A 71,254-nucleotide genomic window follows, 5' to 3' on the forward strand; every position below is an offset into this window, starting at 1 on the left:
GCATGCCTCCCATGGAAAGGAACCCTTAACGGAACTATTCTCCCTGGAAGATGTTTCTTACTAACCATGTAATATAACATAGCTAGTTGGGCACTTGTCTGATAAAGCAATTATGACCCCTACGCCTTGTCTCCATGCATGCCCCGGTTCTTTTATAACCGTCAGGGTATTCGGACACACTCCGGACTGTTGGGTCCCGAGGTTGAAGCGAAAAGGTCCGCAAAGGCAAACGATCTACAATCCGGCTAGAAGGCATTTTACATGTCATTTTAAAATTACATCGTCAAACTGACTGATTGTACTCCTCTTCAATCCCATCTAACAGGCTGTCTAATTTACAGTCCTGTTGGGAATATTTGCGGCCAGCTCTACTTGGCCGTACATCAAGCTCACAGGGATCTCCTTCCCATCAGGCCCCACAGGTCCGACCTCGGCCATGTGGTTTGGGTCAGCCTTCGGGTACCGCGTCTTCACCATGGCCCAGGCCTCCCTGGCGCCTTGACGGCAGGCCGATATCTTCCACAGACGAGACGTCGCCGTACTCCCTGAAGCTTCTCAGCAAGCCCTCCAAGGCCCTCAGGTAGGGAGACGGAAGGCCATAAGGCCTGAACGACGCCACTCATCGCCTGCTGAACACGTTCAAGCAGTTGCACCAGCTCGGGAAGTTGGTCACCCATTGAACCAGGCATTTCCTCCATAGGGCGACCTGTGAGCACACCTACAGACATATTTCTGTGAACCGACTTCCTTGCCGAACTCTTCTTTTCAAAAGAGTTTGCTCAAGCACTTACTATAGATGTCGCGACGAAGCCGCTGATTCTCCTTCAAGGAGCCAGACAGCTGGGCCCGAACACCTTTTAGCTCTTCTCCAAGCTGGGTGTGGGCATCTTGGAGTTTGTTCCACTCCTGTTGCACCTTCATAAGCACCCTCTCACCGGCCTTCAACTGACGCAGTAGCTGTTGCTTCTCCGGATCAAGTCCGGCAACATCTGCAATATTATTGTCAGATTTATACGCACGCCGCACGCCATAAAACATTTTTGAAATATGTGTTACCGGAGGGGGTCTCTGTGTCTCCTCCTGCGGCGGTTAGTGCGGCCTCAAGTTGGGCCTTGCACTCTTGAAGCTCCTGGGACAGGTGGGTATTCTTCTTCGTAAGATCCTGCATAATAGATGATCCTTAAATCAGTTATTTTAACTATTTTAATGTCTCGGGGGCTACTGGCATATATAACTATTAAAATTACTTACCCGTATGTCCTTCACATACTGCTCCGTGGCTCTGGTTAAACCATCTTGAGCGGCACGGAGGTGCGCGTCTCCCGCATCAAAGGCATTCAACGCCTCCGGGGAGAAACACGCGTCACGAAGAACTGTCCGGCGACGCCTGTGATTCATGGCGCTCTCCACCTCAGAACGGGTGGCGGACAGCCTGTCGGCATCCTCCGTTGGAGGAGCATCCGGCTCATGCCTTGTGTTCGCCTCCCCTTCCGGACCACGCGTTGGAGCATGGCTGGCGGAGGCTTGATTGGCAACCTCTCCGGACATTGCTCGGCGAGCGCTCTTTCTCCTGGAAAAGTTATGAGCATTAATATACCTCCTAGGGATCCTTCCCTTAAAAATAGTGGTGCGCCGTACCGTTGCGGCGATGTTTTGATTCGCGTCGCACTCCTTTTCCGCCTGCTGGGCCGAACTGACCCTTGCTGGTCAGCCGCCGCGGGTTCGGCTTCTCGCCTTGAAGGCACCTCCTGCAAGACACCGTTGGTATACGGTGATCTGAAATACGCAAGGACGAAGTAATGGTGTCAGAACTCCGGTCATAATTACCTGAGAAGCCAGACATAAACCGGGGTAGTCGGCCGTAATGGCGACTAAAGCATTGTCCATGCTGAGTTGGTGGAACACCCCGTCAATTAGCTCCACCTTTATGTCCGGATCCTCTTCGGAGGCCGGATCAAGGGATCTTCCCGGATCCTCAGGTTGTGGAGCCGGACTGTGTATGCCCTCCACATCTCGACGCAGTTCCTGCGTCAAAATCATAAAGTAAGGCATTTAACTTTGAAAGCACGGGTCGGATGAATAAACGTTCGTTTACCCAGCTCCGAGGGTTATTCATGGAGAACCCATTCAATGGGCTCGTCTGGAGGAAGTCCTCCTTCTCCCCCTTGTACAAGCCGGACAGGATCTTCACCAGATCCGCGGCCGATCCCGGCCCCTTGCGGCCATGAAGGGTGGCGTCGTTCTCCCCGTTGAAATCCCACATGGGGTGGCCCCTATATTGGAGCGGCTGCACCCCTCGCATAATGCACGTGGCCATGATTCCAATCATGGTCAATCCGGAGTGGGCCAGTAACCTAATCCGGCCCATCAGATAATGGACGCTCCCCTCATCCTCCTGTTGAGGGCTCTGCGGGCGCCAACTCAGGCGTTTCTTCAAGGGAGCATTGCTGAACTCCAGGAGGCCGATCCGAACTAGATCCGGCAGAGGGGCGTCCTCCATGTAGAACCATTCCGAAGGCCAGTCTTCGAACGCCTTCTTCGGGGTGCCGGATAGATATCCGGTCCCGGCGATGCGCCATATTTCGGCTCCGCCCACTTGATATATCGACCCCTCGTGAGAACGGGGTACGAGGCAAAACAATCTCTTCCACAACGCAAAATGGGGCTCGATGCCCAAGAACATCTCGCAAAGAGCTACAAAGCCCGCGATGTGCAAAATAGAGGCAGGTGTAAGGTGGTGAAGCTGGAGTCCGTAGAACTCCAGGAGCCCCCAGAGAAACGGATGTATGGGAAATCCGAGTCCCCTTATTAGATAAGGGACAAAGCATACCCGCTCTCCTTTGGAAGGGTTGGGAACGCTCTCCGCCTGCTTTCCACCCCTGAAGGTGGCCAGTCCGGCTCAAACCGGAACCATGAAGGCTGGGGGAAGATATCCCTCGGTTTGGAGTGCCACTAGCTCGTTGTGTGGAACTGAGCATCTCCCCCAATCTCCTGGCTTAGGGCTGGGAGCGCAAGAGGAGGAGCCGCATCGACTATCCATGATAGAATGGATTTTTGTCAGAGGCGCTTCGATGAGTACTTGCGGAAGGAGGATGGTGTGAGTTGGATCTAGATCCTCGCCTCTCTTATAGGCAGCTTATTCGCGCGGCTAGGGGGTAAAACGTAAGAATACCCTGGCTCTTCGCATTCGTACGACATGTGGAAGAAGGCCATTATTGGACGTAGAAGCCAAGGAGCACAGCATTTATGAAGCAACCGGACACTATCCGGCAAACACATGGAGCATGAAGAAGAACCCGCCTTGCAAACGCCGAAGACAACATACGCGTCGGACTCGTCGTCATTGAAGCCTGGTTCGGGGGCTACTGAGGGAGTCCTGGACTAGGGGGTGTCCGGATAGCCGAACTATCATCATCGGCCGGACTCCAAGACTATGAAGATACAAGATTGAAGACTTCGTACCGTGTTCGGATGGGACTTTCCTTGGCGTGGAAGGCAAGCTTGGCGATATGGATATGTAGATCTCCTACCATTGTAACTGACTCTATGTAACCCTAGCCCTCTCCGGTGTCTATATAAACCGGATGGCTTTAGTCCGTAGGACGAACAACAATCATACCATAGGCTAGCTTCTAGGGTTTAGCCTCCTTGATCTCATGGTAGATCTACTCTTGTAACACACATCATCAATATTAATCAAGCAGGACATAGGGTTTTACCTCCATTAAGAGGGCCCGAACCTGGGTAAAACATCGTGTCCCTTATCTCCTGTTACCATCCGCCTAGACGCACAGTTCGGGACCCCCTACCCGAGATTCGCCGGTTTTGACACCGACAGGGGGACTTTACCTTTTCACTTGGGAACCACCGATGATGTGATTAGCATGAAAGATATTGAGAATTCTCGGTCATGACGTTGACAAAAAAGGCACACCACTCAAAATGTGTTCGTCTGTGTTTCTAGTAATGAGCTCTGGCACCTCTGTAAATCCATGCATCTCTCTGCGAGGGGCTTATCTTTTACTTTTTCTGTTAACTTTATTTTTGTCGAGTCAATTTCTTATTCCAACCTATTCTCCAGTTGGCAAGCATCATGTGGTCGGGAAAGATCCAATCACTTATAGCCATTCAAGTATATTTGATCATGAACTATTATTGTTGACAATTATCTTTATGATAAATAAGTTGGGAGGCGAAACATTAAGCCCATATCTTTCTCTATGTTCGATGGATGCCATTTATTCTAAAAATATGCTTTGAGTACTAGCAATGATAGAAGACTATATGATAATTGAGTACGCGAAGCTCTTATTTAGACTTTGTTGAAAATAAGTTGAATTGCAATTACATGGTGACTAAGAACATATGTTGTTAAGCTTCAAGAGAATGCATTGTTTGAACCATAACATGTGAATTGGTTGCTAATTTATCATGATGAGTTTTTGAGAAAACTTGTTGTCATGATGCTAGAAAAAGTGATTGAAATTGTCACTGATCAAACTTATGCACTATGCTAGCATTCACACTTCATAAATTATTTCTTTTATCATTTACCTACTCCAGGACGAACATGAATTAAGCTTGGGGATGCTGATACGTCTCCAAAATATAGTATAATTTATGAAGTATTCAAGCCATGTTTACAATAATTTTATATGGTTTTGGTATGATTTGAATGGAACTAACTCGGACAGATGGTGTTTTCACCAGAACTACCTTGGTGTTGTTTTTTGAGTAGAAATAAAATTTCTTGGAATGGGTTGAAAATTTATGGTGATTTTTTATGGACCAAAAGAGACCCCCGAAGCTTCATGGAAGGACCAAAAGATCCACGAGGATGCGACATGCCTGGTAGGCACGCCTTGGGGGTAGGGAGGGCCTACCGAGCTTGTCGCTTCCTCGTGGGTCCCCTTGATGTGAAACCGGCGCAAAAAATTCCTATAAATTCAGAAAGCCCCAGGAGTTGACCTAGAACTTCCGCTCCGCTGCCGCAAGCCTCTGTAACGAAGCAATCTCATCTGGAGCCCTATTCTGGCACAATGCTGGAGGGGGAAGTCATCACCGGAGGCCATTGTCGGTTTCAAAACCGGCGGATCTCGGATAGGGGGTCCCGAACTGTGCGTCTAAGGCTAATGGTAATAGGAGGCGGGGGACATGATGTTTACCCAGGTTCGGGCCCTCTCGATGGAGGTAATACCCTACTTCCTGCTTGATGGATCTTGATGATATGAGTATTACAAGAGTTGATCTACCACGAGATCATAGAGGCTAAACCCTAGAAGCTAGCCTATGATTATGATTGTTGTCGTCCTACGGACTAAACCCTTCGGCTTATATAGACACCAGAGGGGGCTAGGGTTACACAGAGTCAGTTACAGAGAAGGAGATCTACAATCCGAATTGCCAAGCTTGCCTTCCACGCAAAGGAGAGTTCCATCAGGACACGAGACGAAGTCTTCAATCTTGTATCTTCATAGTCCAACAGTCCGGCCAAAGTATATAGTCCGGCTGTCCGAGGACCCCTTAATCCAGGACTCCCTCAGTAGCGTAGATTATCCGGCGCGTAGATTGTCTTCATTATTGCAAGGCGGGTTCCTTCTCCGAATACTCCATAGAAGATTTTGAACACAAGGATCGTGTCCGGCTCTGCAAAACAAATTCCACATACCACCGTAGAGAACACAATAATCCACAAATCTAATCTGCTGACAACCCTTCATAGCGTGACATCACGCCGCGGCCAGGTCATTACGAACCATTTTTCCCAGCCTGCCACTGCACGTGTTGTGAGGCGGTTTTATTAGCACGTCTTGTCAAAGCAGAGTTCGTGTTCCCCTTATCACGGGATTCTCATCAATACAGGTGTGGGTAACCCAACTGCACTTGTTAATATGACTCCTCGATTTTAGGCAAGTTCCAAACGGCCACGTGGGGGACACTTGATATTCGTCCTCTTTATAAAGGGGCCAAGGCCTATCCTTTTCTTCCCATGCTCGATCCTTCCCTTCCCCCACCTCGAGTTCTAACACCCAAATCTCAAGCTAAGCGCTTCGGACCTTCAACCATGTCCAGATCCAACCTTCAAGGCCGATGGATGGCCTCCTCTGTCACAGAGGAGGACATCAAGAAGCTTAGGGAGGCCGGGTATCTCACCGCCGAAATCCCGCACAGGCTGCCTGCTCAAGGGCAGGTCATCCCCACTCCCGAACCCAACGAAAGTGTCGTTTTTATTTCAAACTTCCTCCGAGGGCTAGGTTTTAGTCTTGATCCCTTTGTGAGAGGGCTCATGTTCCATTACGGGCTAGATTTCCATGATCTAGCTCCGGATTCCATCCTTCACATCTCGTTGTTTATCGTCGTGTGTGAAGCCCTCCTCCGCATCACCCCCCACTTCGGCCTATGGATCAAGACCTTCAATGTGAAGCCGAAGATGATTGACGGGCATCACGCGAAGTGCGGAGGCGCTATAATAAGCAAAGGCGTCGACGCCCCATGGCCAAAGGGTTCCTTCATGGAGGTTTCCGACTTATGGCAACGGGAGTGGTTTTACATCACATCTCCCCGAGGTACAAAGCAGGCGGCCGCACCAGCGTTCCGCTCAGGCCCTCCGCCTCAACTGGCATCATGGGTCAACAAGGGGCTGGACTGGGGGCCAGTTAACGACGTGCTGACACTGCAAAGCCGCATCCGAGACCTCCTTAAGAGGGATGTCAGTCTTGTCAAGGTAATGCAAGTAATGCTAGTTCGCCGGGTCCTGCCATGCCAACGTCGATCTCTCCGTATGTGGGAGTTCATCCTGGAAGGACCGCAAACTATTCAACATTCTTCGGCGTGACACTCAAAGAGATGTATGGATTGTTCTTCGGATCACGAATAAAGTGTCCGGACACCACCGAGGATGCGGGTCTCAATTGCAACCGTCCGGATACCCAAGTAAGTAATTCCGCTACCGAACATGCTGTCCTTTATGTTTGTTACAACATCATTCTGAAAAATTGCTCTCTGCCAGGACTGGATAAGAAAGGCGGAGAGGATCAAGTGTTCAACCCCCCTTCCCGAAGGCTCGCCGGATCCTTTATTAACCAGGATGCTTGAGCGCGCACTGTATCAGGTGCCATCAGGAGAAGATGAGGGGAGGAATAGAGAAGCCACAGGCAGGCTTCATACTTTACACATCCAAATCGGGGGAGTAAGTGCCTTCGCGAAGGAGGATAATCGGGGAGGTGAATCTAAAATCCCCTCTCCTCACGGGAAGAAAAGGGCCACCTCTGAAGACTTGGAAACGGAGGTTTCCAAATGAGGGAAGAAACCCTCGCTAGGGGGCCCTGCCCCAGAGGGCGTCCTTACCGCACAGCGCCCGCAAGGGGGCCAACCCTCAACCGAGCTATAAGTAAAAAAAGTACTTTGGTAAATATATCATGTTTTATCTCTGAGAATAATAACCGAGACATATATCTTGCAGCCCGGCTCATAGCCCTTCTCCATAGAGTTCGTCTTCGGGGGATCTTCTTCCGGAGATGATGGATAGCGAAACGCCTCCTCCTGCCTCCCCGCCACATGGGGCGGACGACCCCGAGGTGTCGTCACAGAGGATTTCTCCTGATCCGCCAAGGCCAGAAGTTAACACTCTGGCTGCCCGAAGTCTGGAGTATTCAGCTCCCAAGGAGGGCAAAAGAAAGAGTCCGGGATTTCCGGCACACGATCGGACACACTGATGGGTCTTCTGGAGCGAGCGGCTATCTCAGAGGCGCATCGTACCTTAATGGGTATGGTGGTTGAGAGGATTTCATCCGCCAAAAGCGGTTTGAATGAAGCTTTTACGAGCCTGTTAAGAGGCTTTGAGGTACGCAAAATAATATATGTAGTTTTTACGGTACCACACACGCTAGGTGTGCTTTGTATAGATAGTAGCCCCTGAGACTCTGGTTGCCATCCAGAGGTGGCAAACAGAGGATCATAGTCCCAGGTAATGATCGCTCTGCTTCCATGTGCAGGCGGTTGAGGGTCCGGCGGCTGACCGGACTGCTGATTTTGCCGAACTAAAGCGGCAGCTTGACGTGGCAGATGCCGACATCGCGCTTGTGAACAAGCGGCTTGACGAGGCACATGGTATGTATTTTCGGCTTATCAACAAATATTAAGAGGAGCATGATGCTAGTATCTATAATATGTTGTGACTGCAGATAGATCTGCCGCCATGGAGACCCTTCGGGAGGAACTTGCCCGAGCCAAGGAATAAGCCAGAATAAGTGATGCGGCCGCCCTGAAGGCGGTCGAAGAGTTAAGAGCCGAACAGGCTGCTCATCGCCAGAGCGAAGAAAAAATAGCCAAGACGGCTGTTGAGCTGAAAGATGCCACCGGCCGCTATGAGCTCCTTGAAAAGGAAAGCCAAGCAAAAGTGGCTGACCTGAAGAAGGCCTTGGAGGCAACCAAGGAAACTCGCTCTGAAATTAGAGGGATAAGGGAGGAGCTTTGTGAAGCCGGAGATATCATGGCTGGGAGGCCCTTTTTGTTGCGGATGAAATTCGGAGATCTGAACTATGCCCCTCTGGATCAGTTATGGAGTGCTGCAGACACGTATGCAGACTTGGCAAAGAGTGATGCTGATGCGACTGAGTTTTACAAAGATCGGAAAGATCATGAGGTAGAAAGGTTGTTCTGGTCACAGTTCAGTGCCCCGACACGTCCGCTGTCGTTGAATGAAAAGATGGCCGCATGGGCCGAGCTCCATAGGTTGTCCGGGCTTGCTATGAGGTCTGTCGTGGATCATCTTTGGCCGAAGGGACCAAGGCCGGACTGTTATTTTGATTTGGTGCAACAATTCCTTGGTGTTGTGTCGCATATCGACGTTGTGAAGAGGTCGACGTGCATAGAGAGCGCGCGGATGGCTCTTGCCCATGTTAAAACATATTGGGCAGGGATGGAGGCCACCGCTGTTGTGACCCGAGGTCCGACGGGAGGCCAGGACCCGGTCGAGCACTATTTTGAAGAAGTCCTGGAGGGCCTTTATTTAATAGAGGCTTAGTGCTCGAAGAGTGCCATGTTCGAGTGACATGTATTGTAAAAACAATGCTATTTTGATTATAAAGGCTGTGTTTATACTTTTGCCTGAAAGTATTGTAGTGCCTCCTGTGCGGCCATTTATGTATGTGTATAACCTGAAAGTTTGCAGTCGTCGGCTTCAGCCCCCACGCATATAATGCGGGGGTGTTCGAAAAAGCGCGTAATCACACTTGATCCAACGTCTTGGTCCATTAAGGAGGTGATAGCGCGGCGAACCAGGCAATCAGACTATATCGCTTTAACACTTTCACTTAGCCATAGGAGTTTGACGGTGGGGCTGCTATATAGCCCCTGGTGCTTCTGCGTTCATCCGAATATGGTGCGCGTTCGTACATGACCGGGAAACCGGTCCTTCATTAATGCGGAGGAATCGCGAAGATTCCGCTGAGTCATCGAGTGGTTGACCAGTCTCGCGCTATATCATGACAGTCAGTTTTCGGCTTTCTCTACTGAGGTTCTCATCCAGATGAACCAGGGCACAATCGCAGTAGTTCTCCCAGTGCCACCTTAGTCGATAGAGCGGAACGTAAGGTAGAAAAACACGGGAGCCGGGCAAACCCAACATTTGACCAAAGACATGATTCGGAGCTGATGCATATAAGGCCAAACTCGCGACGCCGAACACTCCCTAAGGTATTCGGACTTTACAACATATACTGGGCTGAGTAACACCCTCGATAATGAGCCATGAGTTTCCAGGTACATGCATTAGTCTGGCGTGATGAAATGCCAATAATGCCAGTATCCCTCCCGGTTGTGTTAAGTGTCCAGAGGGGAAGAAGCAACAAGAGACATTAAAAAAGGTTTACGCAGAGTCTTAATCTAAAAAGAAACCTTTGAGCGGGGCCCTGCTGCACGTCTGCGCCTTTATCTCTGTTGTGCCATATCCTGGAAGGCTGTAGCACGATGATCATCTGAAAAAAGGAAAAACCTAGGTGAAAGACTTCATGCGAGAAATTGGTTATTCTGAACCGATCATGAAGATACAATCTGTTATTGTATTAATAGGGTCAAGCCGAACTATGGGCTTTTTTACATGCGTGCAGCCCCTAGCGCCACCTATGGAGGTATATCCATCATCCCAAGCTCAGGTTTATCTGGGCTGTTACAACAGGTGGTGCGCCGGACTCATCTAACCGTGTCCGTGGTATTGACGACCGATCATTTATTCTGGTTGGAGAGGCCGTTCAGTGTTCGGCTGCTAGAGCCGCCACATATTCTTCCGCACGTAAAGAACGCTTTGTATTTCCGCTAACTGTGATGACGCCACATGGACCAGGCATCTTAAGTTTGAGATAAGCGTAGTGCGGTACTGCATTAAAACGAGAGAAGGTCGTTCTTCTAAGTAGTGTGTGATAGCCGCTTCGGAATGGAGCGATGTCGAAGATTAATTCTTCGCTTCTGAAGTTGTCGGGAGAACCGAATACAGCCTCTAGTACTAGAGAGCCCGTGCATCAGGCCTCGACGCCTGGTATTACTCCTTTAAAGGTATTATTGCTTTGGCTGATTCTTGACGGGTCTATCCCCATTTTGCAGACAGTGTCCTGGTATATCAGATTAAGACTACTGCAGCCGTCCATAAGGACTCGTGTGAGATGGTATCCATCAATTATTGGGTCGAGCACCAAGGCAACTGACCCTCCATGCCGGATACTAGTCGGATGATCCCTGCGATCGAAAGTGATCGGGCAGGCCGACCAAGGATTGAACTTGGGGGCGACGGGCTCTATAGTGTATATGTCTCGGAGTGCGCGTTTGCGCCTTCTCTTTGGTATGTGAGTTGCGTAAATCATATTCACTGTTTTGACTTCTGGTGGGAATTTTTTCTGTCCCCCGGTGTTCGGCTGGCGAGGCTCATCCTTGTCTTCACTTGGCGTCTCCCTCCCTTTGTGTTCGGCATTTAGCTTGCCGGCCTGCTTGAAAACCCAACATTCTTTGTGGGTGTGATTTGCAGGTTTTTCAGGGCTGCCATGAATCTGACATAATCTGTCTAGAATCTTATTTAAGCTGGACGGTCCATCTTTGCTGCCTTTAAATGGCTTTTTCTGTTGACCGGGTCGAGAGCCCCTGAATCCGGCGTTGACTGCCGTGTTATCTGGGTTGTCTTCATTGTTTCAACGCTTGTTTTTATTGCGTCGCGGCTTCCTGTTGCCATCCCTGACTTCGGATGTGCCTGGGTCACTGGTGCCGCTACGGACTAACCAACTGTCCTCGCCGGCGCAAAAGCGGGTCATAAGGCTTGTTAGAGCTGCCATTGTCCTCGGCTTTTCCTGGCCGAGGTGTCTGGCAAGCCATTCGTCCCGGACACTGTGCTTGAAAGCCGCTAAGGCTTCGGCATCCGGGCAGTCGACGATTTGAATCTTCTTAGTGAGAAATCTGTTCCAAAGCTTTCGGGTTGACTCTCCGGGTTGTTGGATTATGTGACTTAAATCGTCTACATCCGGAGGTCGGGCATAGGTCCCTTGAAAATTGGCCCTGAAAGCATCCTCAAGCTCTTCCCAACTTCCAATAGAGTTTTCGAGGAGGCTTTTCAACCAGTGTTGGGCTCGTCCTTTCAACTTGAGGGGCAGGTATTTTATGGCATGGAGATCATCTCCGCGAGCCATGTGGATGTGAAGGATAAAGTCCTCAATCCAGACCCTAGGGTCTGTTGTTCCGTCATATGCCTCTATATTCACGGGTTTAAATCCTTCTGGTAATTCATGATCCAGCACCTCATCGGTGAAGCACAGGGGGTGCGCTGCACCCCTGTATTTGGATGTGTCATGGCATGCTGTCGACGGTTGTTGTGTTCGGTGTTGATTCCGAGCTGATATTCGATCAGTATGATCGTTTTGGTGGCTATGATCCTGTGCCGGAGCACGCTTCCTAGATCCATAGATGGACCTGGCCATACCGGATTTTTTGTCCAAGAGCTCACGTAAATCGTGTGTTGACTTGTGTGCGGCATCATTAGCCATAATGTCGTGTCCACGGGGTGGTCGGTCTGGCTGATCAGCCATTTTATTTTTTGGCTGGATGGGCTCTATAGCCTCGTCGTCAAATTCAGGCAGCAGCTTGCGCTTTCGATAGCTCTTTGTGTGGCGATCACCACCGTATTTTTCTTCAGTGTCGAGCACTTTGTTCCATCTACGGTTGAGCGTATCCTGCGCGGCCTTAAGCCTTTGCTTCTGCTTCTTCAAGCTCCTCGCGGTGGCAAGAAGCCTTCTTTGGAGGTTCTCTTGTTCCAAATGTTTTTCCGGGATGATGAGTGCATCGTTGTCCGGACTGTTCTCCTCTCCGGAGACAGGTTGATGAATCTTACCCTCGGGATCGCCGTCATTGGACATTTGCTCTGGACTATGTTCACTGTCCCCTGGCTCATCCTGCTCCATTGTTGGGTCCATGGGGTCGTCGTTTCCTTTGGAGTCGACCGGGGTGTTATTCTTTCTTACGCTATTATTGATGTTTTTACTGTGGTGGGATTTAGAGCGGCGCCTACGTCATCGCTTTAGTGGCTTATCGAGGGGATTATCCTTCATTGCATCCTCGACGTTATTTTCCTTTGGTGTATCCACCATGTATATAGCATATGATGAGGTGGCTGTCCAGCGCCCCGTGGGCGGTGGTTCTTGTTCGTCTCCAGCATCGTTGTCCATACCGTCAATGTCTTCGGAGTCGAAGTCAAGCGTGTCGGTTAAGTCATCGACAGTGGCTATGAAGTGGATGGTGGGTGGGGAATGAATTTCTTTGTCGTCCGCTTCCCACTCGAGCCGGACATAGTTCGGCCAAGAGTCTCCTGACAAGGAGAGAGACCTCCGTGAGTTTAGCACGTCGCCCAAGGGCGAGCGCTGAAAAATATCAGCGGAGGTAAACTCCATGATCGGTGCCCAATCAGATTCGATAGGCACGGATGCAAGCGGTTCGTAGCCTGTAGCCGGAGACGAGTCCGTGGGTCCGATGACACCGGCCTCATAGGAGGCGAGGTCAGTGTTCGGCTCTATCACCGCTGAGGGTGCGGCCTCCTTGGCGGGGTCCATCCACCCGTCCTCGGATGGCACGATCTGCTCCGGACTGAAGGCCGGGGCAGCCGCAGGTGTGATCTTCCGAACACCGTCCGATGGCAGATATAGGTCATGCTCATCGTGACAGTCCGGCGCACCTGACATGGGCTCGAATCCGTCGAAGATCAAATCTCCGCGGATGTCGGTAGTGTGGTTTAAGCTTCCAAACCTGACCTGATGGCCAGGGCATAGCTATCGATCTGCTCCAGATGGCCAAGTGAGTTGGCCCGCAGTATGAAGCCGCTGAATACGAAGATCTGTCCGGGGAGGAAAACCTCACCCTGGACCGCATCGTTGAAGATGATTGAAGAAGCCATCAAGCCTTACCGTGACGACACAGTGGAACTCTCAATGAAAGCACCAATGTCGGTGTCAAAACCGGCGGATCTCGGGTAGGGGGTCCCGTACTGTGCGTCTAAGGCTAATGGTAACAGGAGGCAGGGGACACGATGTTTACCCAGGTTCGGGCCCTCTCGATGGAGGTAATACCCTACTTCCTGCTTGATTGATCTTGATGATATGAGTACTACAAGAGTTGATCTACCATGAGATCGTAGAGGCTAAACCCTAGAAGCTAGCCTATGATTATGATTGTTGTTGTTCTACGGACTAAACCCTCCGGCTTATATAGACACCGGAGGGGGCTAGGGTTACACAGAGTTGGTTATAGAGAAGGAGATCTACATATCCGAATTGCCAAGCTCGCCTTCAACACAAAGGAGAGTTCCATCCAGACATGGGACAAAGTCTTCAATTTTGTATCTTCATAGTCCAACAGTCCGGCCAAAGTATATAGTCCGGCTGTCCGAGGACCCCTTAATCCAGGACTCCCTCAGCCATCTTCATCATTCCGGAGGTCTCCATGACGAGCAGGGAGTAGTTCACCCTCGGGGCTGAGGGTATGTACCATTAGCTATGTGTTTGATCTCTCTCTCTCTCTCCTCTCTCTCTCTCTCTTGTATTCTTGATTTTGGCTCGGTCTTAATGTACCGCGAGCTTTGTTAATATAGTCGGATCATAGGGTGTTTCTCCCTCTCTATCTTTTGTGATGAATTGAGTTTTCAATTTTGAGGTTTCACTATTATCGGATTGAATATTTTTTGGATTTGAGAACACTTGATGTATGTCTTGCATATGGATACCCATGGTGACAATGGGTGTTCTATTGATTCACTTGATATATGTTTTGGTATTCAACTTACGGATTATCGTGACATTGGGGTAATCTATGCATAGGGGTTGATACATGTTTTCATCTTTCTTTGTCCGGTAGAAACCTTGGGGCACTCTTTGAAGTTATTTGTGTTGCATTGAATATTACGAATCTGAAGTTGTTTGATGCATATCGAATAATCAACTCATGGATACTTGTGGTGACATTGGAGTATCTAGGTGACATTAGAGTTGGTTAATGCATATCATATGGTGTTATCTTAGTACGAACTCTTGGGATGTCTGTGACACTTATAGGGATGGCTCAATAGATTGATTGGGAAAGGTAACTTTGAGGTGGTTTCGTACCCTACAACAATTTTATGTTCTCCGCTAGATAAGAACTTTGGAGTGATTCTTTGTCTCACGTTGAGGGATTGTTATATGATTCAATTATGCTAGCACTATTGAGAGATTGCACTAGTGAAAGTATGAACCCTAGGCCTTGTTGCTAAGCATTGCAATACCGTTTGTGCTCACTTTTGCTACTTACTACCTTGTCATTTTTATATTTTCATGTTACAAAAACATATATCTACTATCCATACTGCACTCGTATCGCCATCTCTTTGCCGAACTAGTGCACCTATACAATTTTCCATTGTATTGGGTGTGTTGGGGATGCAAGAGATATCTTGTATTTGGTTGTAGGGTTGTTTGAGAGAGACTATCTTCATCCTACGCCTTCCACATATTGATAAACCTTAGGTCATCCGCTTAAGGGGAAATTGCTACTGTCCTACAAAACTCTGCGCTTGGAGCCCCAACACGAGTCTACAAGAATAAGATGTGTAGTAGACATCACGAAGTCATGTGTGTATGGCCAGACTATGATTGATGTCGTCACACCGAGAGGGCCCTAAGAATATCTCTCCATCGTCGGAGGAGCAAATCCCACTCTCGAAGGAGCAAATCCCACTCTCAGACTTCCCGATAAACCTGTAAGTTGTCGTTATGATCACCGTGTTACAGGTGATGTTTGAGCAACCCCAAATCCCATCATACGGTAAGAAGTGCCTGTGATACTCTCATGGTATAAGGAGCAAAATCACACGTTAACACTGTGTTATTACAATTGAATACATATGATATTAGTTCAATTCACAACAAACAAGTTTGGGTCGATTCAATAAGATTGTTCTTCCAACGTCATAATCTCAAAGTTGTTTTAGGACTATCATTTAATGCTTTAAATGATATCCTAAGATCCAGAAGACGTGATCACCAACAGCACTTGAGCTAGTCCTAGAGGCAAGACTAGGAACCTTTTATTTAACCGTTTATTATTCCACACGTGCATATGAGGTTTCCACTGAAGCACATATTCCAGGATCATAGCCGTTATAACATGAAATATAAACTCTATAATTATGAATATGGAAATATAATAATACAAATATTATTGCCTCTAGGGCATATTTCCAACACTTGACACTTGTCATTTGAGAGCAACCCATCCTCTAACGACTTTGGGAGAATCACAAGTGAGGAAAAACCCAACCAGAGCCAAAGTGATTGAGCATCACTGAAGAGATTGATCCGTGTGATTCGACACATGTTACTTTTGAAGACTGTCATTCTTTCAGACGGTTAGGCGTCATGTTCTGAGCATCCAAGAGTCATTGTGGTGTGCCGGTGAACAAGTCTATGAAGGTTTTGGAAGTCTATCTTGAAGACTTGCTGCGAGTGATTGGGCGAGGTCTAAGTGACCTTGACTCAAGAGAAATACGATGAGGACTAAGTGTCGTCTGAGTTCATCTGAGACACCTCAGCCAGACATACAGTTGATACAACAACCAGAAACTGGTCTACCAAATCGATGTGTCTTCACCGAGCCTACCTAGTTTCAAATTCCCCACCTTACCTTACATTATTCCGCCGTTGAAGAATTTGTGATCTACCTTCTGAAGAAATTTGAACTGAAGACTTTTATCATGTTGTTTTTCATTTCTTCAGTTCATCTTCCTCACACTTGTACTCTTGTATGATCGCATGTTCTTCACCCATATGTATCTTGTATGCATGCTTTCCATTACTGTGATGAATTAGTTACCTTGCGTTTCTATTTCTTCACTCTTATCTTCGTCAAATTCATCAGAGTTTGGCGAATTTCTAAAAATCTCCCATTAACCCCCCCCCCCCCTTGGGAGTAAACATGTGCTTTCACATGGGCAACACTTTCCCGCAAGCCCATGAGTTCCTGGACGACTACGGCCTAGAAGAAGAAGATGAAGTGGACATTGAGGGGGATCCTTTGTTTGCCAATGAGCTCACCTCCAAAGCCAATGCAAAAAGAAGGACCAAAGCATTCATACTAGGGCATACAGAAAGGATGAGGACAAACTCCTTTGTGAATGTTGCAGGGATATCGGACAATACCCCAAGATTGGCGCCGAGCAAAAGGTATCAACCTTTTGGCTAAGAGTTCATCACCAATTTCATGAATGCAAGAAGTTCGCAATGTACAAGATGGAGAGCAAGCGTGGGTGGGTGTCCCTCTCGAAGTGTTGGAGGGTCATACAATAAGAGTGCAACAAGTTTGTGCCACCTTGAGAGCATCGAGGGTCGTCCATTGAGTGGCCCCGACATCAAAGACATGGTATACATTTCTCCATCTTCGTTTCTGTTGTTTCATGCTTGTATGTCCAATGCGCATATTCGTATCTTCAATTGTAGACATTTCAAGCTTTTGAAGCTTTCAAGTCCCAACATGGGAACAAGCCGTTCACTCTCTCCCATTGTTGGATGGTCATAAAAGGCAACAAGAAATTCAAGGAGCAATGTACGGCCCTTAGGAAGAATGGAGGGGAGAAAGCCGCCGAGGAGCATGGTGAGGAATAGAAGTCGTGGCCGCGGGGAAAGACCAACTCCAAGAGGCGGGACAAGCGTGATGCAGCATCATTTGCCTTGCAATCAACTTTGGAATGCATGATGACCCAAAAGGATACAAGGGAAGAGTGTGTTGGCAAGACAAAGAAGAGCAAATGAAGGCTTAGATGGAGATACAAAGGAAGAAGCTCGAGATGGAGGCGAAGATGCAATCGAAGAAGCTTGAGATGGAGGCCGGGACGCAAGCGAAGATGCTCAAGATCGAGGCTACCAAAGCCAAGACCAAAGCAAAAGAAGAGGAGCTCGCTTGCATGGTGAAGGGGTGGAGATCATGAAGGTGGACTTGAGCACGGTGTCCCCGAGGAAGGGGCCTTGGTTGGAGAAGATGCAGACCGACATGCTCAAGCTTGATGATTGACCTATGACGGAGAGCGTCATCTTTTTTTTATGCCAACAAGTGTGCCGGTATGACCATGACCGAGAAAGGCGTGGTTGAACTCCAACCCATTTTTGTGTGTTGGTATGTGTGCTAGCCGCTGGTAAGTGCGCCAACATGAACTATGATTTTTTTAGGCTAGCATGTATGTCGGCCGTTGGCGTGGCTGCCGGCGAGAACTCTGAACGATGGCCACATGATCTCTGGCCGCGGTCACTTTCTAAGTTTAAATTGTTTCATGTGAGGACAAGGATTGAGTGCACCGCTCCAACATAGATGGACGATGAGCGGGTAGCCGATCTAAACGGACAAAAAACAAACGAAATGGGCATCTGTTTGGGTTGGCGCGTTGGAGTTGCTCTTAGCACTCGGCGTTGGGTAGCAATCTAGTACTTCGACTAGAAAGGATTGCCATTTAGAAAGAAAGAAAAACTAGAAAGGATTGCCATTTAGAAAGAAAGAAAAACTAGAAAGGATTGCCCCTAATTATCACAGCTAAAGAGGGAGGATTCGCAAAATATCCAATATCTTCCCACTTCTGAAGCAACACCGAGTTGTCAATGAAAAGAAAAAGAAAAACCAAAACCCACACCGACGTCAGCGAAGTCGACGGCGGTGAGTCGACACCGAGCCTTGTAGAATTTCCCAAGCGCGATGGATCTCTGGGAGAGGGCGCGGTCCTTCGCCGGCGAGGCGGCGAAGCGGTCGCAGGAGCTGTCGCTGGAGGCGGCCAAGCGGTCGTCGGTGCTGGTGTCGGAGACGGCGAAGAAGTCCAAGGAGATCTTCTCGGAGACCGCCATCAAGTCCCGCGAGATGGCCGCGGAGGCGACCAAGCAGGCCGACCTCCTCGCCGGCCAGATCATGCACCTCGCCTCGGACATCCCCGTCCCCTCCATCCCGCCCATCCCCGCGATCTCGCCCCTCCCCTCCGCGGCCGAGTCGGAGCCCGACGCCGCCGAGCTCGAGCGCTACGGCATCACCGACGACCTCCGCGAGTTCGTCAACGGCATGACCATAAGCACCTTCCGCGACTTCCCCTTGCAAGGTGCGGTTCACTCATGGTTGGGTTTAGGGGATTCGAGGCGCTGGATTGACTGATAATACGATTTTGGTTGCGCAGATGAGCCGGAGATGTCTGATGTGCCGACGGTGTCGAATGTGCGTCAGGATCTGAACGAATGGCAGGCTAGGCACGCCACTCTCGTCCTCTCGGCCGTCAAGGTTTTGTCTCGATTAACCATTTCAGTGGGGTTTAATGCATGTATGTCCATGGGAGATTGGGTTTATGTGGCTCGATGTATGGCCTGTCGGTGAATGCACGTATGAACAGACACACATACTTCTGTTTTGCTTCCAAATCTGATTAGATGTGTATATTGAGATCAGAAAAAGGGTGAAAACTATGTTTTTAATTTCAAATAATTTAGAGTATTAGAGTGATTGTTATTCTGGACAATAGATGGATTTTCGATTGGTTTGACGGTTAGAGGCTTAGAGCTAACTGAATAATTAGTACATACTGACTTATCAACACTCGGGGAATGTCAATTATGGTATTTGTGTTTCCTACTTTGCATGAATCAGAATGTACTACTAGATAAAATGGTTTGCCATGACCTTGTCTTCTTTAGGATTATAGTTCAATAAGATCTCTGTTCTGTTATTTGTTGCTACAAGTTAACTGCTGGTCCAGTTCGCTGAGGCTCTGTTGGGCTATTAATTTATTATCCTGTTAGCCTGCATACTAATTTTTTGTGTTGAGTCTCTAATGTTGTATTTTGGCAAAATTTTATTGAGTAGTGCTATCTTATGTTCAGGAAATTTCAAAGTTCAGATATGAGCTGTGCCCAAGATACATGAAAGAGCGTAAATTCTGGCGAATTTATTTCTTGCTAGTAAACAACTATGTAACCCCGTAAGTCTTCTACTCTTCTTGCTTCATGTTAGCTCATGCTATGTAATCCTAATACATATTGTGGTCATTGGTCAACATGGGTCAAACTTCTGCATCATACGTTTGTCTTAACAGAATGGATGCTACATTGCCACATTTGCCACCTCTTAGATAGTTTGGACTGATTATTTCTTCAGAATACACAAAATAGATATTCTGCCAGAATTATTTGTCAAAGTTTGTTGTTTCCAATTCAACCTGTAGGATCTTGCATATTGGGATTGGAACAATCTTTTTATTTCTAGAATCTGGAGGGTTTGTCATTTATCCTTGGTCTCGCACTTGTTGAAGGAACTAAATAATAATATTTTGATTGCCCAGTGATGATTATTTAGTCTGTGAAATTCCATGATTCAGTAACCCAATAGAACACTTGTATATGATAAATGAATTATGTTACAAGCAGTGATTATTTGGTTTGTTCCACTATTTTGGGCTTATAACAAACTTGACTTGCCTCATGTAACCAGGGTCGATGTTTTTCTAGTTAAGCTCAAAATGGTTTGCTTTCCAAGTGCTATAATGCTACATGTGTTAGTTTGAGCATAATTTTCTTGCACACTAGGCACTAGTGTTGATCCTCTATAACTTATTGACTTGAAATGTAACTCAAATAGTTACGAGACCAAATATTTTGAGGAGCTGAAAGTGAAAGCCGAGGAGGACAAAATGGTTGCCCAGAAGGAAATATCACAGACCTCACAAGCTACAACTTCAGAACAGAAAGACACGAAGGTGCCAAGCAAGACATCTACCTCATCAAATCGAGAGCAGGATCTGGATGTATTTCTTCTTGGAGATCTAGGCAGTGATGATGAGGGTCCTGGTACGCTATTCATTTACTTGCACCTGACCCTATCCAATTAATTGCTACATGTTGCTGCATTTCTTGTATGTGATTTATTTTTTGTGTCATCACTTGCAGATGCTGGCGACGATGATGGGCTAGACGATGACTTTGATAAGATAGATGGTGCCTCAGTAAGTACACCTGCTTCCCTTCAAATAGATACCGTCACTAGCCACAGCTTATAAGATGGTATTGGTTCTAGTGTTTCATACCCATGGAATGTAGTTTTAATGTGCGGTAACCGTATTGGACAAGACATTGTACATTTGGAATTCCTTGTTCTCGTGCTACTACCGATGTGAGGTGTGGTGATCATTCTATTGTCTGTACACGTTTCTTGTTATGCTGTGGTGTACAATAAAAGCATTTGCAGGTGGCACCACGTATCTTTGACTTCCAGATTAGTGCTCGACCCTTAGTGGGGGCTTGAATTGAATCTATTGCTTTGGAAGCTTAGTGCTCTACCACCAGGCTATTTAGGTGTCCCTTGAATTGAATCTTTGACTTCCAGATTACTGCTCGACCCTTAGTGGGGGCTTGAATTGAATCTATTGCTTTAACAGCTGGAAGCTTAGTGCTCTACCACTAGGCTTCTTAGGTGTCCCTTGAAATGCTGTGTATCACTTCCATGTGTGTTCGACATGCTTAAGGCATATAAGATATTGTCGTTACATCTGTATGGTTGATGCTAACATCAGCTCCGTGCTTCTGCAGGGCTTAGAGAGTGATGGTGACGAGGATAAGAAGGCAGAAAATGCGAAGGAGTTGCTCTGATCATATGTGATGCCTTCCCGAGTCTACAGAGATGGCTTTGATGTTGATGAAGGCGCTGGCGCGCAGCTACCGAGTCCCAGCTGCCGCTGTACATTGGAATGTTTGCATCTTTGCCGTGTCCCGTTGAAGCAAATGCTGTTCTTGTTGTGATTGAAGTCTAGAAAACTGGTACCCCTGCTATGGCATTCCTTTTTGTTTCTACTAGGGTGTTCTCTATTCTTCCTACACTGTTATATTCCTCAAGAGTGCGGTGAACTAAAATTAAGCCCGGATTGACTTCTCATGTGAAATAAGATTCCATTTTTATTCTGCACTGAGGCTGATCCTTGTTGTCGAAGCGACCATAGTGTTTTTGTTCGAATTGAAAGAGTTTGTAAAACTTCCATCGAAAACTCTCAAATATGAAGATCCCCTGTTTCCCAAATAAAATCTTCACCAAAATGCGTTGGCAAAAACTGACGGACCGGCGTTTTGGCTCCCAGGCCCCAGACATAAACAGTAATATCACTGAAAATAGCAACAACAACAAAAAAACGAATTATTTTGTGGTGAAAGATGAGTGTGTGCTTGATGTCCGTGCCAAATGTGATGAAGTTTCGACATTTGAAGAGCTCTCAACAAAAACGATAAAATTCAGGCCTGCGAGAAAGTTTGAAATTCTTAAAGTAGATTTCAGAGACGAAATATCGAATACTGTAGCACTATTTGTTAAGACACTATTGATGATTCTGCGTTGCAACCACGTTGTCTCGACGACTACAATCGAGTTTGAACATTTGAGATTAACAATTAGGTATGGATGGCAACCATGTTATCACGACCACGATTATAGGCTTGAAATATTTGGTCTTTATTAGGTATGGAGGGTCGGCCATGACGGGCCAACCCTATTGATTCCCACAAATTATGTCGGCCATATGTCTTGATAGCCATACAGCACCCATCAGCTAAGGATGGACGTGGCATACATAGCCAACCGACCCTTTTTGAGTTTTAGACGTCCCATTCCCCTCCTACTTGTACCCTTCCCCTGCCCGCGCTACTCGCTCCCTCCCCGATGTGGGATTATTCAGCAGCGCTCCGCGCCTCCGCCGCGCCAGCATCCCAGCTCGGTCGGGTGATGATGGGCCGACCTCTCTCCATGATGGGCCGCACGATGTTTCATCCCCCCAAATTGGAAGGACGGCCCACGATAATGCTTCTTGTCGCGAAAATCACGCCACGCATGGGTAAAAAATTTCAGCAAGCGCGTCGCAGAGTACAGTGTAAACCACGCACTGTTTCTCTCTTAAAAAAATGATAAGAAACAGTAGAGACAAGCACAGCTTCCGCAGAGTAGGGCGTGAAACTACTATGTCTCGTACTACACTGTACCTCTCGTTCACGTGCACGTTGAGATTTTGGAACGGCTGAATGGTCCCAAGGCTCTGTGCACCCCTTGGACAAAAGACTCGCAAGTGTGGACAGCTCGTGAGTGTTCTGGTACTGGAAGATGATTAGAGGAAAAAGAAGGGGTCCCCTGATGTCAGTCTCTGAGGGCCGTTGCCTCGTTTGCTTCATGCTAGCCGCTAGCTGCCTTGGCATCTTCATCTGGACTTTCGATGTATGCATTACATGCATGCTGGCGGCATCTCCATTGCCACGCACCCCGTGCCGTGTTCTTCCAACCCCGCTCCATGCAGGTGCTGCACATGAAGATGAGGGAGGCAACACCCAACCGCAACCGCAACCGAACAGGTACTGAGCGGCCGGTGCGGTGCACGCATTCACATGCCGTCCCTTGACCTTTTCCGATTTGCAATTTATGCATGATGGAATGGCAAGGTCAACCCTGCAACGCTGGCCAAATTCATCGGAGAATGAATGCATGTATGTATCCATGGTCCTCGTTCGTTGCCCACCACCGAAAGGCAAATGGATCGGATCCCCAACTGGCAGCGCCATCACCAGCTGATCATTATTCTCTACTATTAAATCTCTACTATTAAAGGAAAATCGAACTTATCGAACGTCGTGATGGTTTAACCTCCTTCTCGTACGACCCCGCTAGAAAAAATCGCAGGAGCAGCCCACATTCCCTCGCAGCCTTCCTCAACGCGATTTTAAAAAAAACGACCACGACCCACTCGCGTCCCACGTCCCCTCTCGCAGTCTCCCTCACCTCTCGCTCCCGATCCCTCCCCTCGATCTCGTGAGAAAATCGCCGCCGCCGCTGCCGCCCCCACACTATCTGCCCCGATGAACTGCCCATCTCCATTGCCGTCCGCCGCCCGTCTCGGTCGCCGTCGCGCAGCCCATGCACGCCGCCCTTGTACGATCTGCTCGCCTCCGCTATCGCAACAGCCTAGGTCGATCCCCTTATTGAGCCCATCTGATGGCGGCGCCGACCCATCTTTTGGGCTACATGCGGCAATGGCGAACGAGAAGAAATCAACGTACGCCACCACCATCGCCGGCTTGCAGGGACCGTTGACCGCTATGAAGGCCTTTAGTTTGGCACAGAGACGTCCTGGATCAAAAGGAGAGGCGGCGAGGGCCACAATGGTCAACATCACTTCAATCATCAGGGAGCAAGCTGATGGCATCAAAAGTAAGTAACGATCATAGGATCGTACCTTACGTGATTGCTCCCCTGCTTGTTCACATGATTGCTCGATCTCCTGCTTGTTCACATGATTGCTCTCTTGCCTGTTCCTTGTAGAATCACATTAACTATTGGTGGTGACTGTGACTGTGCGGTGCACGCATCAGTGACACATCCAAATCCACTCCACTAATAAGTTGTCCTCTCCATTATAAGATTGGGTAAATTTTGGCGGTGGTCACTGGTATGCCGGGAAGCTTTCAGTTTGGATCTTGTTGGCGATTCTCCATGTAGCCTTGTTGGTTCTGAATCCAAAGTGCATGGAAATCCTAAAGAGTTTGACTCTTTGAGTCAGAGGAAACCAAGGTTAGCATTAATCCCCACAATAACTTGGCCTGCATGCAGTAATATTTTGGGAGTGGAGAAAGAGAGCAAGAATTCCACATACATACGCTCGACATCTTCAAAAAGGAGATTTTCAATGGTCAATTGGAGGGCTTCTAAACGTTTTTACTTATGGCTAATTTTATCATGTCAGGAGCCTGCTCTGTTAATCCACTCAAAACCTTTTGCATAACAGAGCCAGAGAATGAAGCCAGTTATCTCTACCATGTTGTTTGTCATTGTGATTTGATTTTTATTTCTTCTGTAGCAACACACTGTACTTATACCTGTAGAAGAACAACATTAGTGATGAAAGCTCTTGGTTTCCCCAGGCACACTCGGATATGTATTGCTCTAGGTGAAATCTATGATGGTAAAAAAGATTAACTGCATCGAATACAAAGTTCCCTAACATAGCGTATGTGCACAAGGATGCCTTTATCTGATGGTGAACTACACCTCTTCCAAAAAATTCACAACCCAAATGGAAGCCCTGGACTATCTTGTTTCTGTCATAGGTGATGTTTTTATTCCCTGTTCTGATGGAAACATGGCTAAAGTTGTTCAAGGACACCACATGCATGTCTATTTATGACCTTCCTGATATGAATATCGTTTCTTCTTGCCACCATGGATATGCATTAGTATGACAAGGTTAGCTGGGCCGAATGTGAGAAGAAAATATAAATATTTGCGTACACACAGGGTTGTCGTGTATAGCTCTCATTTGAATGCAGACGTTTGTTTTAAAGAATCGTGACTATCGTGAGCAAGAATGAACCCAGCAAAATTATTTATTTATTTTTCTGTTTTCCTTACGAAACAATCAATGGACCGAGTTCCACTATCAGCAAAATAATTACTGAAGGTTAACTGAGAAGTGTATATCTTGCAACTGTATGTTAATGGACTTCCACATTGGTTCATCATTCCAAACAACATCAACTGTTGGGACTCTGGCATATATTTCTCATCAATATGGTCGCAAGGTATAATCCATTCTCTTTCTGCTTTAAACCATCCCATGCATACTCTGCCATATGTTGCCTGATTATTTCATTTTGCTAGGCCATAAAAGCTTTACTTGCTTTCCGAATCTTACATCCACCTTTTGTTGGCATGATTTGTGCATAGTCTTTAGGCGCAACCGTTTAAATATTTTATGTTTTATTTGCTGAAGCACTACTAATTTGTCTTTGGATGGCAATAGATGATGTGTGGATGTGGGCCCTTCCTTTATGCGATGTTGGTTGGTACATACACTTTCGATCCATAAGATCACAAGAATTTTGAAATGACGACTGACAAGTCAGGTATGTTGCCAGCCATTCAACTTTGCAATTCCACAAGTTAATATTGAACTCATATTGCACAAATTATTAGGTGTTCAGTGTTCAAGGATCTTATTTGCCAACACGGGCTATGATCTCGACATAGACAACGGCGGAGAGATAATATATGCTCTGTATCTTGTAAATATATGTGCAGAAGTAGCTGCAGCCTTCCACCTTATGAACAAGTTCTGTCAATGGTCAGGAGGTGCGAGCCCATCAAAGATTATGTTCAAGGCTACAACTTGAATCTGAATCTCTATTGCTATGTAAATATGTGGTTCGTGCCAAGAAATATCAGTTAGTTGTACGATTCTATTTTTGGTGTTCCTTTCTGTTAAAAGTTAAAACCGTAAGTCAAATATGTTCTTACCAGAGTCAATTGCATGAACATTGAACAAGTCATAACTGAACGGTGTATCGACCACCCATCCTGTATTACAAGATGGAAACATATATACATCATTTGTACATGGCGAGCGTGGAGTGAAAACCATCCAGATACCAGTCTGCCAGCCAGTCCAGGTTCTGAGCGGGGCAAGCGGGTGTGCGAGCGGTAAGCATCAGACTATCCCCATTATATTCTGAGCAATCCATAGGAAAGTAATTATCTTATATGCGAATCTTTTTTCAAATTAAATTAAATTGCAGTTGTCTTAAGTCCAGTATAAAAACCCATTAGGTTGTAACTACCATTACTGATCAGTACAAGAGTTTTAGTTTCTTGTCAGATTTGCGTAGCTCTTGTGTCGGGAAGAAGAGGATGGTTGTTTTGTTGGTAGTTATATTTTTTCTAACATTGAAAAATAAAAAAGAGTTAATGATCTCCGAGGAGGAGCACACCAGTGCCATTAATTAGGAAATTAGCAAAGTTGCTAAGATCAGAGAATAGCTTGACATTGCTGTGCTTCTTCATGGACAACCTGAGGTCAACATCCTTCTATTAATAATGTTTAGTGTTAACAAAACTTTGTGCCATGCTTGAGAAAATCAATGTTATTTTCTTATAATTGACAATGTTTGATTCTACATTTAGTTGGGTTGATATGTATTTGATAGAGGAACCATATGGTTGAGTATTTCTGTGAGCAGCTCACTGGTTTTGCATTCACTGCCAATGGGTGGGTACAAACTTTTGGATCAAGGTGTGCAAGACATCAATTATCTATGCAGACGTGAGCCACCTCCCACGGCAGTGTTCTGGTCCAAGAGCCAAGTGCGGTATGAGCTTGAGGAGAGCTGCGAGGTGGGCATGGTACACTGCTGATGGCTGCCAGAGGAGGTTGTGCAGCAGTTGTGGTCGAGGCGGACAGCATCATCATATGCGCATGGTTGGTGGATTCTTCCTTGGACTGTGAGGTTTGTATCGGCAACTTCAAGGGAAAATACGCTTTGGAACATGGTGGTAATTACACCTGGTTACATATTTTATTTTTAAAAATTTCAGAAAAATTCAAAATATTCCAAAACTTTTCCCAATAAACTTTATGGCGTACAAAAATGTTCTGCAATAAAATATTCCCTGAAAAAATCTTGACAAAAATGATATATATTCCCTGACAATAGCGTCAACAGTACAGTATATAGCGACAAATTCATTTTTTACGCCCACAACAACATGAAAGTCATTTCTTCATGAAAGTTTTTATACGAGTGCAACAATAAATCTACTTTGTTTGCAAAAAGTTTCAGATTTTTTTGACTTTCTTACAAATTACTATTTTAAAAAACAAAAGCTTCAAGCCATGTTTGGCATTGCTGCCCTCAACGATTCTCTCAATCGAGCGGGACTTATTTGGTGCCTTCCCTCAATGATTCTCTCAATCGAGCGGGGCTTATTTGGTGCCTTATTTTAGTGAAAAGCAATCACAGTTCTTATATTTTAATTAATTGTGTTATGAATAAATACATAAATCTCATCATCAAAGTCTTTATTCTAACCTTGAGGTAGGAGGATTTATATGAGTGGAACAATGAGCTCTAATGCAATGCTAAAAAAAGGAGAGGACTTTGCAATTTCTAATGTACGACATTGCTAAATTGTTTTAGGGATTGTTGAATTTGTCATGACTTAGAAGAAGTGGATGACAATGCTGCAAGCCATTAGAAGTTAGGGACGATGGGAATGACTATGACAATTTGGCGAGTTACACAAAAGGCATATGGATTTGGAGCAAGGTGAAAATGTAATAGCTGAAGCGGTGTGACTGATGATATATTCATTTGTTTATTTGTTTGTTCGTAGGTTAGGGATGATAGAAATTAGGATGTAAGTCAGGGATGATGCGAATGACTACGACAATTCTACGAACTTGAAGAAAACATAGGAGGATTTGTAGTGCGGTAACAAATGACTCAATGACTGAAGCGTTGAAGTTGAATGGCCTTGCGATAGATCACCTGTTAGCCCGTGGCAACGCACGGGCATTCAACTAGTGATCTGTAGTGTCATCTGCCTTTCTCTCTTCGGAGCGCCTCGCCGTTGTGCATGTGAAAACCAGCGCAGCTATACGCTGACCGCGACCATCCATCTACGTACGTACTGCTCTCTCTTTTTTTCCTTTTTTTTATATAATTTCTTTTATCTATTTATGTTCAATCTGGCAGTACAACGAACATCAATAATAATAATAATTACATCCAGATCCATAGACCGCCTAGCGACGTCGTCATCGCCCCTCAATTGCCGGAGTCGGGCACAAGTTGTTGTAGTAGACAGTTGAAAAGTCGTCGTGCTAAGACCCAATAAGATCAGCGCACCAGAATAGCAACCGCCGACGATGAAGAATAACGTAGATCAGAAGGATCCAACTCGAAGACACACGAACGTAGACGAAAAACAACAAGATCCGAGCAAATCCACCAAAAATAAATTCGCCGAAGACACACATCCACATGCCCACCAACAATGCTAGACGCATCGTCGGAACGGGGGCTAGGCGGAAGACTTTTATTCTATCTTCAGGAGCTGTCGTTGTCTCACCTTCCTGAGCAGACACAAACCCTACCAACACTAAAAGAAACGACTAACAACAAAGCCCTTCCGCCGGTCTTTGCCGAGATCCACCGTGCCCCCATAATCCTAGGACCACTGGAGAGGAAGAACCCTACCTTTTTCTTTAGAGGAGGAGGTATTGTTGTAGCTCCAGTGCTTAGTAAGTCTTTGTACGTACTACTCATCAACATGCATCGCTTGCCACAATGGAGGAGTCTACATCGTTCTCTTGCTTGAGACTAGAGCATGTACACCCGAAATTGGCACCAGTCATCTCTAAAAAACACATTTCACATCCGGACACCTCAAATCCATATTATTACATGCAACACATCGATCTTTGACGGAAGCTTCGTTTGGTTCCGCTCCCGCCCGCCCGGCTCCTCCCTTGCCATGTCCTGCGGCTGGCTGCGCCCCTCAGAGTGTGTGTCCAGTCGCCGGCAAGGTAGGATAGAGCACGGGACACGAGCCGGCTCACGGATTCAAGGCATCACCGTCTCCCATGCCCTACTCTTTCTCGTCGGAGCCCGGAACTCGTTGGGTGCCGGTGGACGTCATATCGATGGCGGATCCATCCGGGGATGAGCCGACGACGTCCATGATATGTCTCCAACGTATCTATAATTTTTGATTGTTCCATGCTATTATATTACCCGTTTGGGTTCAATCTTGTGGTGTCCTTACACAATGGCAATAAGGGTTGCAAGGCACGTATTGTATTGTTGTCATCGAGAATAAAAAGATGGGGTTTATATCATATTGCATGAGTTTATCCCTCTACATCATGTCATCTTTCTTAATGCGTTACTCTGTTCTTATGAACTTAATACTCTAGATGCATGCTGGATAGTTATCGATGTCTGGAGTAATAGTAGTAGATGCAGGCAGGAGTCGGTCTACTCGTCACGGACATGATGCCTATATACATGATCATGCCTAGATAATCTCATAATTATTCGTTTTTCTATCAATTGCTCGGCAGTAATTTGTTCACCCACTGTAATACTTATGCTATCTTGAGAGAAGCCACTAGTGAAACCTATGACCCCGGGTCTATCTCTTATCATATAAGCTTTCAATCTATTTTTATTTACATCTTTACTTTTCCAATCTATATTATAAAATACCAAAAATATATTTATCTTATCATACTATCTCTATCAGATCTCACTTTCACAAGTGGCCATGAAGGGATTGACAACCCCTTTATTGCGTTGGTTGCGAGCTCTTTGTTTGTTTGTGTAGGTGCGTGGGACTTTTGAGGAGTATCCTACTGGATTGATACCTTGGTTCTAAAAAACTGAGGGAAATACTTACGCTACTATTGCTGCATCATCCTTTTCTCTTCAAGAAAAACCAATGCAAGCTCAAGACGTAGCAGTCCACCGCGACGCGGTTGCGGCGCCCGGACTGATGCGCCATACGGAGCGTCAGAGAATGCGACTCCGCCTTGCTGACATCCGTCGCCGCGAGGGCTGTCACCACCTCCCCGCTCGGTGCCTTGCACGGCGGGCACGCCATGCCATGGCCTTGTGGGATGATGGTGCGTCCTCAATATCGGCGCGCCACCGGAGGGGTTGCGTGTCCGCCAGCGCATTCAGACGCCAGATAGATCGCACGGCCTCCGACGAGGCAGCTACGGACGACCTAGCGCCGGATCCATGCGCCATTTGGGCGGACGCAATTGATTCTCGACGGATGGAGTCCGAGCGCAGTCGTGCACGGGCGTCCTGTAACATTTCAATTTTTAATTTGGATGTTATACATAGATCATCATATGCATATCATGTTTATTTTCTTGCATTTGGTTGAGATCCTAGAAATGTTAAGCAACTCAAGGACCCAAGGAGAGAGTTGGAGGTTTCACAAAATTCATATTTGGATTTATTTCAAATTTGAATAAAGGATCAATTTGATTTTATTATTTTTATCTTCAATTATTTCTAATATTAAAAATAAATGAGAGAAGATAATATGACTTCTCCAAATTAAGAGAAATATTGGATGAAGAATTTTAAAATCAATTTCTGATTTTATTTGGTATTTATTTGCTATTTTATTTGAATAAGAAAAATATGCATTTTTGAAAATTGCATTCTTATGCCAGAAAACTGTTCACTTTGTTCTAAATTTTTTATTTAGGCAGTGAAAATTGTTTTTGGCATTTTTAGATTTTTTTTATATTTTACTATGAATTTTCTTTGGGCGAAATTATTAAAAAAAAACAATTTATGTCGCCCGACTGGAGCGAAGGCCCAGCGGAGCCGGGCTGCAGCCCGCGTCGCCGCTGCCTTCCTCCCGAGCGGGAGACTCCCGCCATCGCACGGATGCCGAGGGAGTCCGGCTCGGACTCCCGTCGGGCCACCCCTCGCCCAAGGCACCTCCCCGCCTCCTATAAGTACCCACCGCCACCGCCGCCCCACCCCGCCAAACCCGCAGTCGCCGCCGTCCAAGCCGCAGCCGTCGTTGCCGACGCGTCGCCGCCGTTGCCGCCGCCTGTGCCGTCGTCGCCGCCTGCCGTCGCCTCGCCCCGCCTCGCCCCGCGCCCCCGACGCCACCGTCGCCCGAACCCCGTCGCCGGTTTTTCTTTCGAGGACTGATAAAACCGCCGAACCGCCGCCCAATTTTTTTGGGTTTTTCGTTAGACCGGTTCAGATCGGTTTTATTTTCGGAGTTCGCTAATTAGCGAGCGTTCACTCGAACGTCACTGTTAGCGAACGTTTTCACCCATTTGTGTCCGTTAGTGAACGTTCGTTCGTTAGTATTTTTCTTTTTATTTTATTTTCGGCCAGGAACCTATCCGCGATTATTTTTTTTATCGTGATTTAGCCTTGATCTTTAAACTAGCATAACTTCTTACTCGTTTATCCGAATTAGATGAAACCAGCGCCTAAATCTTCGTATCGTTCTGTTCTTTCCAGTTAACCAACTTGAACATGATTTTGGTACTAGAAAATTTTGAGTTTAGTCCAGATTAGTAAACGAACTTGTTTCGTTCGTATTTTGAGTTTCGTTGCTCCGTTTGAGTTGAATCTTTTTGCAAATCGTAGCTAATCACTTGTACCTACTGCTAAGATCTAATGCACATGATAATATTGCTGTTAGGTTTTGAATCTTGTTAGTTTAAGACATTTGTTTGTTTCGTGTTCGATTTGGATCTTTTCTTGTTTTTTCTCGTGTTTCGTTTGAGTGATTGCTTATATATGCTATTGTTTGTCTACGCTAGATTACCCGGAGTGCGAAGCTTGTTACCACGAATCTCTAGAGTTTGCAGATCGTCAGCAAGGCAAGTTACACTTTGATCATACTTTTTTATACCCAATTTTTACTATGCATTAGTATTGCTCCTCGAATATTTGCATGAGTAGGATTGGGAATCTGTGGTTTTGGTTGTAGTGTTTGAGGTAGGAACCTAATACCTTTTGATCACCCCAGGAATATACGTTATGCTTAATATTGCTTAGCCATGCTAGTAGGCAGGGATTGGATCATGATTCACACATGGAAGTTTGAGAGTTATTTAAACATGAATGACATTAAGGTGGCAACTTTAATATACATCTGGGTGGATTGGTTGAGGCACCTGGGGAACCCAATGTTGCCTGTTTTTGGAAATCCTAGAGTACCCGTGTGATTATCCTACGGAATGCCACACAGGCTCAAAGGGATCATAAGATTATTCATGCTAGAAACTTTCGTGTGCAGCCACAAGCCATTAGGGACTCTGACATAGTTGAGTAAGTTGCGTGAGCTCTTGAAGAGTTAGACTAGCAAATGTAGAGGGATGTAGGTGGTACTGTCTACCCGGAGTAGATAGTTAATGCTTCAGAAAGGCTATGTCTCGAGCATCCGATCATGGATGCGGTCGAGTCTTGTGGGGAAAAATGCGCAAACCTCTGCAGAGTGTATAAACTAATCATGGTTAGAAGTGTCCCCGGTTATGGACATTTTGAGTATCTAGTACTTGAATCTATTGATGTGATCTCATCACGTTACTTTAATTAATTTGAATTGGGTTAATGATGATACTTTTAATTGGGATTTGAGTTGGGGTTACCTCCTCAGATATTGGGCAACATGGAGTAGTTAAATAAATTCATTCCTTTGTTGTAGGGAAAAACTAACTTTATGCAAAACCATGAAACTTACAGCCTCCACCAGCCAAATATTGCATGTACATATAGTTCTTGCATTTCAATTGCTTTACAGTGTAACTATGCCAGTATATTCCATGTGCTGAGCCGTTTCGGGCTGCAACGTCTTATGTTGCAGACTACTCAGACGGCGAATAAGGTGCGATAGGTCATTGTTTTGCACTCAAATATGTCGTTGGAGTCGATGGACTCATTTACCTTCGAAACTTCCGCAATTATCTAGTTTTTTGTGTAATCATACTCTTTATGAGGACTCGATGTAATAAGTGTGTGATTGAAACTCTGTTATAATTCCTCGAGTACTGTGTGTGTCAGCATTATCGATCCAGGGATGACACTGATGCACAGAGACTTAACCGTTTGAGGTCTGGTCGCTACACGTCCTCCCAGGCGCGACGGAGCGCAAGCCGGACGGCCATCTCCTCCTCGGAACCGCGTGGGATGAACTCGGGGCCGACGAATATGAAGGTAAAGGACTCGGATCCGCTGTCCGTCATGTCGGAGACGGCCGGTAGGAGCCGAAGACGAGCTTGGGTGGCGGAGGGAAGTGGAGGGGAGAGGAGTGAAGTGGGCATAATCTCGTGAAGTGGCTAGGGTTTGGTCCGGCAAGCGGATAGGGTGGATGTTATGTCGGATGGGGTGGGCCAGCGTGGGCTGGGTCGGGCGGTTTGAGGGGTCTTCTGGATCAAAAAATCGTGACCGGACAATGACCAGGCGCCCCGCCCAGACGTGTGAAACGGATTTGAGGCGTATGGCTGTAGATGCTCTTACGACTTCATTTTCCATGGTTTGGTTAGTGTACCTCTCCAGCCATGGTTGACGCTCCGAGTCCCGAGACAAGTGACGCCGCCCGGCGATCTGATCTCTCACTGTCACTGCCCTTAACCAACACGTGACGATGAGACCACTGTTGCTCCTCTCCGCCTGCACCGTGGGCCCGCCGCGATCTAACGGCATCCGCGGCGGCAGCCACCCCACCTGACTCGGGCTACAGGGCATCCATCACAGCTGTCCCGGCCCGCCTCAGTTTCCGCTCCCCCGAGCTCCGCACCGCCCACGTGCGGAGGACGTGTAGTGGCCACTGGCTGTGTTGCCAGCGAGGACGTATAGTGGCCGCTGGCTGTGTTGCCCGCGAGGACGTGTAGTGGCCGCTAGTTGTGTTGCTAGCGTGAACTAGGGCTGCTGGCCTGTACTTGGGCGTGCTTTCAAATATTGGCCTTTGAAAAATGATGCGGACAAGACGGGGCCAAACAATGCGTCCGCGTGTTGGACGCACGGCCGACGCATTCCAAGACAGGGCCGCACACGACCCCATTGGCCTATCCAAACAGATAGAATCCGGGCAAAATGGATGTCCGTTTAAAATCGTGCGCTGGAGTTGTCTTTACGGCCTTATTTTTCCACGGTTTGGTTAGTGTAGCTCTCGAGGCATGGTTGACGCTCCGAGTCCCGAGACAAGTTACGCCGCCTGGCGATCTGATCTCTCACTGTCACTGCCCTTAACCAACACGTGACGACGAGACCACTGTTGCTCCTCTCCGCCTGCACCGTGGGCCCGCCCGCGATCTAACGCCGTCCGCGGCGGCAGCCACCCCACCTGACTCGGGCTACAGGGCATCCATCACAGCCGTCCCGGCCCACCTCAGTTTCCGCTCCCCCGAGCTCCGCACCGCCCACGTGCGCTCCCGCTCCCCACTCCGCCGTGTGCATTTCCGGGCGCCACCCACCGGCGGCCACTCAGACACGTCCGCCCGCGCATGAATAAAACCAAACCGAACCAAACCACCGACGCGAGGGCCCGAAAATAACTTCACGCCCCCCACGCGAATCGCTCTTCCTCCTCGCCTCACGCCCCGCATTCTCCCACTCCCTCCGTCACCTGCTCTTCCGAGCCCCGCGGCGTGGCACCGCCGAGATCCACCATTCCGCCGCCCGGCACACTGCATTCACCGGCCATTTCTCCCCGTTCGCCTCTGACGGCGCCAACCATATTTTCCTGCCTGGCGCCTCGACGGCTGGCCGGGGTTTCCTATTACGGATTCGGCCGTTATAAGGAAGGTGATAAGGCTGAGGGGGTAAAATTGGCAACCGGCGCCGGATTGCCGCTAGCTGGCTGCGGGGACGCGTCATCCTTCCCCGTTTCCCGCCGGTTTCGGGGGCTCTGCCATTGGACGCGGCTGGCGGCGCTGTATATATAGCGAGCGCATTGCCCGTGCTGCCATCTTCCGCCGTCGTCCTCGCCGTCCTGCGCTGAGTGGAGACGAGGCGATTCCCTTCTTGGTGGCGTCCGGATATGCTCCACGCGTAGGGTGGTTCGCCCGTGCGTGTTTCCGATGGGGTGCAAGGCGGCGGCGGCAATGGGCCTCAAGGCGGGCGGGGCGGGCAAGCTCAGGCTCCCGTCGGTGGTGGCCGCGGTGGCGCGGTCGCGGATGATGAAGCTGTGGGTGCTCCGCGCCACCGCCACGGTGCTGCTCTGGACCTGCCTCGTCCAGCTCACGGCCGTCGGGGAGACGTGGGGGCCGCGCGTCCTCATGGGCTGGTCGTCGTGCCGGACGGCGCGGCTCGCGATGACGGAGTCCGTCGTGGAGAAGGCCGTGCTGCCGCCAAGGAGTAAGTGCTACTACTACTAACTCTGCTTCGCATTGTCGTTCTTGGGATTGCAATTCGATATGCTTGGCATTGTCGTCTCCAATGATTTTGAATTCAACCTTTTTGATGCAAATTTCCAGATGTTATTTATTTGATCCCAAATTGGTAGTAGTAATTGGTTAATCATTGCCTATGGAGGAAAAGAAGCATGTACAGACATTTTTGATTGCTCAAACTCGATATTTATGGGTTTGCCTTTACCTTTTTGGTACCAATTGTAGCGCATTTAGGGACTGACATGAATGAACCCGAGCTTGCTCTTAGTATCAATTAAGAGGTTGGTTTATCTCCTTTATAGAAAAACCATGTAGCCCCAATAATGGCACATTTTGGTGTTTTGTGTTTGTAGTACATGCCATGCATGGTTTATTTCAACTCGACATCAATTGATGTGGTCAAATTTACATTTTCAACATTATTGGGCGTAGAAATTTCTGCTCACTTGCTAGGAAAAATTATGCACATTACGGTGCATTTGGGCGGATGGTGTACATTGTGCTCGTATGATCTATTGATCTTTAGTTGTCCTTGCTTTTTCTAATATTTTACTGTCTCCATGTTTGTTCTGCTAGGAATTTATAGGAACAATGGCTATCTGATGGTTTCATGCAATGGTGGGCTTAACCAAATGCGAGCAGCTGTAAGCGGCTCGAAAACTCTCCATTTTTTCAGTAACTGATTTTCTGGCAGACCATCATGCTTTATAGCATCTAACAGCGCTCTCATTATTTGCCTGTTTACTCAGATATGTGACATGGTTGCCATTGCAAGATATTTGAATGTGACTCTGATAGTTCCCGAGTTGGATAAGACATCATTTTGGCATGACCCAAGGTGCACTTGCTATTTTGATATGGCTACTTTTCCCATTTGCTTTCTAGCATGGTTAGAGTTAGTTTTATGCTTACCCCTATGTCAGTATGCTTATGCGAATATCTTATTTGTTTTGCTTTCAGTGAGTTCCAGGATATATTCGACGTTGAACATTTCATAACTTCTCTGAGAGGCGAGGTTCATATACTTAGAGAATTGCCTCCAAGAATGAAGCAAAGAGTGGAAGTGGGGATGTTTCACTCAATGCCACCTATTAGTTGGTCAGATATCTCCTATTATCATAATCAGGTTAGAATTTTTGTGTGTAGTTAGATGTGTCTTTTGCTACTTAACCTTACAATGCTACTCTTTTGTTTTTGTGAAAATGCTTACTATTAAATTCTTTTGGTACAGATACTTCCTTTGATTCAGAAACACAAGGTTGTCCATCTAAACCGAACTGATGCCAGGCTTGCAAATAATGGTTTGCCCCTGGATATCCAGAAGTTGCGTTGCCGAGTTAATTATGGTTCACTGAAGTTCACACCCCAAATTGAAGAGTTGGGTAGACGAGTGATTCGAATTCTCCGCAAAAATGGCCCTTTCTTGGTTCTTCATTTACGATATGAAATGGATATGCTGGCGTTCTCTGGCTGTACTGAAGGTTGCACGCGTGAAGAGGCAGATGAGCTCACTAGGATGAGGTAAAATATGCTGGCTCTCATACATCAAGTAGTTTTGTGTTTTGTTACATATTAACAACTGGGCTGCTTGCCAACCACAGATATGCTTACCCATGGTGGAAAGAGAAAGTCATTGACTCTTATGTGAAAAGAAAAGATGGCTTTTGCCCATTAACGCCTGAGGAGATTGCTCTTGTCCTCAGAGCATTGGAGGTTGACACTAGTATGCAAATATATATCGCGGCTGGAGAAATATATGGCGGAAAGCGCAGAATGGCTTCTCTTACTTCAGCGTATCCCAACGTGGTATGTATCAATTGGTGCATGTACATCTATGGTTACATCTTTGCAGCATTTCATAGCTATCACTGGTCTGCATGATTGCATATCTCTTATGTCCGTTTTGCTGATGATGAATTTACATTGTTGCATAGGTGAGAAAGGAGACGCTCTTGGAACCGTCTGATCTCAGGTTCTTTCAGAACCATTCATCACAGATGGCCGCACTCGATTACTTGGTGTCACTCGAAAGTGACATATTTGTTCCAACATATGATGGGAACATGGCTAAGGTTGTCGAGGGGCATCGCAGGTATATATTCCATTTGGTCATAGCTCTGCTTTGTAAATAAAATAATCTAATCAGAACATTTGCATACTGCTAAAATCCTACATTATGTGCATGCTAGATCTGAACATTTCAGCATCTTTAACCTGATTTTTAACTATAGAGGAAATTCATGTACTATTTCATATTTTTATCCTACAGGTTCATGGGATTCAAGAAAACAATCTTATTGGACAGAAAAATTATCGTTGATCTGGTTGATCGGTATAAGAGCGGCTCATTGCCGTGGGATGAGTTCTCTAAATTAATCAAGTCCGTCCACGCAAACCGGATGGGGTCAGCTTCGAGAAGGACGGTGATTCCTGACAAGCCCAAGGAGGAGGACTACTTCTATGCTAACCCTCAAGAGTGTTTGCGTGACCCCGATCTTCTACGGGCCTTGTGACATTTTTCCTGCCGGCAGAGTGCACCAGCTCATGCCATTCTTTTGGCAAATGGCAAGGCATCGTCCTGAGGAGTTCAGCTTGTGCTAAAGAGGAAGTCCTGTGGCTGGGGGCAGAGAGATCGGAGCTGCTCACTTGAATGTGTAGATGTTATAGGGTGGGGGATAGGTTCTGAAAGAGGGCTGATATTCTTGTATAGATAGTGAGCGCAAGATGGCACATTTTCATCATTCCTACAGGAAAGTTTTTATGCTGCGTTATCGCGTTGTCTGTCTAGACCTGATTCCTTGGGATTCCAGGAAATTTTAGCTCAGTTTCTCTGTGCATCCGGTGGAACTGGGGCTGATCCAGTGTAATCCAAACAGGCCCCAATGAAAGTGTGACAAAGAACAGAGACATCATGGCATAGCAATCATCTTCTTTTCCTCTAGCATCTCATTCAGAAGTTGCACCTCTATACTGCTTGAGCAGCTAGATTATAACAGTATATATAACCTGAAAGTTTTGAGTAAAATGAACACAAGTCGTCCTCTTGTCAACGACCCTGGTGCGTCGAAATGCTGCTACATGTGTTTGTGCTCGTCCACTTGTTAGCGTGCGCACGGGCATCTCGTTTCCAGTGTTGATCGAGATAGGACACGCGGATTAAGGTGGGATTAGCATTGATCCAAGAGCAGCCGTAGGAGCTTTCGTTCTAAAAAAAGAGCAATCGTAGGAATTCAGCAATATGGCACTCCTACTACTGCCTCGTCTTGAGCTCCCCCGGCGTAACCCGATCCTAGGGGCATCGTGCAAGGAGCCAGTTCGTGCGCCCGCCTTGTTTTCAGCGGCCATCGGGATGGAGAATTTACCTTGACGCAAGAGCAACCAACCTCGGGCGCGTTTCACATTGGTATATAGTACTTAGAGCATGATTAATAGTATAGACAACTGCTGTCTATATGATCTTGCCACGTCATTTATAGTCAGCCTTATAGCCGACAAGTACAATAGATGCATAATACTACTTGGTTGATACATGACCCACCTTCCTTTCTCACAGAGTGTCTAGGAGCACGTCATACAGCCGGTTGTTAGTGAGCAGCCCGCTTCTCTTCTCTCTCCGCCACCTCATTAAAAATATAATATTTAAAGTCTTACAGCCCGCATATGTCATCCTATTGTACTTGCTCTTAGAGCAACTCCAACGCGCCGACCCAAACGGACAATTATTTGTTTTTTTGTCCGTTTGGGTCGGCCGCCCGATCAGCGTACGCCCTCTTTAAAATTTGTGCCGGCAGTGCGCCCAACGGCCATGACCCATTTCATGTCCGCACGCAAATTTTGAAAAAGGCCCACGGCCATAAGATCATGCCAGCGGCCATGTTGTCGCCCGAAGTTCATGCCGGCACCATGCCAGCGCCTGCATACAATGCCAGTTTAAAAAAAACATGACACGGTTCGGCTGGCGCACTTGCCATCAGCCGGCACACATGCCAGCACACAAAAAGGGGTGGGAATTCGACCACGCCATCGCGGCCGTGGTCATGCCAGCACACTTGTCAGCATACAAAAAAGGATGGCGCTCGCCGCCATAGGTCACTCGTCGTCGAACTTGAGCATGTTGGCATGCATCTTCTCGAACCACGACCTCTTCCTTGGCGACACCGTGTTGAGATCCACCTTCATGATCTCCACCCCCGTCATCATGCTAGCGAGAGCCACTTTGTAAGGGCATTTCCTACCTTAGGGTTTTGGTGATGATGACAACACGCGTGTGGACTAATCGTGCATCCCAGTTTTCTCAGGTACACACTGTGTGGTGCAAGACAGTTAGGCCTTCCCTCTATGCGGAAAAGATCGAAGACGGAGTTTCCGACGTTTTTATTCCTTTGGTCGGAGGATATCCGTACTTGTTAGAGGGAATCCTCATTGGAAGGTATTGGGTGAATCACTACACGTACACGTTCTTTGCACCCACCGTATACCCTCCGTTCGAGGAGAGAGAAGTTCCCAAAGTCCTCTGTGACTGCAGTTTTGCTCATGGCGGTAGTACCGCTCTCTTGAGCGGTTGTACCGCTGGATGCAGTTTCGGTCAAACCACAACTCCAAGTACCGCTCAAGGGCGACACCCTTCTGTACCGGGTACGGTGGTAGACCGGTGATGGAATGGAAGTTCCGGTTTGTCTTAACAAACCGGTACTACCGGTGTTCAGGGCAGTAGTACCGCCTGGAACTCCACCGCCCAGGAATTGCTGGTCCAGCGGTAGCTCCGGTCCAACCACCGCTCCAACTACCGGTCCAGGGTGACAAACTTCTGTTGTGAAGAAGTGGCCGAGCAGTGGTGGAATGATAGTTCCGGTTTGTTCCGATATACCGGCACTACCGGTTGCTCCACTGGAAGTACCGCTCCTATGGGTTTCTGCGCATAACGGTTGGATATGAGGGGACCCTGTTTAAGGAGGTGCTTCTCCCACCTCCCACCTATCTCTTGCCTATCTCTCTCTCCTCCATTAATGCCCTTGAAGCTTTCTTGCCTGATCTCTCTCTCTAGCCACTCAAACTTGTTGATTTGCTAGGGATTGAAGGAGGAGACCTAGATCTACACTCTCACCAAAGGAAACTTGATTCCCCCATACTTTCCTGTGTGGATTTTGTTACTCTTAGGTGCTTGGGCGCCCTAGTCGGAAGAGGTCACTTCGGAGCCACATTCCATTGTGGTGAAGCTCCGGGGTTTCGTTGGGAGCCTCCAATTAAGTTGTGGAGAGAGCCCCAACCTTGTTTGTAAAGGTCCGGTTGTCGCCTTCAAGGGCACCAATAGTGGAATCACGGCATCTCGCATTGTGTGAGGGCGTGAGGAGAATACGGTGGCCCTAGTGGCTTCTTGGGGAGCATTGTGCCTCCACACCGCTCCAACGGAGACGTACTTCCCCTCAAAGGGAAGGAACTTCGGTAACACATCCTCATCTCCACCGGTTCCTCTTTTGGTTATCTCTCTCCTTTACTTGTGCAAACTATATTGTGTTATATCCTTTGCTTGCTTGTGTGCTTATTGTTGTTGCATCATACACGTTGCTCACCTAGTTGCATATCTAGACAACCTACTTTGATACAAAGTTTAATTTGGCAAAGAAAAGCTAAAAATTATTAGTTGCATATTCACCCCCCCCTCTAGTCAACTATATCGATCCTTTCAATTGGTATTAGAGCCTCGTGTCTTTATTAAGGACTTTGCCGTCCGAGGAGTATGGTTGACACCGTAGACGGTGGGGAGGAGCACTCTGGTGTGAATCTGGTCTCGTCTATGGCCGATGGGGGAACTGCGGTCTCTCATGAGGAATTCAATGTGGCTTTGGACACATTGAAAACCTCCATGACGACCGAGGTTGAAAGCATGTTTAACAAGTTCTTAGAAGGGCTTAAATTATCCACCGCACCTATGAAAGTGGGTGATCCCGCTAACAAGGTGACGGATGCTAACTCCAACAAAGGGGAAGCTACTAGTGAAAAAACTCCTTTATCTAGTGGTAAAAATGGTAGTGGCATCTTTGCCCATGTTGAACCTCCACTTTCTTATGGAGGACCGGTTCCCTCCACTCATTTGAATCATGTTGGTCCTCCTCCTAAAATTGTGAAAAATGAGGATTTTGACTCTTGGGTCTATCGCTTTAAACATCATTTAAATCATGTTAATACAAATCTTTGGAGAATCATTGAGCAAGGTCTCTATCCGCATGACCCAAGCAACTTCACCTCTAGAGAAGACGCGGACCATCAATTCAATGAGAATGCTCTCTTCATCATCCAAGATGCAATTCCATCTGAAGATATTGCGCATCTCCGACCATTCACCGTGGCCAAGGAAGCATGGCACCATGTTGTTTCCATTTACAAGGGAAGCGCAAGCATTCAACGCTCCAACTATGAAGTGGTGCAAGATGAAGCCGATGAGTTTGCAATGAATGAAGATGAAGAACCCCGCGAGCTTTACCGGAGATTAACTACTCTCGCGGTCTCACTCTGAGATCATGGGAGCAAGGATACGGATGGCAATTGGATCAAGCGCAAGTTCCTCAAGGCCATGATGCCTTACCACAAGGCCATGTCCTCCGTCATCCGTCAAAGGCCGGACTTCCACACCTTGACCTCAAGTGAAGTGTTGGATGAGTTTGTGGCGATGAGGATCTTGGATAAGACCGCCGATAATGCGGTGTTGCGTTCTCAAAGAGCAAAGAAGCCCAACCTTGCCTTGAAGGCCAAGGCTAGTGTAGAAGAGGAGGATGAAGAAGAAGATGAGGAGAGCAACCCCGAAGACATGAAATATGATTATCATGAGCACATGGCTCTCGCGTCAAGGCAGTTTTGGAGCAAGAAGAACTCAAGGCCCAATTTCAACAAGAACAACTCAAGTGGCTTCAAGGACAAGCAACGTGTGAGAACATGTTATAATTGTGGCAATGTGAGCCACTTTGTTGCGGAGTGCCCTTACGAGAAGCAGGAAGACAATGGTGGCAAGCTCATCCGAAAAGACAAAGCCAAGTTCTTCCCTAACAAGAACAACTTTGAGCACAACAAGGTGTGGAGATTGGTGCCAAGGCCATCGGGGGACCATAATTTCATTGGAACTAAGTGGATATTCAAGAACAAGCAAGATGCTCACAGGATTATTGTTCACAACAAGGCTCGTTTGGTAGCACAAGGCTACTCCCAAGTCGAGGGTATCGACTACAGTGAAACCTTTGCTCCTGTTGCTCACCTTGAATCTATTCGTTTGTTGATTGCTTATGCTTCTCATCATAACTTCAAGCTGCAACAAATGGATGTGAAAAGTGCTTTTCTTAATGGTCCTATTAATGAGTTGGTGTATGTCAAACAACCCCGGGGGTTCGAGGATCCCTATTTCCCCGATCATGTGTACCAACTCGACAAGGCACTCTATTGCCTTAAACAAGCCCCACGTGTGTGGTATGAGAATCTTACCGAGTTGTTGCAAGATCGTGGGTTTGAAATTGGGAAAATCGACCCCACTCTTTTTACTAAGAAGGTCAAAGGGGAGTTGTTTGTATGCCAACTATATGTTGATGATATTATCTTTGGTTCCCCTAACAAAGCTTTCAATGAGGAATTTGCCGCTCTCATGACCTCAAAGTTCAAGATGTCCATGATGGGAGAGTTGAAGTTCTTTCTCGGGTTCGAAATCAAGCAAAGAAGAGAAGGAACCTTCATCAACCAAGCCAAATACACTCAAGACATGCTCAGGATATTCAAGCTAAGTGATGTCAAGCCGCCTTCCACTCCAATGCCCGTCAAATGCCAACTTGACATAGATCCCAATGGTAAAGCAGTGGATCAAAAGGTATATCGCTCCATGATTGGCTCCCTGCTTTACCTTTGTGCATCTAGACCGGGTATCATGTTGAGTGTGGGAATTTGTGCACGGTTTCAAGCCGCACCTAAGGAAAGCCACTACATGGCGGTCAAGCGAATCTTTCGATATTTGGCTCATACCCCAAACTTTGGATTGTGGTACCCAAGAGGAGCCAACTTCAACCTTTTGGACTATTCAGACTCAGATTGGGCGGGAGACAGAGTGGATAGGAAGTCCACCTCTGGAGGGTGCCAATTTCTTGGTTGCTCTTTGGTGAGTTGGTCTTCTAAGAAGCAAAGTTGTGTGTCTCTCTCGTCCACCTAAGCGGAGTATGTGCCTGCCGGTAGTTGTTGTGCTCAACTTCTATGGATGAGGTAAACTTTGAAGGATTACGGTGTCATTTGTGACGAAGTGCCTCTTTGGTGTGATAATGAAAGTGCCATCAAGATCTTTCTCAACCCGGTGCAACACTTCAAGACGAAGCATATTGAGATTCGATATCACTTCATCCGGGATCACATTAGGCGAGGGGAGATCAAGCTCAAGTATGTCAACACTCATGATAACCTTGCAAATATTTTCACGAAGCCCTTGGATGAAGCAAGATTTCGTGAGTTAAGGCATGAGCTAAATATCATTGATTCGAGCAATGTGGCTTGAACCTTTACACACCCCACCATACTCATCATGATGTCTTGTTTAGGTGTAGGCATGGACATAGGGGGAGTGTTGTTCTCTCAATGAACTCCCCCTCCCCCCATTATGCATAAATTGATCAAGTCTTTCACATTAGCCATTTTTGATGGTACTTGTGCTTCAAAGACGAGTTTTGGTCATGGGCCCAAGGATAATTCTTCGCGGTGCCATACCATTTGACTCAAACATAGGTGGCTCTGGCCATCGCCCTTGTGCAAGGGTGTTTTATTTGTTGTGTGTTTCCTTTTGCCTTGCTCCTTCGGTTCTCCTAGATGCTTGAATTCTCCAAGGAGTGGCTTTTATTGTTTGCTTCTTGCACTCTTGGGGGCTTCATCATCATAATATAGTGTCTTGCTTCCATCCTAAGACTTCTCATCTCAAGCCATCTTTTCCAAATGTACACAAGTTTGATCCTTTTGTGCATGGGCTGATGCAACTTGGCAGTACAACCGGCGGTCAGAGAAGTTCTACCACTCTTCCACTCAGTTGTGTAGTCCCAGCGGTACTTCCGGTCTTGCACGAGCGGTTCTACCGCTCTTGTTTGTACCTGTACCACTGGATGGTAGTACCGGTATTTGGAAGCGGTACTACCGCTGCTTCTGGCGCGGAAGTACTGCCCTCAAACATCGGCTAGCTACAGGAGCGGTACTACCGCTCTTCAGAGTGGTACCACTGGCTGACATTTGAGCGCATATATAAAGGGCGCGGGCTGAAGGAGTATTCTATTTCCCCTTCGCGCCCGTCCCTCATCTGAACCCTAGCTGCCGGTTGCTCCGCCCATTGCCCTGGAGCGCCCTCAGGTGTTCTGGATCGGTCGGCCCTTCATCGGATCCACTCCATGGAGGTCGCCTCCCTTCCGATCTCCTCCATGGATACCGGTAATGCCCTGTTTCCTCTTGTTCTTAGGTTTCCTTTTGTTGAATCCTTCCTCTAGGGCATTGCTTGTACTCCCGCATTTTTGACCAAATGATTGGTGGGAGAGATCCTTATAAACTCCTCCTTTTCTTGTGCGTAGTTAGAAGTAGGAATATTGCATCTAGATTCAAAGTAGGGCTGCACCCGTTCTTCAACTCGGCAGATCTGCTCTCAGCGGTACTACCGCTCCTCGCGAGCGGTGCTACCGCTTTGGCGGTTGTGACGCCCCGAGACCGACGCTCCAGAAGACTTCTAGCTATTCTGAGTTTCGCTGGCTGATTTATTTATTTATTTTGTTTGTTGCATTGCATCATGTCATCATTTGCATTGCATCGGCACTCCGTTGCCGTCTTTGTTTTCAAAACTCGTAGTCGTTTGTAATTGTCGCTCTTCGCTTTCTCTCCGCTGACCTTTCGTTAGGCCCCTTCTCTTGTCGACCTCTCTCACACCCCTTCGCAACCGTTTTCGAACCTACCCCTGAACCCGAACCGGGCTGTCATTGCCGATGGACCTGGATCATCCCCAAACATCTATAAAACATCTCCGTTTTCTTAATTGGACGTCCTAACCTATTTTTCCTCAGTCGTCCGATTATGATCTGAGGGTCATTCTAGCCCCTTCCTAAAATTCTTCTGCTATTTAAGCAGACCAACCCTAATCCTAGGAGCCTTGTCCCATCGATCCCATCGTGCCGTCGCCACTCCTCCAGTCCCCTCTTCCTAGGGATCCCCTCCCAATCCAAAAATCCACCCGCTCTCCCTCGATTTCCCTAGCGAGCCAACCACCACAGCACAACCTCTCCGGCGCGAGGGCCTCCGCGCCGTCTTCATCAAGCGTCAGGAGATCAAGCACCTTCTCCCGCACCCTGCTCCACCTCCGTCGCCTTGCTCCTGCAAGGAGCCGACTGGAGCATCTCGTCACCAACCCTCGCAGGCATCCCCCGGGCCCTTGCCGAAGATGAGTGCCCCGACAGCCCTGCTCCCTTTCCCCTCCTGCTTCTATTTTCTCTCTCTCACGCTGCTCTCTCTCTCTCTCTGTTGTCTTTGCAGCGCCGCCATGGATGGCCTCCCGTAGCTCCCGCTCTTTGAGCCACCGTGGTTCCCGGCCGATCCGCGCCGAAGAGCCTCGGGCTCGTCCAGCCCCTTCGTCCCTCGACGTCGAGTCCCTCTGCTCGCCCGCGCTAAGGCCAGCAAGCAGTCGCCCGCGTTCCATGCCCGATGCCTCCTCCTTGACCCCATGCGGACCTCGACGTCGGCCAGCCGGATCCGCCCCGTCTCCAACTCGTTGGGCCTTCCCTGCAGCCCACCGCCGCTCCCCTTCAAGTCCCGCCGTGCCAAGCCCCTCCAGCCACCGGTGTCCTTCGGTTCAGGCAGAGGAGGGCGATGCCTCTGCCCCGCTCGCCCGTGTTGACCCCGTCCCAGCGTGCGTGGACTGGTCAACTTCGTCCCCTGGGCCGGCCCTTCTCCTCCTCTGCTCCCAACCGGGCCCAGCCCATAATGTGAGCAACTTCCCCCGGCCCAGTTCTGCCAGATTCAGCCCAGTTCCTGTTTTTTTTTTCTGTTATGCGATTTTAGGTATTTGTCCCAGGTTTTACAGATTTACAAAAAAGTCCTTGCACATCATGCATATAATAACTCATTAACCGTGCATTAGATTAAAATGATTCAAACATATAAAATGCTTAGAATTTCATCTAGTTCCATACTTTGCAACTTTCATCCATGTTTAAAATGTTTAAAATGCTGTTTGCATTAATTTGCTTAAATGCCATGCTAAAATGATTTATTTCATAACTAATTAACCGTAACTCCGAATTAAATAAACTATATATGTAAATTGTCGAGAAAAATGCATAGATTAATATGGTGCACTTTGTTTTCTTGTTTAACAACATTGAAATATGGTTTAGGGCAGAATAGTAGCTAATTAAAAATATGGACATGAGGATTTTCCGGAATTGTTGTTTGTTGTTTCCGGCCTCATTTAAACTTGCCTAAATAGTTAGTTTACTTATGCTTCACCTCTTGCCATGTTTAACAATATTTAATATTGTTTGGTAGCTTAAACGAGATTAAACTAAATATGTCAATGTGGTGTTTTGTCAATATGTAACTTGTTGCGTATTGAGCTCCACTTAACTTGTAGTATTGTTTGTTGCACTTTGCCATGCCATGCCTCATTAAACCGGGCATGCATCATAGTTGATTGTGCATCATGCCATGATTATGCTTGTGTGTTTACCATGTTGTTTGCTTCTTTCCGGTTTGCTTGTCTCGTTAGCTTCGATTTCGTTCCGGAGTAGTGAGGATTCGTTCGACTACGTCCGCTTGTCTTCTTCACGGACTCGTTCTTCTTCCTTGCGGGATCTCAGCCAAGATGACCATTACCCTTAATGTCACTTCTATCTTTGCTTGCTAGATGTTCGTTCTATCTCTATGTCGTGCTACCTACCACTTGTCATATCATGCCTCCCAAATTGCCATGTCAGCCTCTAACCTTTTCACCCTTCCTAGCAAACTGTTGCTTGGGTATGTTACCGCTTTTGCTCAGCCCCTCTTATAGCGTTGTTAGTTGTAGGTGAAGTTGAAGATTGCTCCATGATGGACAGGATTATGTTGGGATATCACAATATCTCTTATTTAATTAATGCATCTATATACTCGGTAAAGGGTGGAAGGCTCGTCCTTATGCCTGGTATTTTGTTCCACTCTTGCCGCCCTAGTTTCCATCATACTGGTGTTATGTTCCTTGATTTTGCGTTCCTTACGCGGTTGGGTGATTTATGGGACCCCCTTGACAGTTCGCTTTGAATAAAACTCCTCCAGCAAGGCCCAACTTTGGTTTTACATTTGCCTAACAACCTATTACCTTTCCCTTGGGTTTTCGCGAGCCCGAGGGTCATCTTTATTTTTAACCCCCCCGGGCCAGTGCTTCTCCAAGTGTTGGTCCGAACCAAGCGATGTCTGGCGCCCCCTGGGCAACCAGGGTCTATGCCAACCCGACGTCTGTCTCATCCAGTGTGCCCTGAGAACGAGATACGTGCGACTCCTATCGGGATTTGTCGGCACATCGGGCGGCTTTGCTGGTCTTGTTTTACCATTATCGAACTATCTTGTAAACCAGGATTCCGAGACTGATCGGGTCTTCCTGGGAGAAGGAATATCCTTCATTGACCATGAGAGCTTGTGATGGGCTAAGTTGGGACACCCTTGCAGGGTATAAACTTTCGAGAGCCATGCCCGCGGTTATGTGGCAGATGGGAATTTGTTAATGTCCGGTTGTAGAGAACTTGACACTTGACTCAATTAAAATGCATCAAACACGTGTGTAGCCGTGATGGTCTCTTTTCGGCGGAGTCCGGGAAGTGAACACGGTCTTTGTGTTGTGATTGTGCGTAAGTAGTTTCAGGATCACTTCTTGATCACTTCTAACTTCTCGAACGTTTCGTTGCTTCTCTTCTCGCTCTTATTTGCGTATGTTAGCCACTAAAAGGATCGATATAGTTGACTAGAGGGGGGGTGAATAGGCAACTAACAATTTTTAAGCTTTTCTTTACCAAATTAAACTTTGCAACAAAATAGGTTGTCTAGATATGCAACTATGTGAGCAACCTATATGATGAAAAAACAACTAGCACAAAAGCAAGCAAGGGATACAACACAAGTAAGCTTGCAAAAGTAAAGGCACGAAATAACCAAGAGTGGAGCCGGTGGAGACGAGGATGTGTTACTGAAGTTCCTTCCTCTTTAAGGGAAGTACGTCTCCGTTAGAGCGGCGTGGAGGAACAATGCTCCCCAAGAAGCCACTAGGGACACCGTATTCTCCTCACGCTCTCACACAATGCGAGATGCCGTGAATCCACTATTGGTGCCCTTGAAGGCGGCGACCGAACCTTTACAAACAAGGTTGGGGTAATCTCCACAACTTAATTGGTGGCTCCCAACGACACCACGAAGCTTCACCACAATGGACTATGGCTCCGAGGTGACCTCAACCGTCTAGGGTGCTCAAACACCCAAGAGTAACAAGATCTGCTAGGGATTAGTGGGGGGAATCAAATTTCTCTTGGTGGAAGTGTAGATCGGGGCCTTCTCAACCAATCCTGAGCAAATCAACAAGTTTGATTGGCTAGGGAGAGAGATCGTGCGAAAATGGAGCTTGGAGCAACAATGGAGCTTTTGGGGGAAGAGGTAAGTCAACTTTGGGAAAGAAGACACCTCTATATAGTGGGGGAATCAATCCAACCGTTACCCCCCCCCAAACAGCCACGCACAGAGTGGCACTACCGCTTGGGCAGGGCGGTACTACCGCTGAACAAGCGGTACTACCGTTCCCTCCCAGCGGTACTGCCGCGCTCGCGAGGGTTGCAAGGTCCTGGACCCAGAGCGGTACTACCGCGGAAGTACGGGCGATACTACCGCTTGGAGCGGTACTACCGCCACTACTGCCGCTACTAGTACCGTAAAACCCGACACGAAAAACAGCGGTCTCGAGTCGAGGCGGTAGTAGCCCGGAAACACTGCGGTACTACGGCCGAAGACCGCAAGCGGTACTACCGCTCGGGGAGCGGTACTACCGCTTAACGTGCTTCGGCGGTACTACCGCTGAGGACCGCGGTACTACCGCTGGGACAGGACAGGGCAGGCAAGGAGAGGAAAGATAGCTCCAATGAAGTGGAAAGGAACATCGGGTGTGATAAGGATGTGTACATGTTGATTCCACCTTAGCCTTACCAAAGAGGATCCCCTCTTGATAGTACGGTGACTCCTACGAAACTAGTCCACCAACAGAGAAACGAAGGAGCTACACCGTCTTGAATAAAACATCGAGGGGAGGTAATCGTCTCATACCAAAGGATGAATCTCTGAAAGAACTCAACGCACATGATTAGTCCGCAAAAGCATTGTCATCAATCACCAAAACACCTTGGGGATAAATATGCCTTTACAATCTCCCCCTTTTTGGTGGATTGATGACAATATGGGATTTGCATGGGAAGAAAGCGCAGACCCCACAACTCACAAATGTAGATGAGCTCCCCTAGATGTGTGCTTATCTAGAAAGGTGCTTTGGACTGCACAACACACATACTAGGATCAACACTCCCCCTACATTTTGGAGACCAACAACCTAAGCAATATATATGAGAGCAAAGAGTATATAACAAGATAAGCATGCAACTCAGAAGCTAGGTAGACATAGATAAAGATAATCTAGAGATAAGGTAGCATATGTCTCACACCATATGTCTGGAACTTAGGTCTCACTGACACAAAACCAACCAAAGCAAATAGCAAGAAAGCACACCACGAAGAAGACACACACGACGACACAAATCCCTAAACTCTCTCCCCCTTTGGCATCGAGACACCAAAAAGAGAGGGAGTGAAGCTACAGCTCCAAGTGATAGCAAGGTCGCGAACATCAGATCTCAGCGTGATCGTCTTCGCCACCGTCGTCGGTCGGGAATTGCTCGGCATCAGAATCTGTCCACGGGCAATGCTGCTGAACCCAGTCCTCCTCCTCAGTAAGCTGGTCCTCAGATCCACTAATAACGATAGCACCCGTCTGACGCATGAGCTCCTTGTGACGACCCCTGGCCTTCTTCTCAGCAACATGAGTCATGTACTGGCCGTGAGACTCCATGCAGAACAGCTTCTTTACCTTGAGCTTGAGCTTCTTTGCCCAAGAGGGCGTAGCCCCAGAAGGCTCATAATCATCATTATCCTCATCCTCAGCCTCCTCCTCGGTCTCCATGGCAGCAGCAGACGATGCACCCCCAGACTTAGGGGCCTGAGTGCCCCAGTTGTCCTTCTTCCTCAGATGCTTGACCTCATGAGACACCAGCTCTCCAGTCTCTAGCATAACCTTGGGATAGACATGATCCCTGGCCTTCTCAATAAGCAGCATGATGAATGGACCATAAATCAGGCACTTGCGCTCGGAGATAGCAGATAAGAGCTCAGACCACATAACATGAGAGATATCCAAGGACTCACCGGTGTTTTCTTCCTTCTCCCACTGGAAAAAGAGAAGCATGTCCACGAGATAAGAATGAACCATGTCCAGATTCCCGATGCGAGGGAAAAGAGTCTCCCGGAAGACACGGTGAAGAATGTCCAGAAAGGCAGGCAGCTCATACGTTTGCTTCTTCATCTCAGGGTTGATCTTCAGAGTGCAGTAGGGCCAGAGTGCTTGCTTGTGAGTGGAGGTGGTGTTGCAGTGTGGGCGAAAGCCGACGGGAGATGTAAGCCCATGATCTTCCACCCCTATCAACTGCATGAACGCCTTCCACTTGACAGAAAGCAACTTGCCATTGGTCATCCAAGTCAGTGTCCTGTCCTCATCAGTCCCGAGATGAACCGTGGCATAGAATTGGGCCACCATATCAGCATCATAATCTTTGTTGAATTGCATGATACCAAGAATGTTCAGTTGAGTGCACATCTGAAGAGCTTCACCAAAGTATTCAGGATCCTTCTCCATATGGTCGGTGTCGATGGAGTGCACATTGACATAGAGGTTCTTCTTGGCCTTGAGCACATCAAAGAAAATGGCAAACTGAAACCTGTTCCAGAACGGACGGTTGACCAAAGAGGGATCTTGGTCAGCCTCATAGGGGTTGCGGCAACGCCTTGCCTAGAACTCCTTGGCTTGCATTTCCGGCACGATTTTGCCAGATTGCTTCGGCTTGACAGCAGACTTCTTCTTGAGTTGAGGTGGAGGTGGAGCACTTGAGGAACCTCCTGCAGACTCAGTTGTGCGGTAACGCTTTGATGTGGCACGACCAGGGTTGATACACCGAGCCGGATGCTCAGGAAGCTCATCACCTGGAACCACACACAAGAACACACAAAACAACCAGAAAGAACGAGCATAAGCCACCAAACACAACAAAAAGATCACTGAGTGGTAAGAGTACAATTGAACTTGGTAGAGGGCGGTAGTACCACGACCTGTGAGCGGCAGTACCGCTCCAAGCGGTAGTACCGCTCCAGAGGGAGCGGTAGTACCGCTCGAGACGGGGAAACAACAGTTTCCTACTGCCGTGGTCAGATCCGGCACTACCGTCCTACCAAATTCAAAAATACTTCTACCAACCACTAATCCAAACTGCCTAGATGCCTTCTCCATCCTACTCAAGCCTAGATTTGGCCAAAAATCTAGAGATGCAACCACTATTGCCCCTAAGAAGCTAGATTGTAAATCTAGACAAGAAGAGAGAGGGAACGGGGGCAATACCGGCATCCATGGCAAGAGGACAAGGTGGGGAACGACTCCACCGAAGGGAATGGAGAGGGATGCCTCGGAGAAGGAGATCCGCCGGAGCCCTCCCGCGGCGCCGGAGACGAGACGGAGTGAGGGGGCGAGCGAATGGGTATGGGGGAGAGAAACCTCCCCCTGCCCACGATATAACCCCCTGACCCCGCCCACAGCGGTAGTACCGCGCTGGTGGGCGGTAGTACCGCTTAAAGTGGTAGTACCGCGCACCACCAGCGGTAGTACCGCCCAGCAACAAAAAGGCACAAGGCACAACGACTAAGCTCAAAAAGAAACGGAGAAACACAGCCAAGAAGGAGGAAAGACCAACACGACCACAAACACACTAACAACGGGCCAAAACACACCTCTTCAAGAGAAGGCTATGGCCGAGGCCACCTATGTTTGAGTCAAGAGGTATGGCGTCGCGAAGATTTTAACCTTGGACCCATGACCAAAACTCGTCCTTGAAGCACAAGTACCATCAAAAATGGTTAAAGTGAAAGACTAGATCAATTTATGCATAATGGGGGGAGGGAGAGTTCATTGAAAGAACAACACTCCCCCTATGTTCATGCCTACATCTAAACTAGACAACAAGTTGAGTGAGGTGGGGTGTGCAAGGGTTCAAGTCACATTGCTCGAATCAATGATATTTAGCTCATGCCTTAACTCGCGAAATCTTGCTTCATCCAAGGGCTTCGTAAAAATATCTGCAAGGTTATCATGAGTGTTGACATACTTGAGATCGATCTCCCCTCGCCTAATGTGACCCCGGATGAAGTGATACCGAATCTCAATATGCTTCGTCTTGAAATGTTGCACCGGGTTGAGAGAAATCTTGATGGCACTTTCATTATCACACCAAAGAGGCACTTCGTCACAAATGACACCATATTCCTTTAAAGTTTGCCTCATCCATAAGAGTTGTGCACAACAACTACCGGCCGCCACATATTCCGCTTCGGTGGACGAGAGATACACACAACTTTGCTTCTTGGAAGACCAACTCACCAAAGAGCACCCAAGAAATTGGCACCCTCCGGAAGTGGACTTCCTATCCACTTGGTTCCAATGACGATGTGGTTCCCCGATGGCCTTGGCACCAACCTCCACACCTTGTTGTACTCGAAGTTGTTGAGTTCTTCATGCATGGCATTGAGCCAATCCGAATCTTCGAGCGCCTCATAGACCTTTTGGGGTTCAACACAAGAGACAAACACGTGATGTTCACAATAGTTTGCTAATTGTCTACGAGTGCTTACCCCCTTTCTTAGGCTTCCAACCACATTCTCCATGAGATGTCCTTTGGTGGTGAGCTTGGAAGAAATCTTTGCGGCACGACGCTCTAATTCCTCCTCGGATGTGGAAGGAGGAGGGTTAATTTGATTATCTTGAGCGCCGTCTTGAGCTTGTTCTTGATCTTGAGGTTGCTCATGATCTTGAACTTGCTCGAGGGGAGAACTTGACCTTGGGCATCATTTGGAGGTTCCCCACCATCTTGAGGTTGATCTTGCCCTTGGTCTTGTTCACGAGGTTGAGGGCCTTTACTTTGTTCTTCGGAAGCGTGTGGGTCTTGGGGAAGTGATGGCTCCACTTGAGTGGGGCATTGTCCTTCTCCTTCGGCCACAAGGGGTTCCTCAATGGGTAGAATATGACCTATACCCATTCTTCTTATGGCTTGGGGAGGAATTTCATCACCTACATCACAAGTACCACTTTGCTCCACTTGGGAGCCGTTATTTTTGTCAAACTCTATGTTACACGTCTCCTAAATGAGCCCGGTGGACTTGTTGAGGACACGGTAAGCATGAGAGTTTGTAGCATAACCAACAAATATGCCCTCATAAGCTCTAGCCTCAAATTTAGACAAACGAACACCTTTCTTGAGAATGAAACACTTGCACCCGAACACCCGAAAGTACTTGAGATTGGGCTTGTTACCGGTGAGTATTTCATAAGGAGTCTTGTTCAAGCCCTTGCGGAGATAGAGCCGATTGGATGCATGACATGCTGTGTTGATGGCTTCAATCCAAAAGTTGTATGGAGACTTGAACTCCGCCATCATGGTCCTTGCCGCATCCATCAACGTCCGATTCTTCCTCTCTGCGACACCATTTTGTTGAGGGGTATATGATGCAGCATATTGATGCTTGATCCCCTCATCACTAAGAATCTCATCCAAGGTGTAGTTCTTGAACTCGTTGCCGTTGTCACTTCTTATTGTCAAGATCTTTGCATTATGTTGACGTTGAGCTTCATTTGCAAAGTTGATGACAGTTTGTTGAGTCTCACTCTTCCTCTTGAAGAAATATACCCAAGTGTATCTTGAATAATCATCCACAATCACCAAGCAATACTTTCTACCTCCAAGACTATCAAACGATGGAGGCCAAAATAGATCCATGTGAAGGAGCTCCAAGGGTCTCTTCGAGTAGATGATGGTCGTGGGAGGGTGAGCCTTCTCATGAAGCTTTCCTTCAATACAAGCACTGCAAGCACAATCTTTGGCAAAACTAACATTCGTTAGTCCACGGACATGGTCCCCCTTGAGAAGACTTTGCAAAGATCTCATATTGACGTGGGCTAAACGGCGATGCCAAAGCCATCCCACATCAACTTTAGCCATTAGGCATGTCGCGGTCTTAGTGGGTCGCTCCGAAAATTTTATCACATAGAGGCCGTTCTCGACATGCCCAACAAAGGCTACTTTAAGAGTCTTGCTCCACAAGAGGGCCACGATATCAATGTCAAAGAAGGTGGCAAAACCCATGAGTGCAAGTTGACAAACGGAAAGTAAATTGTATGCAAGGGACTCAACAAGCATGACTTTCTCGATCGTTAGATCATGACAAATGACAACCTTGCCAAGACCCAATACCTTAGAATGTGAGGCATCACCCCACTCGACATTGGTGGGCATAGATGGAATCTTTTGCACGTCCACCACCAAGTCCTTGCTCCCGGTCATATGATTTGTTGCTCCACTATCGAGCAACCATGATCCCCCAACAGAAGCAAACACCTACAAGAGATCAATGCTTGGTTTTAGGTACCCATTTAGTAATGGGTCCTTTGATGTTAGTAACAAGGGTCTTAGGAACCCAAATAGACCATTCAATGTACTCATAAGGAGAACCAACAAATTTAGCATAAACATGCCCATCACTAGCACGGCACAACACATAAGAAGGGTTAAAGTCGCCGGTTTTGTTGGGAGAGATGACTTTGCCCTTTTTGGCATCACCACTCTTCACATTGCTCTTCTTCTCCTTAGGAGCACCCTCTCCCTCCTTCACAAAAGTTTGCTTAAGAGGGGGAGGTCGTTTGGTCTTGTCATTCTTCTTCTCGTTCTTCTTCTTGTTCTTGGACTTGGGTGAGAACCCAACTCCCTCCTTGGCCACAACTTCCTTTTGATTGCTCAAAAGGTCATTTAGGTTCTTCTCACCTTGTATGCATTACACAAGGCCTTTCTTGAGTTGTTCCTTCAACTTGGCATTCTCCTCCACAAGATGCACATGCTCACAACATAGGTTAGTAGCATTTGCGTTATCAATTAAGATCATGTGAGGAAAGGTGGTCTTCTCCTTGGTTAGCTTAACTTGGAGTTGAGCATGAGACTCCTTGAGGTTAGCATGAGCACCCTTCAAGACCTTGTGGGCCTTGTCAAGCACATCAAACTCCTCCTTGAGTCTAGCATGATCAACCCCAAGTTTAGCCTTCTCGGAAGTTAGCACACGAGACACAACAAGAGCATGATCAAGATCTTTCTTTAACTTGGCATGGTCATCGTTTTGTGACTCCTCAAGAGCCAAACGATGCCCACGCTCTTCCCCAAGAGCATTAGAGAGATCCGATATCTCACCGGCATAGTCACGACTATGACCTTCCATCTTAGAGATGGTTTCTTCGTGAGCCTCAATCATGTAATTGGCTTCACCAAGTTGTTCCAAGAGAGCAACAAAGTGCTTCTTGGATTTTCCCTTGAGCTTACTCATAAAGGACTCAAAATCATTTACTTCCTCATTAGACCCCTTACCATCATCAATGCCAATCGTCAAAGAAGGATTTGGAATAATGGTGGTTTTCATGTTGGGGGTTACCTTGTTGGTGGTTTTAGCCATGAGGCACTTGGCGGTGATGTTCTCGTTGGGTGAGTCGAAGAGAGACACCCGGGGAGTTATGGCAATGGCAACGGATGCCATGGCCATTGCTTCACTATCTTCATCATCATCGTCATCCTCACGGTATTCCTCTTGAACCACCAACCCTCGAGTAGGAGTCTTCTTGGTGAAGTTGTTCTTGTTGGGGAAGGACTTGGCTTTGTCTCTCCGGATGATCTTGCCACCATTGTCTTCCCGCTTCTCGTAAGGACAATCCGCAACGAAATGGCTCACATTGCCACATTTGAAACAAGTTCTAACTCGTTGCTTGCTCTTGAAGCCACTTGAGTTGTTCTTGTTGAAGTTGGGTCTTGAGTTCTTCTTGCTCCAAAATTGCCTTGAAGCAAGAGCCATGTGCTCATGATAATCATATTTTGTGTCTTCGGGGTTGCTCTCCTCATCTTCCTCTTCTTCCTATTGTTCCACAATAACCTTGGCCTTCAAGGCAAGGTTGGGCTTCTTTGCCCTTTGAGACCGGAGCACCGCCTTATCGGCGGTCTTGTCCAAGATGCTCATGGCAACGAACTCATCCAACACTTCACTTGAGGTCATGGAGTGGAAGTCCGGTCTTTGACGAATGACGGAGGACATGGCCTTGCTGTAGGGCATCATGGCCTTGAGGAACTTGCGTTTGATCCAATTGTCATCCATGTCCTTGCTCCCATGATCTTGGAGCGAGACCGCAAGTTTGGTTACTCTCTGAAAGAGATCACGAGGTTCTTCATCTTCCTTCATAGCAAACTCATCGGCTTCATCTTGCACCACTTCATAGTTGGAGCGTTGAATGCTCGCACTTCCTCGATAGAGAGACACAACGCAATGCCATGCGTCTTTGGCCGTGGCGTAGGGTCGAAGATGAGGGAGATCTTCGGGGAGAATTGCCTCTTGGATGATGAAGAGAGCATTCTCATTCAATTGATTATCCACGACTTCTCGAGGGGTGAAGTTGCTTGGGTCAAGTGGATAGAAATCTTCTTCAATGATTCTCCAAAGATTAGTATTAACATGCTTTAAGTGACGCTTGAAGCGGTACACCCAAGAATCAAAATCCTCATTTTTCACAATCTTAGGTCGAGGACCGGCATGATTTAAATGAGTAGAGGGAATCGGTCCACCATAAGTTGGAGGTTCCACATGGGCAAAGATGTCGGTGCCATTTCTACCGCTAGTAGAGGGACCCTTACACTGTTAGCTTCCCCCTTGTCGGAGGTAGCATCCGTCACCTTGTTAGTGGGATCACCCACTTTCATCGGCGAGGTGGATAGTTGAAGTCCTTCTAGAAATTTAGTAAACATGCTTTCAACCTTGGTCGTCATGGAGTCTTTCAATGTGCCTAGAGCCACATTGAATTCCTCATGAGAGACCGAGGTTCCCCCATCGGCCGCAGACGAGATAGGATTCACACTGGAGTGCTCCTCCGCACCGTCTGTGGTGTCAACCATACTCTTCGGATGGCAAAGTCCTTAATAGAGACGAGGCTCTGATACCAATTGAAAGGATCGATATAGTTGACTAGAGGGGGGGGGGTGAATAGGCAACTAACAATTTTTAAGCGTTTCTTTACCAAATTAAACTTTGCATAAAAATAGGTTGTCTAGATATGCAACTGCATGAGCAACCTATATGATGCAAAAACAACTAGCACAAAAGCAAGCAAGGGATACAACACAAGTAAGCTTGCAAAAGTAAAGGCATGAAATAACCAAGAGTGGAGCCGGTGGAGACGAGGATGTGTTACCGAAGTTCCTTCCTTTTTAAGGGAAGTACGTCTCCGTTAGAGTGGTGTGGAGGCACAATGCTCCCCAAGAAGCCACTAGGGACACCGTATTCTCCTCACGCCCTCACACAATGCGAGATGCCGTGAATCCACTATTGGTGCCCTTGAAGGCGGCGACCGAACTTTACAAACAAGGTTGGGGCAATCTCCACAACTTAATTGGAGGCTCCCAACGACACCACGAAGCTTCACCACAATGGACTATGGCTCCGAGGTGACCTCAACCGTCTAGGGTGCTCAAACACCCAAGAGTACCAAGATCCGCTAGGGATTAGTGGGGGGAATCAAATTTCTGTTGGTGGAAGTGTAGATCGGGGCCTTCTCAACCAATCCCGAGCAAATCAACAAGTTTGATTGGCTAGGGAGAGAGATCGGGCGAAAATGGAGCTTGGAGCAACAATGGAGCTTTTGGGGGAAGAGGTAAGTCAACTTTGGGGAAGAAGACACCTTTATATAGTGGGGGAATCAATCCAACCGTTACCCCCCCCAAACAGCCACGCACAGAGCGGTACTACCGCTTGGGCAGGGCGGTACTACCACTGAACAAGCGGTACTACCATTCCCCCCCAGCGGTACTGCCGCGCTCCCAAGGGTTGCAGGGTCCTGGACCCAGAGCGGTACTACCGCGGAAGTACGGGCGGTACTACCGCTTGGAGTGGTACTACCGCCACTACTGCCGCTACTAGTACCGTAAAACCCGACATGAAAAACAGCGGTCTCGAGTCGAGGCGGTAGTAGCCCGGAAACACTACGGTACTACAGCCGAAGACCGCAAGCGGTACTACCGCTCTGGGAGCAGTACTACCGCTTGACGTGCTTCGGCGGTACTACCACTGAGGACCGCGGTACTACCGCTAGGACAGGACAGGGCAGGCAAGGAGAGGAAAGATAGCTCCAATGAAGCGTAAAGGAACATCGGGTGTGATAAGGATGTGTACGTGTTGATTCCACCCTAGCCTTACCAAAGCGGATCCCCTCTTGATAGTACAGTGACTCCTATGAAACTAGTCCACCAACAGAGAAACAAAGGAGCTACACCATCTTGAATAAAACACCGAGGGGAGGTAATCGTCTCGTGCCAAAGGATGAATCTCTGAAAGAACTCAACGCACATGATTAGTCCGCAAAAGCATTGTCATCAATCACCAAAACACCTTGGGGATAAATATGCCTTTACAGCCACCATATTTGCTTAGTGCTTGCTGCAAGTCCACCTCATTACCACTTCCTACCCATAAGCTTAAATAGTCTTGATCTCGCGGGTTTTGAGATTGCTGAGTCCTTGTGACTCACCAGATACTATCACAATAGTTGCAGGTGCGCATGATACCAGTGCAGGTGATGTAACCAAGCTCAGATGTGAGCTCAATGAAGATCTTGGTTGTTGCTATGTTTCGTTTCATGTTGATCAGTAGTGGAGCCCAGTTGGGACGATCGGGGATCTAGCAGTTGGGTTATCTTCTTTTCTTTTGGCTTCGTCCGTAGTCGGACTATGTGTGTACTCTGAATGATGTATGAATTATATGTTCATTGTGTGAAGTGGCGATTGTAAGCCAACTCTTTATCCCATTCTTATTCATTACATGGGATTGTGTGAAGATGACCCTTCTTGCGACAAAACCACAATGCGGTTATGCCTCTAAGTCGTGCTTCGACACGTGGGAGATATAGCCGCATCATGGGTGTTATAAGTTGGTAATCAGAGCTATCCCTGACTTAGGAGCCCCCTGCTTGATCGAATCGCTGACGTTGTTGAGTCTAGAACAAAAATGTTTTGAGTCTTAGGATTATATATATCAGAGAGTAGGATTCTTTTTACCCCTCAGTCCCTTCATCGCTCTGGTGAGGCCTCCTGACGTAGATGTTTTGTCTTTCCTCACCTCAAATTTCACTAATTTTTTTTAGGATCACGCGGGTATCTTGGGATCGTTCTGATATTCTTATGACGATAACATTGTTCTTGGTGCCTCCTGACATTTAGGGGTTGTGGCAGTGTCCCGGGGAGTTGAGCTCTGAGGTGTTGTCGTCATAATTTTATCATTGCAGTTCTAGAATACCTGAGTTTTGCCGACATCGAAAATCTCTTTTATGCAGTTGTTTGTGAGATAACCTCAACGCCACCCAGTACTGGGGAGTTCAGGAGTATTGCCATAGCTCGTATAACGGATGCCTTCTGAAGGTTGAGGTACACGATTTCCGAAGGTTTCTTGGTTATGTGTTGATGGATGGATACAACTGGATGTAGGGATTGTTAGTTTGGGTGAGATATATTGCTTCTCCTGTATCCCCAACACCAGATTGCATAACCAGAAAGTTTCGGGAGTTTTATAGGTGGGAAGTCAAGTAGCTCTAGTTTTATCTTTCCAACAGACACTTGATACAATATGGGGTCTATCATATTTTTGTTCCGGCTTATTCTGCAAGCAAAATCCTTTGTTTTGTTTTATTTGTGGTATTCGAGTTGCTTCAAAGTGAAATGCCGAATCCATACCTTTCATAAATGGTGTTCTCATATTTCTATGGGAGTGCTAATCCTTCTTGATCATTGAAGTTGTCATGTTAATTCTTTTCCCAACCGATGTGTTTCTCTTCAAGTGGATCTGATCATTTCAACATTTGCGAGATTAATTCTAAGTTTTCTCAACGGTGTTTGTTTCATCCGTCCCAAGTTGTCTTTGTTTTCCCGCCCTCCCACCCTTTTCTTCAAGGACTCAGATTTCTTAATCGGGTATTCATTTTATTGATGGGAAGTCTCTCCATTCTTTTCCATCAATGTTCTTATCCGGTGATTCTCAGGAACATACTAACGGAGCTTCAAGTCTATTATTCTTTGTCTCTTTTCTTCTTCGGTGGATTAATTTCAAGTTTCGGTGTTGATCATATCCCTTTCCTCGTTTCAAATGCTATCCCATGCCGGTGCACCTCTTAATCATTCACTTCTTGCTATTCATTTGTTCTGGAGTTGTGAAGATATCTCACAAGACTTGTGTTTCCATTCTCAATCCATTCAAGTTATTTTGAGGCTCTTATCTCATTCAAGCCATTTAATTCAACCGGTGCAATCCCCCTTCCAATCAATCATTTCAACGGTGTTTCTCTTGAATGGGCCCTAACCCACAGGTCTTTTTCCAGGATCTTACCTGACTCTTCTAATTTTTTCCGGAGCTATTCTCGAATTCATTTCAAAGTTTGACGTAAGAATGAATTATTATCAGTCAAATGTCTTTCTCCAAGATCTTTCAAATTCTTTTCATTGTTGGTTCAACATTTCTATTCTTCGTTGTTCTGGAGTGCCTCAACAATTCATGGTGGTGTTTCTTGTCGTCATTCTCAGATTTGAAGACCGAATAAGAGTTTTTCCTCCAAATCCTTACCCATTCTTCCAAAGATTCATGGTTCAAGCTTGATGCCATCCTATCATAATTGTTTTCGATTGTGAGAATTTGTTTCACCCATCCGGAGCAATTCAGGAGTCTTTTCAGATTGATTCTCCGGAGCCATCATCTCAGAATTATTCATTCCAGCTTTCAAATCTCATTCTCCAAATCTTACCGGTGCATCGTTTAAATATCATCTAATCAGTTCATGATCCCTTCGTTCTCATGTATCTAAATTTCTCAAGTATCTTCGTTTGTTTTCAAACTCTTCCCGGTGTTTTGCTATCTTTTCTTTGTTCATTTCAATTCTTACGGTGGTTCTTTCAACATTCCTCTTCCGTTGTTATTGTATCAATTCATTCGTTGTTTCCAAATCCCACCGGTGGTTCCATCAATAACTTCTCAAGTTTGCGCTATATCTCTATCTTTAATCATTTTTCAATGAGAATAAGTAGTATGCCAAATCCATTGCTTGTCATCAATTTAATTTGATGAAGGATAAGCATACAATAAATCTTATTCTTATTTCTGTGAGGTGATTCAATTCTTTTCTTCTGGAGATTGTTCCTGATGAAGTAATTCTCGGTTCTAGTGTTTCATCTTTTCTTTTTCGGAGTTCCAAGTTTCCGCATTATCTTGTCGCGAAGCTCCTTCTAAATCATCGCATGGCTTTACCTTGTGTTTTCAACTTGTCTTTCTTTTTTATCATCCTGTTATTACCGGAGTTCTTCATGGCGGCTCTACATGGTGGTTCGTCAAGGATTCTTTTCATTCTTCAATTGTTCTTCAAGATTTCTCTCGAAGCTAAGATCCGCCAAGCTATACTCTAAAAATAAACATGGTGCTCAACACATGTCTTGTTTTGAGGAGTTCAAGTATTCTTCGTCTTGCATTCCAAAGTGCAATTCTTTCTACCTTTTATTTTGAGGTGGTGTTATGGCATTCTTGACAATTCCCCTCGTGTTTCAAGGTTCACAAGTTGTGAAGAATGAGATATTTAAACCCATCATTTTCTCTTCATTCAGGAGATATTTAAACCCATCAATCTCTTCATTGGAGTTATCTTGGTAAAGATTTCACCTAAAAGCCTTCCCTAAGGAATGTTGCTATTGTGGTGCTTATCGATGGTCCAAGTTATCTCTCTATCATCTTGGTGGAATTTTTTTTCATCTCGTCGGTGTTATCAATTATATTATTTGTTTCCGTAGTGGCAGAATTTCACCTCAATTTTGAGAAGTTTTCCATAAGCCCACTACAAGTTTATTCGTTTTGTTGTTGGTTTTCCATCAACTCCGTTATAAACTTCTTTGAAGGGTGCTTTCCAAGTTCATTTGTGGCAGAAGTTGGCATTTTCTTCTCCATTCTATTATTCCAATGATCTATCTTCTATTCTTTCTTCCAGAGGCTTTGTGAGGTTGCTCTTGTTGATCCATCATCTCATTTTGTCAAGATCATGTTATTTTCTTACTTATCCATTTAACCGGAGTGTTGTGTTATCATTCAAGTTCTTTCATCTTATCAAGTTTTGCCTCTCTTTTCAACATGAGTGCTGTCTGAAATCCTTCTTACCCATTGTGCCATTCTTTCAATAGTTCCGAAGGCAGTGTGTTGTTGATTTCATCAAGTATCATCCCATCTTCTCAAGTTCATGTTCTATTCCTTCCATGTTCAACCGGATTGCTTCCCTAATTCTTCCTCTCTCATCTTGTTTTAACTGGAGTGGTTCAAATTCTATCTTGTCCATTAAAATCTTGATTCGTGTCTTTGCAACCTTCAAGTTTTCGTAATGTTCCTTGTTTCTGTTTTCTAACGGATTGTTTGCAATCTCATTCATCTCTGTTGTACTCTTTCTTTTTGAATTGCTCAACCACTCAAGGTTCGTGATTTCACTCGTTCATCAAAGAAAGCAACTTATTTTTACCTCTCCTCTTCCTCTTCCGCTTCTTTCCGGTGCCATCCTAGATCTCGGGACGAGATCCTCTTGTAGTGGTGGAGTGTTGTGACGCCCCGAGACCGACGCTCCAGAAGACTACTAGCTATTCTGAGTTTCGTTGGCTGATTTATTTATTTATTTTGTTTGTTGCATTGCATCATGTCATCATTTGCATTGCATCGGCACTCCGTTGCCGTCTTTGTTTTCAAAACTCGTAGTCGTTCGTAGTTGTCTCTCTTCGCTTTCTCTCCGTTGACCTTTCGTTAGGCCCTTTGTCTTGTCGACCTCTCTCAGACCCCTTCGCAACCGTGTTCGAACCTACCCCCGAACCCGAACCGGGCCGTCGTTGCCGATGGGCCCAGATCATCCCCAAACATCTATAAAACATCTCGGTTTTCTTAATTGGACGTCCTAACCTATTTTTCCTCAGCCGTTCGATTACGATCCGAGGGTCATTCTAGCCCCTTCCTAAAATTCTTTTGCTATTTAAGAAGACAAACCCTAGAACCTAGGAGCCTTGTCCCATTGATCCCATCGCGCCACTGCCACTCCTCTAGTCCCCTCTTCCTCGGGATCCCCTCCTGATCCAAAAATCCACCCGCTCTCCCTCGATTTCCCTAGCGAGCCAACCTCCACAGCACAGCCTCTCCGGCTCGAGGGCCTCCGCGCCATCTTCGTCAAGCGCCAGGAGCTCGAGCCCCTTCTCCCGCACCCCCGCTCCACCTCCGTCGCGTTGCTCCGGTAAGGAGCCGACCGGAGCATCTCGTCACCAACCCTCGCAGGCATCCCCGGCCCCTTGCCGAAGATGAGTGCCCCGACAGCCCTGCTCCCTTTCCCCTCCTGCTTCTGTTTTCTCTCTCTCACGCTGCTCTCTCTCTCTGTTGTCTTCGCAGCGCCGCCATGGATGGCCTCCCGTAGCTCCCGCTCGTTGCACCGCCGTGGTTCCCGGCCGATCCGCACCAAAGAGCCTCGGGCCCGTCCAGCCCCTTCGTCCCTCGATGCCCAGTCCCTCTGCTCGCCTGCACCAAGGCCAGCGAGCAGCCACCCGCGTTCCATGCCCGATACCTCCTCCTTGACCCCATGCGAACCCGACGCCGGCCAGCCGGATCCGCCCCGTCTCCACCTTGTTGGGCCTTCCCTGCAGCCCGCCGCTGCTCCCCTTCAAGTCCCGCCGTGCTAAGCCCCTCCAGCCGCCGGTCTCCTTCGGTTCAGGCAGAGGAGGGCGATGCCTCTGCCCTTATCGCCCGTGTTGACCCCGTCCCAGCGTGCGTGGGCTGGTCAACTTCGTCCCCTGGGCCGACCCTTCTCCTCCTCTGCTCCCAATCGGGCCCAGCCCACAATGTGAGCAACTTCCCCCGGCCCAGTTCTGCCAGATTCAGCCCAGTTCTTGTTTTTTTTCTGTTATGCGATTTTAGATATTTGTCCCAGGTTTTACAGATTTACAGAAAAGTCCTCGCACATCATGCATATAATAACTCATTAACTGTGCATCAGATTAAAATGATTCAAACATATAAAATGCTTAGAATTTCATCTAGTTCCATACTTTGCAACTTTCATCCATGTTTAAAATGTTTAAAATGCTCTTTGCATTAATTTGCTTAAATGCCATGCTAAAATGATTTATTTCATAACTAATTAACCGTAACTCCAAATTAAATAAACTATATATGTAAATTGTCGAGAAAAATGCATATATTAACATGGTGCACTTTGTTTTATTGTTTAACAACATTAAAATATGGTTTAGGGCAGAACAGTAGCTAATTAAAAATATGGACATGAGGATTTTCCGGAATTGTTGTTTGTTGTTTCCGGCCTCATTTAAACTTGCCTAAATAGTTAGTTTACTTATGCTTCACCTCTTGCCATGTTTAACAACATTTAATATTGTTTGGTAGCTTAAACGAGATTAAACTAAATATGTCAATGTGGTGTTTTGTCAATATGTAACTCATTGCATATTGAGCTCCACGTAACTTGTAGTATTGTTTGTTGCACTTTGCCATGCCATGCCTCATTAAATCGGACATGCATCATAGTTGATTGTGCATCATGCCATGATTATGCTTGTGTGTTTACCATGTTGTTTGCTTCTTTCCGGTTTGCTTCTCTCGTTAGCTTCGGTTTCGTTCCGGAGTAGTGAGGATTCGTTCGACTACGTCCGCTTGTCTTCTTCACGGACTCGTTCATCTTCCTTGCGGGATCTCAGGCAAGATGACCATTACCCTCAATATCACTTCTATCTTTGCTTGCTAGTTGTTCGTTCTATCGCTATGTCGTGCTACCTACCACTTGTCATATCATGCCTCCCAAATTGCTATGTCAGCCTCTAACCTTTTCACCCTTCCTAGCAAACCGTTGCTTGGCTATGTTACCGCTTTTTCTCAGCCCCTCTTATAGCGTTGTTAGTTGCAGGTGAAGTTGAAGATTGCTCCATGATGGACATGATTATGTTGGGATATCACAATATCTCTTATTTAATTAATGCATCCATATACTTGGTAAAGGGTGGAAGGCTCGGCCTTATGCCTGGTGTTTTGTTCCACTCTTGCCGCCCTAGTTTCCGTCATACCGGTGTTATGTTCCTTGATTTTGCGTTCCTTACGCGGTTGGGTGATTTATGGGACCCCCTTGACAGTTCGCTTTGAATAAAACTCCTCCAGCAAGGCCCAACTTTGGTTTTACATTTGCCTAACAACCTATTACCTTTCCCTTGGGTTTTCGCGAGCCCGAGGGTCATCTTTATTTTTAACCCCCCGGGGCTAGTGCTTCTCCAAGTGTTGGTCCGAACCGAGTGATGTCCGGCGCCCCCTGGGCAACCAGGCTCTATGCCAACTCAATGTCTGGCTCATCCGGTGTGCCCTGAGAACGAGATACGTGCGACTCATATCGGGATTTGTCGGCACATCGGGCGTCTTTGCTGGTCTTGTTTTACCATTGTTGAAATGTCTTGTAAACCGGGATTCCGAGACTGATCGGGTCTTCCTGGGAGAAGGAATATCCTTCGTTGACCGTGAGAGGTTGTGATGGGCTAAGTTGGGACACCCCTGCAGGGTATAAACTTTCAAGAGCCGTGCCCGTGGTTATGTGGCAGATGGGAATTTGTTAGTGTCCGGTTGTAGAGAACTTGACACTTGACTCAATTAAAATGCATCAACCGTGTGTGTAGCCGTGATGGTCTCTTTTTGGCGGAGTCCGGGAAGTGAACACAGTCTTTGTGTTGTGATTGTGCGTAAGTAGTTTTGGGATCACTTCTTGATCACTTCTAGCTTCTCGACCGTTCCGTTTCTTCTCTTCTCGCTCTTATTTGCGTATGTTAGCCACCATATTTGCTTAATGCTTGCTGCAACTCCACCTCATTACCACTTCCTACCCATAAGCTTAAATAGTCTTGATCTCGCGGGTTTTGAGATTGCTGAGTCCTCGTGACTCACCAGATACTATCACAACAGTTGTAGGTGCGCATGATACCAGTGCAGGTGATGCAACCAAGCTCAGATGGGAGCTCAACGAAGATCTTGGTTGTTTCTATGTTTCGTTTCATTTTGATCAGTAGTGGAGCCCAGTTGGGACGATCGGGGATCTAGCAGATGGGTTATCTTCTTTTCTTTTGGCTTCGTCCGTAGTCGGACTATGTGTGTACTCTAAATGATGTATGAATTATATGTTCATTGCGTCAAGTGGCGATTGTAAGCCAACTCTTTATCCCATTATTATTCATTACATGGGATTGTGTGAAGATGACCCTTCTTGCGACAAAACCACAATGTGGTTATGCCTCTAAGTCGTGTTTCGACACGTGGGAGATATAGCCGCATCGTGGGTGTTATAGCGGTTCTACCGGTCGAACAACCAGAACAACCGCTTTCTCTGAACCCATCTGCACTGATCTTCTTCTACTTATGAACATGAGATTTATTGTTCTGATCTTGTGCACATTCCTCTCATATTTGATGGGGTATTTGTGTGCTCTCTGTGTGCTTTTGCAGGTGGCTCTAGCTCTCGTGCTGCTCAGAAGCCTCGGAACACCAAGAAGAGGGCCCGTAGGGGCAAACCATCGAATGACAGTGAGGATACTCGCGAGGTTGTGATCCCTACCAAATCCACTCGCTGGGAGAAGTCTGCTGCTGCCAAGCAGCGTGTTGCGATACCTATGCACAAATGGAAGCTTTCAGACTGGGAAAAGTTCCGTTTCTAGGATCCCTATAGTGTGCCGCCGCATCCTCGGTGAAACAACCCTCAGTTCCGGAATGAGTTACAGTTAAGAGTTGTGTCAGAAATTTTCAAGCACCACAAGAACAAGTTCACCCGGATGTGGTCCATTGACATCGATCACTGGAGGAACAACCTTGGTTACTTTGGAGAGGCTCTGGAGATCTGTGAGGAGTTTGATTTGATCAAGCTCGTGACTGTGAATTGTGACTTCGATGTGCAGCTCATTCATCAGTTCTATGCTACAGTCCACTTCGGCACTGATGATGCGCATCACCTGTCCTTTATGTGCCGTGATGAGTTCTTTCATGTCCCTTGGAGAGCCTTCTGCAATGCTCTTGGCTATAAGGATACCGGGTTGAAGGGCCAAGGTGGTCTCCATCCTCAAGACCGAGACCACCCCATGGACAAGGTGAAGCTTGCCCCTCTGTACATCCTGGGTCATGGTATCATGGGTAAATCCAATGACCTTATGCCAGTCTATGATATTGTGTATCATGTGTTCCGCCATGTGCTGCTACCGAAGGTTGGGAATCAAGACAATATTTATGGTTATCTTATGGATTGCTTGTGGCCATGAATACCAAAAGGGGTTCCGGTGCCACGTTCGATGTCTCGAAGTGGATGTGGGAGGAGATGTACAATATGGTGTGGTACCGCAAGGTACCGATCTATGCTCCTTTTGTGATGCAGTTTCTGAACTCCGTTTGGGCAGTCCGTAGGCTAGGAGTACCTCTCACCACTCTAGCTAATCTCACGGAGCATGAGGTTAAGGTGTTGAGGAAGAAGAAGCATAAGACTCCTCATTTTCCTACGAGCAATCAGGAGGATGTGTATGCTACCTCGGACGACGATAACTTTGAGTTGGAGCGTGGGGCCCAGCCCACTTGGGTTGAGAAGCTAACTACCAAGATAAAGAAGAATTTTTTCTTGCAGACTCATATTCAGAAGAAGCTCTACCAGGCTCATGTTGCTGAGAAGATGGGGCGTCGCAGGCAGATTCAGTTGATGAAGCACCTTAATGTGCCAGATGTGAAGAGTGGCTCTGAGAATACCATCACTCCTGAGGATACGTGGTGCTTGGAGAACTGCCAGTGGTCGGATGAAGAGCTTGCTACCTATGTTGTCTGTGGTCCTGAGGGTGTTTCCATGGAACCCGAGGAGTCTGGGGAGTCGGAGGAGTCTGATGAGGATTCTAACGATTTGGTGGCGACGGGAGAGGAGACCTACTGAGCCCTGGGGCGTTAGCTTCACTCTTTTCCTTTTGGTATCTTGCTGCCAAAGGGGGAGAGCACTCTATTAGGGCATGGGATTGCATGGGGGGTTCGCTTGCAGTTGCCTTCTTCAGTTGTTCTATTTGCTTTGCTTTCTAGTGTCTTGTTGAACTTGTGGTGTGACCTTGTTCTAGTGTGAGACTTGTGTACCTTATCTATTTATCTTTGCTCTATTGATATCCTGTTCTGCTATTACGTGCTTTATGCATGTTTTTTTGTTTTTTTGTCACTGGTTGGTTTATAAAATCTAGGGGGAGCTTTGACCCTAGTGTGAACATTTTGCATTCCAAAAGCAAACTCTAAATAGTGCTCACACTCACGGGGAGCCCTGTCTATATTTTTTCGATCTCCCGTGCTTTTCGTGTGGTTGTCATCATCCACCAAAAAGGGGGAGATTGTAAGGGCATTTCCTACCTTAGGGTTTTGGTGATGATGACAACACGCGTGCGGACTAATCGTGCATCCCAGTTTTCTCAGGTACACATTGTGTGGCGCAAGACGGTTAGGCATTCCCTCTATGCGAAAAAGATCGAAGATAGAGTTTTCGATGTTTTTATTCCTTTGGTCATAGGATATCCGTACTTGTTAGAGGGAATCCTCATTGGAAGGTATTTGGTGAATCACTACACGTACACGTTCTTGCACCCACCATATACCCTTCATTCGAGGAGAGAGAGGTCCCCAAAGTCCTCTGTGACTGTGCAGTTTTGCTCATGGCGGTAGTACCGCTGGCATGCAGTTTCGGTCAAACCACCGCTCCAAGTACCGCTCAGGGGTGACACCCTTCTGTACCGGGTATGATGGTAGACCGGTGATGGAACGGAAGTTCCTGTTTGTCTTGACAACCGGTACTACCGGTGTTCAGGGCGGTAGTACCGCCTGGAACTCCACCGCCCAGGAATTGCTGGTCTAGTGGTAGCTTTGTCCCAACCACCGCTCCAACTACCGGTCCAGGGTGACAAACTTCTGTTGTGAAGCGGTAGCCGAGCGGTGGTGGACCGGTAGTTCCGATATGTTCTGATATACCGGTACTATCGGTTGCTCCACCGGAAGTACCGCTCCTATGGGTTTCTACGCATAACAGTTAGATCTGAGGGGACCCTATTTAGGGAGGTGCTTCTCCCACCTCCCACCTATCTCTTGCCTCTCTCTCTCCCCTCCATTAATGCCCTTGAAGCTTTCTTGCCCGATCTCTCTCTCTAGCCACTCAAACTTGTTGATTTGCTAGGGGTTGAAGGAGGAAACCTAGATCTACACTCTCACCAAAGGAAACTTGATTCCCCCAGACTTTTTTGTGTGGATTTTGTTACTCTTAGGTGCTTGGTCGCCCTAGTCGGAAGAGGTCACTTCGGAGCCACATTCCATTGTGGTGAAGCTCCGAGGTTTCATTGGGAGCCTCCAATTAAGTTGTGGAGAGAGCCCCAACCTTGTTTGTAAAGGTCCGATTGCTGCCTTCAAGGGCACCAATAGTGGAATCACGACATCTCGCATTGTGCGAGGGCGTGAGGAGAATACGATGGCCCTAGTGACTTCTTGGGGAGCATTGTGCCTCCACACCGCTCCAATGGAGACGTACTTCCCCTCAAAGGGAAGGAACTTCGGTAACACATCCTCGTCTCCATCGGTTCCTCTTTTGGTTATCTCTCTCCTTTACTTGTGCAAGCTATATTGTGTTATATCCTTTGATTGCTTGTGTGCTTATTGTTGTTGCATCCTATAGGTTGCTCACCTAGTTGCATGTCTAGACAACCTACTTTAATGCAAAGTTTAATTTGGCAAAGAAAAGCTAAAAATTGTTAGTTGCCTATTCACCCCCCTCTAGTCAACTATACCGATCCTTTCACACTTATTTTGCCTTGGTCTTGGCATTGGCGTCCTCGATATCTAGAACTGATGGGCGCAGGCGCGGGCGTGGAAGGTTCCACCATGCTCACCTCGGGGGAGTATTCCCCGAAGAGTCGGGAGGCTTAAGGGTAGACGTGGAAGTCGGGCATTGGTTGCATTGCCGACGCGGCGGGCGACACGGGAAACACGATCTGAGGAAACGCGGATGAGCCGGTGCTGGCCGCGGCTACTGCGTTGACGAGTCCATGCTGGCCAGGATTTAACCCTAGGTACAAGAGCGCCTCCCTCATTGCCACCGCGACACGTGCGTTGGTGGCCTCCTGCTGCTGCACTGCGGCGATGGAGGCTGCCGCGATGACTTCATCCCTTGTGTCCGCCATGTGCTTCCGGACCTTTCTCTTTGCCGACTTCCTTACTCGCTCCTCGAGCACTAGCTTCTTCTTTGTCTTGGGCGCGACGGCGGTCTTGCGGGGGGCGCGAGGCTTGACTTTGTCGGAGGGGCCGGTCGTGATGCTGGACGAGGCAAGGGAGGGGCCGGTCGTGATACCGTATGTAGTGCAAGGAGCCAGTTCGTGCGCCCGCCATGTTTTCAGCGGCGATCAGGATGCTAAACTGCAACGCGCGCGAGCAGCCGACGCTTGCCATATATTGTGATATATAGCATAGTTTAAAATCACCCAAACATGT

General features: G+C 47.2%; 2 protein-coding genes, 1 long non-coding RNA gene and 1 other non-coding gene across 6 annotated transcripts; 3 read left to right on the forward strand and 1 right to left on the reverse strand.

The window, feature by feature from the left end:
- Positions 1-18,129: 18,129 nt before the first annotated feature.
- Positions 18,130-21,474, forward strand: LOC123138089 (uncharacterized). Its single transcript, XM_044557999.1, has 6 exons — positions 18,130-18,628; positions 18,704-18,804; positions 19,401-19,498; positions 20,155-20,363; positions 20,463-20,518; positions 21,102-21,474. The coding sequence occupies exons 1-6, from the start codon at positions 18,238-18,240 to the stop codon at positions 21,159-21,161; spliced, it is 915 nt and encodes a 304-aa protein (XP_044413934.1). The 5' UTR covers positions 18,130-18,237; the 3' UTR covers positions 21,162-21,474.
- Positions 21,475-22,021: 547 nt separating this feature from the next.
- LOC123140432 (U11 spliceosomal RNA) lies at positions 22,022-22,149 on the reverse strand. The gene has a single exon (XR_006469994.1). It is a non-coding gene; the product is annotated as a U11 spliceosomal RNA (small nuclear RNA).
- A 1,109-nt stretch (positions 22,150-23,258) lies between these two features.
- Positions 23,259-27,954, forward strand: LOC123138090 (uncharacterized). Of its 3 annotated transcripts, none has more exons than XR_006468862.1 (4): positions 23,259-23,751; positions 23,863-25,442; positions 25,513-26,819; positions 27,510-27,954. It is a non-coding gene; the product is annotated as an uncharacterized lncRNA (long non-coding RNA). The 3 variants fall into 3 exon arrangements; XR_006468860.1 differs by lacking the exon at positions 27,510-27,954 and having other exon boundaries at positions 25,513-26,016; positions 26,553-27,503; XR_006468861.1 differs by lacking the exon at positions 27,510-27,954 and having other exon boundaries at positions 23,260-23,751; positions 23,863-24,111; positions 24,462-25,442; positions 25,513-25,778.
- Positions 27,955-34,355: 6,401 nt separating this feature from the next.
- Positions 34,356-38,021, forward strand: LOC123138091 (rhamnogalacturonan I rhamnosyltransferase 1). Its single transcript, XM_044558000.1, has 8 exons — positions 34,356-35,219; positions 35,831-35,898; positions 36,004-36,092; positions 36,215-36,380; positions 36,486-36,775; positions 36,856-37,060; positions 37,189-37,346; positions 37,524-38,021. Exons 1-8 carry the CDS (start codon positions 34,943-34,945, stop codon positions 37,765-37,767), a joined length of 1,497 nt encoding a protein of 498 aa, XP_044413935.1. The 5' UTR covers positions 34,356-34,942; the 3' UTR covers positions 37,768-38,021.
- The last annotated feature ends 33,233 nt before the right edge of the window (positions 38,022-71,254 follow it).

Source organism: Triticum aestivum, chromosome 6B (genome assembly GCF_018294505.1).
Source record: "Triticum aestivum cultivar Chinese Spring chromosome 6B, IWGSC CS RefSeq v2.1, whole genome shotgun sequence".
Classification (NCBI taxonomy): Eukaryota; Viridiplantae; Streptophyta; class Magnoliopsida; order Poales; family Poaceae; genus Triticum; species Triticum aestivum.

Excerpts from the sequence above, each read along its gene's own strand:
- LOC123138089 (XM_044557999.1), top strand. The coding sequence starts at position 18,238 with ATGGATCTCTGGGAGAGGGCGCGGTCCTTCGCCGGCGAGGCGGCGAAG. Across the intron at positions 19,499-20,154 it reads GTAAACAACTATGTAACCCC|TTACGAGACCAAATATTTTG; the intron begins GTAAGTCTTCTA and ends TAACTCAAATAG. Across the intron at positions 20,519-21,101 it reads ATAAGATAGATGGTGCCTCA|GGCTTAGAGAGTGATGGTGA; the intron begins GTAAGTACACCT and ends GTGCTTCTGCAG.
- LOC123138091 (XM_044558000.1), top strand. The coding sequence starts at position 34,943 with ATGGGGTGCAAGGCGGCGGCGGCAATGGGCCTCAAGGCGGGCGGGGCG. Across the intron at positions 35,899-36,003 it reads TTAACCAAATGCGAGCAGCT|ATATGTGACATGGTTGCCAT; the intron begins GTAAGCGGCTCG and ends CTGTTTACTCAG. Across the intron at positions 36,776-36,855 it reads GATGAGCTCACTAGGATGAG|ATATGCTTACCCATGGTGGA; the intron begins GTAAAATATGCT and ends TGCCAACCACAG.